The sequence below is a fragment of the Choloepus didactylus genome, chromosome 8 (assembly GCF_015220235.1).
Source record: "Choloepus didactylus isolate mChoDid1 chromosome 8, mChoDid1.pri, whole genome shotgun sequence".
In the NCBI taxonomy this organism is placed as follows: domain Eukaryota; kingdom Metazoa; phylum Chordata; class Mammalia; order Pilosa; family Megalonychidae; genus Choloepus; species Choloepus didactylus.
In genome coordinates this window covers 72,725,852-72,797,940 of record NC_051314.1, presented here as the reverse complement: position 1 = coordinate 72,797,940, position 72,089 = coordinate 72,725,852, and the positions used below count along the sequence as shown (strand labels likewise).

Here is a 72,089-nt window from a genome sequence, read left to right as displayed (position 1 = left end):
AAGTATGTGTATCCTGGTGATTTGGGATGTAATGTCCTGTATATGTCTGTTAAATCTAATTCATTTATCAGATTGTTTAGGTTTTCAATTTCCTTATTGGTCTTCTGTCTGGTTGATCTATCTATAGGAGAGAGTGATGTGTTGAAGTCTCCCACAATTATTGTGGAAACATCAATTGCTTCCTTTAGTTTTGCCAGTGTTTCTCTCATGTATTTTGTGGCACCTTGATTGGGTGCATAGACATTTACGATTGTTATTTCTTCTTGCTGAATTGCCCCTTTTATTAGTACGTAGTGGCCTTCTTTGTCTCTCAAAACATCCCTGCATTTGAAGTCTATTTTATCTGAGATTAATATTGCTACACCTGCTTTCTTTTGGCTGTAGCTTGCATGAAATATTTTTTTCCATCCTTTCACTTTCAGTTTCTTTGTGTCCCTGTGTCTAAGATGAGTCTCTTGTATGCAACATATTGATGGTTCATTTTTTTTGATCCATTCTGCGAGTCTATATCTTTTAATTGGGGAGTTTAATCCATTTACATTCAACGTTATAACCGTGAAGGCATTTCTTGAATCAGCCATCTTATCCTTTGGTTTATGTTTGTCATATTTTTCCCCTCTCTCTATTAATATCCTTTATTGTACCCATACCGAATCTCTTTAGTACTGAACCTTTCTCCAAGTCTCTCTGTCCTTTCTTTGTTTCTCTGTCTGTAGGGCTCCCTTGAGTATCTCCAGTAGGGCAGGTCTCTTGTTAGCAAATTCTCTCAGCATTTGTTTGTCTGTGAAAAATTTAAGCTCTCCCTCAAATTTGAAGGAGAGCTTTGCTGGATAAAGTATTCTTGGCTGGAAATTTTTCTCACTCAGAATTTTAAATATATCGTGCCACTGCCTTCTCGCCTCCATGGTGGCTGCTGAGTAGTCACTACTTAGTCTTATGCTGTTTCCTTTGTATGTGGTGAATTGCTTTTCTCTTGCTGCTTTCAGAACTTGCTCCTTCTCTTCTGTGTTTGACAGTGTGATCAGTATATGTCTCGGAGTGGGTTTATTTGGATTTATTCTATTTGGAGTTCGCTGAGCATTTATGATTTGTGTATTTATGTTGTTTAGAAGATTTGGGAAGTTTTCCCCAACAATTTCTTTGAATACTCTTCCTAGACCTTTACCCTTTTCTTCCCCTTCTGGGACACCAATGAGTCTTATATTTGGACGTTTCATATTATCTATCATATCCCTGAGGTCCATTTCGATTTTTTCAATTTTTTTTCCCCATTCTTTCTTTTATGCTTTCATTTTCCATTCTGTCATCTTCGAGGTCACTGATTCATTGTTCAACTTCCTCTAGTCTTGTACTATGAGTGTCCAGAATCTTTTTAATTTGGTCAACAGTTTCTTTAATTTCCATAAGATCATCCATTTTTTTATTTAGTCTTGCAATGTCTTCTTTATGCTCTTCTAGGGTCTTCTTGATTTCCTTTGTCTCCCGTACTATGGTCTCATTGTTCATCTTTAGTTCTTTGAGTAGCTGCTCTAGGGGCTGTGTCTCCTCTGATCTTTTGATTTGGGTGCTTGGGCTTGGGTTATCCATATCGTCTGGTTTTTTCATATGCTTTATAATTTTCTGTTGTTTTTGGCCTCGTGGCATTTGCTGAACTTGACAGGGTTCTTTTAGGATTTGTAGACCAATTGAAGGCCTTATCTCTAATTCATCAGATCTACAGCTTCATGGAGTACAGTTTCTCTAACTAACCAGCAGGTGGCGTCCACGAGCCACCTGTTCTCCACAAGCCAGTTCTCCCCTGCTTAGCCTTTTTGGTGAGTGGGGGAGTGAGTCTTGTGGGGTCCAATTGGTGTACCAAGGTTGCGTGTGTAGTTGGTGTTGCCTGCCCTGTATATGGGGCGTGTTTCTGGGCAGTCGGGGGGGGGGTGGCTCTAACAATCAAATCTTCCTGGTGATCCTAGAGTTTTAAAACTGCTGCAATAGTGTAATCCTTCAGTTCAGTCCTGCCACAGTTTGTCTCTGCCACTGACCCACAAGTCCTTGGTATTGGCGTATGGCTCCTGAGACTTGCAAGTGGGCCCCTCTTCCAGGCCGTGCACCCCGGGTCCTCTGTTGAGGGATGACTGTGCTATGTCACAGGTGAGTGCTGTCCCCCCAGGGCAGTTCTGGGCTGCTTGGCTGTGTAGGGCGGCTCCCAGTCTGCTGAAATGATGGCTGAATGGGGCTTTGTTAATTCACACTGCTCTACCTTCCCAACTCTGGGACAATCAGCTGAGGTTGCAGGGAAGGCTAATGTCCACGCCCAGTTTTGTGGTGTGTGCCTGTTATTTGAAGCACTTCCGTCACACTGGGTTGTCTGGGGCAGCTCTGGGCTATGGGGCTGGTGATGGGCAGGAGTGTTTCCTGTCCACCAGGATGATGGCTGTGAGCAGACACCCCCCTTTTCTTGGGAAGTTGTGGTGTTTAGTGAATTTTCTCAGCCACTGGATTATTGCGTTTTGTCTCATAGCTCTCCTAGTTCTGCTCTTGACTTGACCTGCCCAAATTGCAAGTCTTTGAAGCTTTCTGTATTGAGCTTCTTAGAGTAATTGTTTTAGAAAAAGAAAAAAGGATTAAAAAAAAAAAAAAAAAAGGGCCCTCCTCAGAGATCTAATGGGTTATTGAAATGCTGAGACAAAGCAACCAGGGCCATTAAGGAAAGGTCCACAGGGCAGAGAGATCAGCTTTTCTTCGGGATTTGCATATGTGCCTCAGGGCCCTTCCCCTTTCTATGTTCACCAGAACTCCAAAAATCCTCCGCTTTTATTTTGGAGTTTTTCGTGTTGTTGTTTTTTTCTCTATGCCTGTCTCCTCTCTGCTGGGCTGGCTGCTCTCAGATTCTCTGGTGTCTGGTCTCAGTCTATCTATGGTTGGAGTTTGGATCAGTAGAATGAGATTCCGATAAGGGCTGCCATTGCAGTTCTCCCTTCTCCTTCCCGGAGCTGACAGCCCCCTCCTCCCACGGGACTGAGCCTGGCAGGGAGGGATGAGGGTCCCCTGGCTGCAAAAACTTACAGATTTCGCTGATCTCAGCAGTTCCACGTTTTCATGAGTGTTGTATGAAGTATGCCCAAAGTCAGATTGCTCTGTGGTGTCCAGTCCACGCAGTTCCTGGCTTTCTACCTACTTTCCTGGAGGAGTAACTAAAACATACAGCTTACCAGTCTGCCATCTTGCCCCGCCTCCATTTGGATGCCTTTTATTTCTGTCTTGCAGGATTGCTGTGGCTAGCACTTCTAGCACAATGTTGAATAATAGTGGTGACAGCAGGCATCCTTGCCTCATTCCTAATCTTAGAGGGAAGGCTTTCAGTCTCTCACCATTGAGTATTATGTTGGCTGTGAGTTTTTCATATATGCGCTTTATCATGTTGAGGAAGTGTCTTTCAATATCTAGCTTTTGAAATGCTTTTATCAAAAAGAATGCTGAATTTTGTCAAATGGTTTTTCAGCATCTATTGAGACGTTCATTTGATTTTTCTCTTTTGATTTGTTAATGTGTTGCATTACCTTGATTGATTTTCTGTTGTTGAATCACCCTTGCATGCCTGGAGTGAACCCCACTTGGTCATGGTATATGATTTTTTCGATGTGTCTTTGGATTAGGTTTGCAAGTATTTTGTTGAGAATTTTTGCATTTGTCTTCATTAGGGAGATTGTCCTGTAGTTTTCCTTTCATGTGGCATCCTTATCTGGTTTTAGTATTAGAGTGATGTTGGCTTCATAAAATGAGTTAGGTAGTGTTCTATTTTCTTCAATTTTTTTTAAAAAGTTGAGTAGGAATGGTGTCAATTCTTTTTGGAAAGTTTGGTAAAATTCCGCCGTGAAGCCTTCTGGCCCTAGACTTTATTTGTAGGAATCTTTTTGATAACTGATTGGATCTCTTTACTTGTGTTTGGTTTGTTGAGGTCTTCTATTTCTTCTCTGGTCAGTCTAGGTTGTTCATGTGTTTCCAGGAAATTATCCATTTCCTCTAAATTGTCTAGTTTGTTGGTGTGCAGTTGTTCATGATAGCCTCTTATGGATTTTTTTTCAAATTTCTTCATGATCTGCAGTAATGTCTCCCCCCTCCCATTTCTTATTTTGTTTATTTGGGTCTTCTGTCTTTTTGACTTTGTCAGTCTAGCTAAGGGGTTGTCAATCTTGTTGACCTTCTCAAAGAACCAAATTTTGGTTTTATTCATTCTATCTTTTTTTCTTCTCTATATCATTTATTTCAGTTTTAATCCTTGTTATTTCTTTTCTTCTACTTGCTTTAGGATTAGTTTGCTGATCATTTTATAGCTCCTTTAGGTGTTCCATTTGTTCTTTGAGTTTAGCTCTTTCTTCCTTTTTAATGTATGCATGTAGAGTTATAAGTTTTCCCCTCAATACCTCCTTCCCTGCAACCCATAAGTTTTGATATGTTGTGTTCTTGCTTTCATTTGTCTCTACATATTTAGCAATTTTTCTTGAAATTTCTTTTGACCCACTGATTATTTAGGAGTGTGTTGTTAAACCTCCAGATATTTGTGAATGCTCTAGATCTTTAATGGTTATTGACTTCTAGTTCTATTCCATTGTGGTCAGAGAGCATGCTTTGAATAACTGCAATCTTTTTAACTTTATTGAGGCTTGTTTTATGCCCCAGCATGTGCTCTATCCTGGAGAAAGTTCCATGAGCACTAGAGAAGAATGTATATCCTGGTAATTTGGGATGTAATGCTCTGTGTATGTCTGTTTATCACACATTGTTTTTTATCAAGAAATATTTTTATCAAGAATAGATGCTGGATTTTTTCCAATGCATTTTCTGCATTGAGATGATCATGTAATTTTTCCCCTTTGATTTGTTAAGGTGATGTATTATATTATTTGATTTTCTTGGGGTGAACCACCCTTGCAAACCTGAAATAAAATCCACTTGATCATGGTGTATAATTCTTTTAATGTGTTGTTGGAGTCTATTTACAAGTATTTTGTTGAAGATTTTTCCGTCTGTATTCAATAGAGAAATTGGTCTGTAACTTTTTACTTGTGGGTTCTTTCTCTAGCTTTAGTATTAGTGTGATGTTGACTTTGTAGAATGAGTTAGGTAGTGTTCCCACCTCTTCAATTTTCTGGAAGCATTTGAGCAGGATTGTTATTAATTCCTCTTGGAATTATTCCCCTGTCCTGGACTTTTCTTTGTTGGGAGGTTTCTGATGACTGATTTAATCTCTTTACTTGTAATTGGTCTGCTGAGGTCTTCTATTTCTAGAGTCAGTGTAGGTTCTTCCTGTTTTTCTAGGAATTCATCCATTTCATCTAAGTTGTCTAATTTGTTGGCATATAGTTGTTCATATTATCCTCTTGTGATCCTTTTTTATTTCTGTGGGGTGAGTATTAATGCCCTCCTCTCATTCCTGATTTTATTTATTTGCATCTTCTCCTTTTTTTTTTCCTTTGCCAGTCTAGTTAATGGTTTGCCAATTTTATTGATCTTCTCAAAGAACCAACTTTTGGTTTTATTGATTCTATTGTTTTCTTTAATTCTAAATTTCATTTATTTCTGCTCTAATCTTTATTATTTTTTTCCTTATGTTTGCCTTGGGGTTAGTTTGCCATTCTTTTTCCAGTTCTACCAGGTGTGCAGTTGGGTCTTGGATTTTAGCTCTTTCTTCCTTTTTAATGTAGGCATTTAGGGCTATAAATTTCCGTCTCAGCACTGCCTTCACTCCTTCACTGCATCTCATAACTTTTGATATGTAGTATTCTCATTTTCATTTGTCTCCAGATATTTACTGATATCTCTTGCAAGTTCTTCTTTGACCTACTGATTGTTTAAGAGTGTATTGGTTAACCTCCATATATTTGTGAATTTTCCAATTTTCTGCCTGTTACTGATTTCTCGCTTCATTCCGTTATGGTCAAAGAGAGTGCTTTGTACAATTCCAATCTTTGAAAATTTAACAAGACTTGTTTTGTGACCCAACATATATTCTGCCTTGGAGAATGATCTATGAGCAGCCGAAGAGAATTTATAGCCTGCAGTTTTGGGGTGCAATGTTCTGTACATGTCTGTTAGGTCTAATTCATTTATCATATTATTCAAATTTTCTGTTTCCTTATTGATCCTCTCTCTAAATGTTCTATCTATTGAAGAAGTGGTGTATTGAAGTCTCCAAATATTATTGTACAGATGTCTATTTCTCCCTTCTATATCACCAGTGTTTGCCTCATGTGTTTTGGGGCACCCTGGTTAGGTGAATAAATATATATGATTGTTATTTCTTCTTGGTGTGTTACCCCTTATATTAGTATATAGTGTCCTCCTTTGTCTCTTCTAACAGTTTTCCATTTAAAGTCTATTTTTTTCAATGTTAGTATAGTTACCTCAGCTCTTTTCTGCTTACTGTTTCTATGGGATATGTTTTCCAAGCTTTCACTTTCAACCTAATTCTTACCAAGAGAGAAAACTTTTACTTCCAGTCAGGGACTAGATTCCAGGGTAGTCTGCTGTAAAAATGGGGTACCACACAGCAGGAAAACCAGAAGGGAAGAATTCTTCTCAGTCCAGAACTTTTTGGAAGGCTCATTAAAAATGCATGTTCTTAGCTCAACCCACATCTACTGAATCTGTTTCTCTGAGGTTGGGGCCCAACAATATACATTTTAATCAACAATCTAATTGTTAAAGTACACATGGTGGAGTCCTTTATGAAGAAGAAGCATGCCCTACCACAATAGAATAAGAGAAATTGTAATTTTAAAAATATTTTTGTTAATGAATTTATACATCTCTAGAAGTTAGTCTTCTAAAAAGGGACTGTTGACAGGGTGGTAGTTAAAATACAAAATTTTGTAGTAAATATTAAATAGCTCAATTTACTTCTTTGGAAATTATCTGTGTATTGCCTCTGATGTTGACCTAATTTCTTTTTCCACTTGCTCTGCTGCTTTCTACCCAGTCTTAGGTTCACAATCATATCCTCTTTTTATGTCATGTAGCCAACCTCCTTCCATCCTTTCTAGGCTTGTGTGTTTTATCTAATGGGCCTCAACTCTTATCCTTCTAATTGAACTTCAGCCCAGCCCTCCATGATGCCTTAATTTGATCTGATACTAACTTACTTGAGTCAACCCTGGTCACATTTTGCTAGGAATTCCAGACTCTTTCTGCCTTATTAGTGTACGCATCATTGGCTCAAACTTTGACACTGCTGTGTCTATGCAAGACTGTCTGTGCCAGTTTGGATATATTATGTCCTCCAAAAGCCATATTCTTTAATGGAATCTCATGGGGGCATTAGTGTTGATTAGGTTGGAATCTTTTGATTGAGTGTTTCCATGGAGATGCGCCTCAATCAACTATGAGCAAAACATCTGATTAAATTATTTCCACGGAGATATGGACCCCACCCAGTCAGGGTGGGTCTTGATTTAATCACCGGAGTCTTATAAAAGAGCTCACAAACAGAAGGAGCAGAACACCTGAGAGGGACATTTTGGAGAGAAGCTAGGTGCTGACACTGAAGCTTAGAGATACTTGGAGATGCAGACAAAAGGATGTTTAGCCGTGAGATGGAGCCTAGAGTTTGCCCTGGGATATGCTAAGACAGGACATTGAGGTGCTCAGAGAGAAATATCCTGGGAGAAAGAACCTAGAATGCACAGAAGCTGAGAGAGGAGCTGGAACACAATCCAGGATCAGCAAACACCAGCCACATGCCTTCCCAGCTGACAGAGGTTTTCCAGATGCCATCAGCCATCCTTCAGTAAAGGTATCATCTGTTGGTGCCTTAGTTTGGACACTTTATGACTTAGGACCAAATAAACCCCCCTTCGTAAAAGCCAATCCATTTGTGGTATTTTGCATATTTTGCATAATGGCAGCATTAGCAAACTGGAACACATGGGGACTCTTTTGTACCATTAACTTAATAGAGCATCCCACTTTGTTTTTAAAATCTAGTAAATATTTAGATGGACATTTCAGAAATAAAGATCTTTCATGGGTCCTACCTTCCCTTTTCTCTTGTCTTTGGTTAAGAAATCTAAATACTCCCTTTGGCCTTTTCATTTGTATGCTCATCAGCTTTCTGTTTAGCTAAGAAAAAAGAGGGCTTGAGGAAAGTGCAGAAATTGTGAAAGTTGTTTGCATTCTACTGAAATTTTTTTTAGCTGTAGGGGACCAAATCAATAAAATATGATGAAACTATATGCTCATTATTTCAAAGGACAGCAGCTGCTTCAGAGAATATTGAGAGGTTTATTAATTCTACCACTACCTTTCATTAAGGCTAGACATCTCCAAACCTTATTTCCTAAATAAAATTCACCTCAGTAGGAAAAGCACCCTTGTTTGATTTCAACTGATATTCTGCTTAGTGTATTTCCAGGATTACTTTTGTGGTAGAGATAGAAGTCTGCAATCTGAAATTATTAAATAAACAGATACAATTCACTCCATGGAAAAGATTTATAGCACTACTATGGTTTGGAAATGCCATAGAGGGATGAGTCTTGGCAAAGATGAATGCTTATTGCTATGGGCCATATGTGCATTTAATTGAGTTTGCAACTTTCCAGGCAAGATGCCAAATGGATAGTCTACCGTCTGGTAAGAAAGGTGATGTGTCCTGTCTTCTCGTTCTCACCAATTTTAGATTCACAAGAAGACTCATACTTGTTCTTTAAGTCTTCCATCCAAGAAGAAAATCAATTAAGCAAGCAGACCAATACATTTGTTTTGTCAAATAACAAATGCATTTGTTTTAGGTGTTTAATTTATCAGTTTAAACTCATATCAAATCCATATACCCAAGGGAGTTCAAAAGAATGAAAAACCCTTGCCCAAATAATTAACCTAAATTACAAATTAAATTAAAAATACATTAAGGATACATTTAATTTAACCATGTGTTCTGTTCTTTAAAACAAAACAAAGCAGAAAAATCATAGCAAATAACAATGACAGTAAAAACTCTAGAAGGAAATTTCTGAATCTCTAGAAAATTCAGTAGGGAGATTTTAACAGTGCATATTATTGCATTATTCTTTTTTCATATAACAAGAAGTCAAAACAATCTTTTAATGCCCTGATTAAGAGAAACATTTTAATGGCTTTATTGAGATTTAATTGACATACAGTAAACTGCATATGTTTAAAGAGTACAGTGTGATATATTTTGATAACACAGTCAAGATAATGAACATGCCCATCAATTCTAAAAGCATCCTGTGCCCATGGTAGTCCCTCCTTCCTAGCCTCTCCCCACAGGTCATTCCCAGCTCATCACTGACCTGCTTTCTGTTACTATAGTTTGGTTTAGCTTTTCTAGAACTTTATATAAATGTGTTCCATATACAGCAGGCCCTCTTTTATCTGACTTCTACACAGCATGATTATTTGGGAATTGCCCCATGTTGTTTCAATATAATCAATAATACCAATAATCCATCCTTCTTTTATTGTTTCATTGTTGAGTGATATTTCATTGTATGGTTACAGCACAAATTTTGTATTCATTCACCTGTTGTTGGGTGTTTGTGTTATTTATGATTTCTTGACTATTGTAAATAAAACTGCTATGAAAATTTATATTCAAAATTTTTGTTTATGGGTGACCACTTTTATTTCTCTTGGGTAAAACCTTTGGGTCACAAGGTAGGTTTATGATTAACTATTTAAGAAATTGCCAAACTGTTTTTCAAAGTGGCTATTTCATTTTTCATTCCTGGCATTAGTGAATCATAGTTTCCAGTTGCTTCAAATCCTCTGATCCAACTCTTGGTATTGTTGGTCTTTAACTCTAGACATTCTTTTGGGTGTGCAATGGTATCTCTCTGTGGTTTCAGTGTGCATTTCCCTAATAGCCAGTGATGCTGAATATCTTTTCATATGATAACATGCCAAATGTATATCTTCTTTGGTGGTGTATATATTTACATTTTCCACAAAATTTTGCATTTGGTTGTCTATGTTCTTATTACTGCATTGTAAGAGTTACTCTCATAGTCTATATACACATCCTTCATCAGATATATGTTTGCAAATATTTTCTCCCACTTGGTAGCTTACCTTTACATCTTTTGTAATGGTGTCTGTTGAACAACCTTTTGTTTAACATTTGGAAATAAGGATTGTGATTCATGACTATTCATGTCTTCCGGAATCATTTGTTGAAAAGTTTATCCTTCCTTCATTGAATCGACTAGCAATATTTGTCAAAATCAAATGACCATACATTTGTGGGTTTATTTCTGCATTTCCTATCTGGTTCTACTGATCTATTAAATCAATGATCTTTACATCAGTACAACAATGTCTTGATTACTGAAGCTTTATAATCGTTGAAATCACATAATGTATGTCCCTCAGCTTTGTATAATGTTTTCAAACTTGTTTTTTCTATTATAGCTCCTTTGTACTGTCATATAAATTTCAGAATCAGTTTATCACATTTTTATTTTTAAAAAGTCTGCTCTAATTTTGATTAAGATTACATTGGATCTATAGACAAATTTGGGGAGTATTTGTGAGAATATGGAGTAACTAGAATATCCATACATTGCTAATGGTAATGTAAAATGCTACTGTATCCAACAAAGTTAAACATATACTTACATGGGATCTGGCAATCCAACCCTGAGTGTTTATCTGGGAGAAATGGAATCACATTGTCAAACTAATACTTTTATTCAAATATTCATACCAGCTTTACTTACAAAAGTAAAAAACCAGAAACAAGCACAAGTGTCCATCATCTTGTAAATGCATTAACAAATTGTGTTATACTCATTCAATGAAATGTTACTCAACCCTAAAAAGAGCAAACTACTGGTACATGCAACAACATACATGAATCTCAAAAGCAATATGCCAAGTTAAAGATAACAAGCACAAAAGATTATTTGTTTTTAAATTCTGTCCATATGAAATTCTAGAAAAGGCTAAATCATAATGACAGAAAACAGATTAGTAATCATCAGGGGCTGGAGTGAGGGTACAAGGATTTGTTGTAAATGTATATGAATGAACTTTTTGGAGCAATGGAAGTATTTACTAACATAATTGTGATTGTGGTTATGTGATTGTATATATTTATTAAAATTCATGTAACAGTACACTTAAAATTGGTAGATTTAGTTGTATCTAAGTTATAACTCAATAAAGTTAGCAAAAATCTGCAGAAGTGCAAACATGTTGGAGATCTCTGGATAAAAAATTCAAGAAAATTCTGTGTGATACTAACCTAACAATTCAAGGTGCATTACTTTTTGATGATATGTTACTTCTGTACAACCTATTAGTTATTTAACATACTCCAGCTGCTAAGTGTGCAAATTCAATTACCAATTAAATTTCAGGAAAAATTTATGAAACTAGGAAGCATCGATGTGATCTATAATCTGGTACAAACACCATGTTAAAGAATAAACCCTTTCTTTCACAACCAACAGAAGATTATTAATTAAAAGATATTCATATTGTCATTGCTAAAATAATAATTTCCCTATGACCTTGAAGCTTAGGGACATAGAAACTTCAAGTTAATATGACCACACCCCATTTAAATTCACTACAAGGGAAGTCAATAATGTTTAAGAATGTTCCCTTTCTACAACACTTCTTTTCCTGTTATTATGAAAATGCTACTCAATTCAAGAATGCTTAACATGTGGAGTGTTGTCTTACAGTCTTTATAATGTAGCATCAACATTTGGTAATGATTCCAGAAATACTTTTGAAATGTTTACTTTGAGTTTTGTATTGAATGTTGTGCATCAAGGGACCATATGGTCAGACATTATATAACTTTCTTTTAACTGGTATTATGGAAAAACTACTATACTGAATGTAACTGAGAATATATAAAGTCTTACTAAAATTTAAATGTTCAAACAAGAGGCAAATTGAGAAAGTGAAGATGTCAGAATACAATAAAATCCCTTTAATTTACAAGCCACCAGAGGCAAGCACACTTTATCGTTGGTGTAAATCAAGAAAAAAAAAATCTGCTTTTTGTGCAAAAGAGATACATGCATTCAAGGGAAATAGAGGTTTTTCTTGTTAACACAAAGGCAGAATTAACATTTAGATTTCTAATATCTCCTGTAAGTCATAGTTGAAAACACTATTTATCTCTTTCTCTCTCAATTAATTTTCAATCTGTCAAAGATACATAGGCAGAGCCTAATTCTAAAGCTGTCTACATTCTAGAATCTATGTGACATATCCTAATTCCAATGTGTATCTTTGGGGCCAATGACCACAATTATTTTCAAGGAACAATGCTAATGAAGCACTAATCATAGCGCCAACACAATGTAGTGACATAGAAAATCATACTGAGAAAATGAAAAAAAGTAAAAACTGTCAGGAAAACAAAATAACAGAGAAAGCATTAGGCATGGAAAGAAGGAGGAACTGTTGAAAACACTATCTCTGTGTTGCATCCAATATCCAAGAGAAATTTTGAAAAAGTCAGTCAATAATATATTTTCTGAAATCCAAATATTGTCATATATGGAGATTTTTGAACATTTGAACACAGTGATATCAGATAAACTGGTCTACCTACATAACAATCATTTCTTGAACCCTTATAATATATACTGCTAAGTACAGATACGGAGATGAATAAAAAGTTGTTTCGTTCTTAGGAGTAATCCAGGGAAGGAATGGTTTCAATGGACTGACATCAGATACAAGGGGAGCACAGAGGAGCTATTCCCTGAACTCTGCTCTGAGTGGCCAGTTGGATGGGTTGGGAAGCCAAGACAGGCAAGTCCAGAAAGGCAATTCCTGGCACAAGGAACAGCTTATGTCAATACAAAATTATGAGAGCATGGCCACTATATAAGCAGTTTCATGTGACCAAAATATAAACTTTCTGTTGGGAGGAGCATGAGGAATGATTACAATTGGAGCTAGTAAACTAACATAAGTGAGATGGAAAAGGACCTATTATGCCAAGCTAAGGGGTTTAGGTTTTACTAATGGAGAAAGGAAGTCACTGTTGAATTTTTATCAGGGATACACCATGATCAAATCTGCATTCATAAAGGATCACCTAGCAATTTTGTACCACTTAATATTAATATACATTCTTTTAGAGCTCTTTTAAGAGTAATGATCATCCTTTTGCAAACCAACGTATCTATTTGGAGAATCCCTGTTTATCATTAAATAACTTGCACATGACATACATTTTTTACTTCTCTGAACTCTACAGACAGAAGATAAATATTTTTATTGTTTAATTTAAATAGCATTAAAGTTACTTTCCAATATGAGATATTTGATAGCAGGAATCATTTTTTTATCTTTCAATCTACAGTATTTAGTGGTTTTCCAACAAGTAATTGAACTAAGCTGAACTGAACCAAAAGGAGTGACTAGTTGTGGAGAGCAGGAAGATGAACTTGGGGTAACCAGGAACACTCAAAGACCTGACAAAAGCAGGTGTCAATACATGACTGTTATTGGACAAAAAATTTTAATGGTAGGAAGGAATTTTCAGCATCTTAAAATCATATCAGCTTTTCATGCTACATATTATGTTTGATAGCATAGCTCATAAGCATAGTTTTTTAATAGAAGATTAAAAAGGAAATGTTTATACTTAAGTCCAGTCACATAAAAATGTCATAATTACTTTTAAGTTAATTGAAAGACTTGAGTAAAACTAAAATGTTACTCTCCACTAGGCTCTTGAATATGCAAAATTATTTGGTTAAGAATTTTAATAGAAAAAAATGTTTTGGAAGTAGGAAAAAATGAATTGCATTTCTTATTTAATTGCCCAGGAAAATCAGAACACTGTTAACAACTAAATGGAAAGTATAATCCATTGAGATAACCAAAACAACCAATGAAAAGTGAATGAAGCTACAAAATTATATAGTAAGAATAGAAAATACAGTTGGATAAAACAGGCTATCACTTGGTTTTTCTGAAGTTGGAATGCAAAAGGAGTTTAACCAAGAAAGGCAACTGTGGAAGATTGAGTTATGTACGCTAGAAAAAACATGCTCTTAGTCTTAACTCACATTCCTCAAGGTGTGAACATATTGTAAATAGCATCTCTTGAAGATGTTATTTTTAGTTAAGTTGTGGCCAGCTGAATCGGGATGGGTATTAATCCTATTACTGGAGAGTGATAAAGAGAAAGCCACAGAAGCTAGAAATCAGTGGGAACTTGGAAGAGAAAGGACAGGACATTGCATGTGATGGGAAAGCCAAGAACCCAATTATTGCCACCCAGTCAGAAAGCTACCCACCCCAGGAGGAAGCAAGGCTTCTAGCCATGTGCCAATAAATTCCTGTTGTTTAAGCCAAAACCAGTTTATTTTGTCATAGAAGCCTGAAAACTAAAACAGTAGCAGTTTGGTAATTCCAAATTTTAACGTCTTTTTTATTTTAAATATATTATTGTGATCTGTTTGTTATAAGGCATAATTTAAGAATATTTTTCCTTATTTCAATAACATCTCAGAAAATGTTTTTGAGAAACTAGAAGGTCAGAATTTCTTAAAATATGTTTTTCTGGCAAGGTCAGGGAAGAATACAAAATGCAAGCAGTACCTGATTTGGACATTGTAGTAGAAAAAGGGATTTATCATATGAGTAATTGTTTATTTTTGAATATTCATTCATTAAAATAGAAGCTGTCTATTCAATTAAAAACATAGAAAAAGAAATGGTGGGTCTACTGGTTTGTATATATTATGTGCCCCAGAAAAAGCCATGTTCTTTGATGCAGTCTTGTGGGGGCAGATGTATTAGTGTTGATGAAGTTGAAACCTTTGGATTAGGTTGTTTCCATGGAGATGTGACCCACCCAGCTGTAGGTGATAACTCTGATTAGATAATTTCCATGGAGGTGTGGCCCCACCCATTCAGCATGGGCCTTGATTAGTTTACTAGAACACTATGTAAGAGCTCAGACAGAAGGAGCTTGCAGCCGCAGCTAAGAGATATTTTGAAGACGGCCATTGTAAGCTGACATTTTGGAGAAAGGCATTTTGAAACACAACCAAGGAGTAAGCAGATGCCAGCCACGTGCCTTCTAAGCTAACAGAGGTTTTCTGGATGCCAATGGTCTTTCTCCAGTGAAGGTACCCTATTGTTGATGCCTTATCTTGGACACTTTATGTCCTTAACACTGTAACTTCATAACCAAATAAACCCCCTTTATAAAAGCCAATCCATTTCTGGTATTTTGCATAATGGCAGCATTAGCAAACCAGAACAGTGGGAAAGCAAATGAAATATAACAAATGTGAGGCATAAATTTCATAGTATAATCAGAACTTGAACTTGTTTGTACTTACCAGTTATTTGTGGAAACTCCATCTTCTTTAGAATATAGCAAGGTAGTCAATGATATTGAGCTTACCACAAGTCCAGCCCCTTTCCTATATACCAGGCATGGCTCTAGGAGCTAGTCTAGAGGTACAAAGGAGAAAAGAGTCTCTGCTCCCAAGAAGGTGGTGTTTTTTTGGGGGGGGTGGGGGGGTGGGGGCGGTACATAAGATGAAATTTTCCCAGACAAATGGATGAGGAACAAGAATCTACTATACAACCACTGGCACAAATGACCTGTGTACAGGATTCCCTGGACAAAACAGACACGTTGAAAGTTTTAGGAAATCTTGATGTGTGTAAGAAGAGAGTCATTTCTAAAATGTCTCGATATAGGATCTTCAAGGGCCTTTTGAAGCAAATTGTGCTTTGTTTTAGGGAAAGTGCCTTTGAATGACTGTTCCTTTCATTTATTTATCAAGTGCCTCTTCATGTTCCTGGAAGACAAAACCAATAACCAGAATGTGAAAGTTTATATTAAGAAGAATAGTATTTTTGTAAGCGAAGCACAGTGTTCTGTGTAATTTTTAGCCAGAGCTATATCTTTACAAATCTTCTTGTCATTTTGGAAGAAAGGTTTCTTGATCTTGTATGAATTTAGAGTTCACTGAGCTGTAAACTGATCTTACACTTGTAGCCTTGTGTGTACTGGTTTTCGAATATTTGTAGACAAAGCTGATAATGCATGAAATATCTATAGATATGAGCTTCATGCCACCCAAGACAGGCTGTGAATCAGAATTTGACTGTATTTTAAAAATAATCTATATGTGTTATTATTGAGATGAATAACTTAACATATGCTGCCTTGGGCAATTTTGTTATAACATATTAGGCTGTGACAGCCAGAGGATGACTCCATATTATTTCAGTGGGAGGATAGGGTTTCCTCTAAATAATGAGATATTTTCACTATCAAGCATCCTGAAGAGCCTTGTTGGAGAAAAATAAAATGAGAGAAATAAGTCTAAATCTGGGACCTGTCAATTAGTCTCTCAATTTGGAGTCATAGATATGCTTAGAGTATTCCCATTCATTTCTCTGAACTTGTGAGTGTGTGTGTACATGAGTTTTGAGTGGGAGGTAGCATCTTCCCCCCACCCACTCACCTCCAGCAACACAGGGCTATATTCATAAAGGACCCCAAGGATGGTTCTGGATCTGTGGACTTGGAAAAAAAAAAAACATTTAGGAGTCAGTTTCATATTACTTTTGGTTTTGAATTGCAGTGTTCTTTCTTTCAGATCTTCACTGAAATACTGGTGAAAAAGTTGGCATCATCACAATTGTATGGAGGGGAACTAAGAGAAAGGCCTGTTCCGTGTGATGGGGTGGTGCTAGAGAGGATGGGGAGCCCATCCATTCCAAGTGCTGCATAAGTGCAATCACCAGGATAGGCTGACTCTGCCCTGCAGAGTGTCTGATGTGTTATTATCAACACGAGTGCTTAATGAAGGAGGCAGCTGAAGTGGAAAATTTGAGGAACTTGTTCCTAAGTATTATAAAACAGCTCCTTGGAGAGCACTCAGAAATAATTGGAGGACCTTATATAAGGGGACTCTGTCAATTTTAATTTGTATGCATAATGAGAATATAAACTAATTTTTCTCTACTATTAAATGAAGCCAGGATATGTTGGTAATTTAGAAGATAAAGAGCAGGAAGGATTGGGTCAATCTTGAGAAAAGTGCAAGAGGCTAGTGCTGAACTGCTGGGAATTGAGCGATCAATGCCTCTAAAAGGAAGCAACAATGACCACAAAACTGGGGATATATTCCATTTTCTGAGGTTGTAGAGGTGACATAATTTGCTTACAGAAAGCCACCCACATTCTAACCAAAGTGTAACAAACTATGAAATTCCAAAAGGATATTTGTTGCTTTTGTCTTATACACTCCTACCTTCCATCTCCTAGGAGGGCACCCTACACTCTGGAGAACTTTTGAAAACTTGGGTGTATTAGTTGGGGTTCTCTAGGGAAACAGAATCAACAAGAGATATATATAAATATAAGATTTATAAAAGTGTCTCATGCAACTGTGGGTATGCACGAGTCCAAATTCCACAGGGCAGGCAGCAGACTGGCAACTCCAATGAAGATGTTTGAGGAAATCCTCCAGCAGCAAACTGGCAACTCTGATGAGCATGTCTGATGAACTCCTTAGGCAACAAACTGGCAACTTCAATGAACTCCTCAGGAAACACTTTGCTGGTCAGCTGAAGAAGAAGTGAAGGTCGTTGAACTATCTTGCTTAAAAGTCTTCAAGTGATTGGATTAAATCCAGCTGATTGCATTCTCTCATTGTGGAAGACATCCTACGTTGATGTAACCAGTCACAGCTGTAGCCAATTGACTGATGATTTAATAAACCAGCCTTCTGGTTTATTAACCAGCCACAAATATCCTTGCTGAAGCGGTTAGGCCAGAGCTTGCATGACCAGATAGATACCTGGGTACCATTACCTAGCTAAGTTGACACAGGAACCTAACCATCACACTTGGGTAAACAGATTTTCTTTTTAAATAAAATCTAAATTATTAATTAAAAAATTGTTCCCCATTGCTGAAAGAATAAACCTTGAACTCCATAACAGAGCATGCATGATCCTGTAAAACCTGGACCTAATCTACTTAAACACTCTCATCTCCCCCAGCCTTTCACCCATCATAACTTGCCTAATGCTATGGTCTGCTTTTTTTAAATGCAATTTTATTGAGATATAATCACATAACATACAATCATTCAAAGTGTATAATCAGTTCTTCACAGTATCGTCATATAGTGCTTTCCTCACCACAAACTTTGAACATTTTCACTACTCAAAAAAATAAAATTAAAATTAAATTTAAAAGAACATCCAAAACATCCCATTCCACTCCTCCCCCATTGTTCATTTACTTTTTTAAAATACAGTTTAATTGAGATATAGTCACACACCCTACAGTATTGCACAGTGTACAGTTATTCACAGCACCATCATACAGTTGTGCATTCATCACCAGAATCAATTTTTGAAACTTTTTCTTACTCCAAAATAAAAATCAAAGCAAAAAAGAACAACTAAATCTTTCCATCCCCTCCCTCCACCTTATTCTTCATCTCATTTTTGTCCCCATTTTTCCACTCATCTGTCCATAAACTGGGTAAAGGGAGTGCAAGCCACAAAGTTTTCACAGTCACACAGTCACACTATGCAATCTACATAGTTACACAATCATCTTCAAGAATCAAGGTCACTGGGTTGCAGTTTGACAGCTTCAGGTATTTCCCTCTAGCCATTCCAACACACTAAAGACTAAAAGGTGATATGTATACAGTGCATAAGAGTGCCCTCCAGAGTGACCTCTTGACTCCATTTGAAATCTCTCAGCCCCTGGAATCTTATTTTGTTTCATCTCTCTTACCCCTTTTGCCCTAGAAGATCCTCTCAATCCCACAATGCTGGGTCCAGGCTCATCTCCAGGAGTCATTTCCGGCATTGCTGGGGGATTCACGCCCCTGGGTGTCACGTCCCACATGGGGGAGGGCAGTGAATTCATCTGTGTGGCCTGCTTTTGTTCAGCTCTTCCCTTAACTAGGGGTGTATTTCTCCCAGGCTCCATGTTTTTCTATATAATTTATTTGATCTCAAAGACCCTATTACATACTCATTCTTTTAATAAGTTTTAAATCCACACAGACTGAATTAAATATTCCTTCCTTTGTACTCCTACAACAGTTTGGAATTTAAAAAAAATATTCTTTGGTAAATGCTTTGCTGTTATCATATAGACTTTGCAGTAAACACACATGCATGCATGAGCACTCGTGCACACACACACACACACACACACACACGTTTTCCTTATCAGATTATATGCAGAGATCCTACCTTAACCTTAATACTTGTATTTCTCATGGCAGTCATTGACCTTATAAAGATAACAAAAAATCTCCATCTTGACAAATCCAGTGGTCAATTTTTACTCCTCATTTTACTCATGTTCCCATCAGCATTTGATGCAATTAAACACTCACTCTTCCTTGACATACTTTATTTACTTGGCTTCTTTGCATACAACCCACTCCCCTTCTCCTTTACCACTGACTACCTAGTTTCAGTATCTTTGGCCAGCTCTTCCTCTTCTTTTAGGCTTCTCAATATTGGAAAGCCCAGAGGTGAGTCCTTAGTTTCTTGACTCCTTTATTTAGATGGAGTGAGCTCATCTAGCTCCTTAGATTTAAATGCCATCTAAATGACCCTGAAATTCATATAGGCAGGCCTTACCTCTATCCTGAGTGCCAAAATTATATATTCAAATGCATATTTCTCTCACTTATGCTGTACACTGTTTCTCTTGGCAGCAGCCAGAAAGAGGTTTTGATTCTTTGCTTTTTCATTTAATTTAAATTGGGTCATATCACTCCATTGCTCAAAATCCTCTAGTGGTTTAACATAACAGTTAAAATTCAAATCTTCATCATGTCCTTCAAGGTCCCCATTTCTACAGCCTGTGGCTATCTTTCCAAAGTTGTCCCTGACTATTCTCCCCTTCACTTGTACCCCTTCAGCTGTATTTCCTCTTGGTGTTCCATGAGCCTGCCAAGTCCCTTCCATCTTCAGTGTTTGTTCATTTGTTATTCCCTCTGCCTGAAATGATCTGTTCCCAGCTCTTTTTTTTTTTTTTTTTTGGCTCATTTCCTTATTTGATTCTTGCTTCTACTTAAATGTCACCTACTTGAACAAAATTTTCTGTGATTCACGTAATCTAAAAGAGCCTCAACTTGTCCAAAGCCTTTATCCCTCCCATCCATTACCCACAGCCTACAATCATTCTCTTTGCCAAAGTTTGTTTTTCCTTGTATCAGTTATGACTACTCAAAATTGTATTATATAGTAACTTTTTTTTCATTGTCAGTTGTCCCTGTTAGAATGTAAGCTCTATGAGACAAGAACATTTTCTGTTTTTATAACCACCTACCAGGTGCCTAGAGCAGTGCTGCAAACATAGAAGGTGCTCAGTTACTATTGGATAACTGAATTAATACATGTTTATTGAATTAATATATTTGCACTGAACTATATGATTACACACATATTCTAATGACACATATTCAAATTAAATAATTTGGACTTACATCACAGACTTTTAAACTGACATTTTAGGCCATGGATTCTCAAATTTTAGTGTGTTTGAGTTTTATCTGGAGGGTTTCTTAAAATTGCAGAATGACACCCAGATATTCAAAGATTCTGCCTCAATAGGTCTCTCTTGTAGGAGTCACAAATTTATATTTTTTAACAGGACCCCAGGTGATTCTTTTAGGAGTGTAGATGGATATATGTTTATTAAAATTCTACATATTTCATGTTGACTTGCTTCAGATTTACTTGTAGTACTTATAGCCATAAAAGCAGAATGTTTTCTGATAATACCATGTGAGCTGACTTTGTAGACTTCAGAAGCAGTTAAAAAGAGTGAAATATGAGTAAGTTGTAGTGAATTTGCTGACCTTTAGGCCTCCTTAGAGTTTGAGTTTTCAGGATCTTAAGAGGTCCTTATGTGAATGCAACAAATATTTTAAGTATCTCATAAATAACATTTTAAACAAAACTTTAAGATAAATATAAGAAACAGCTTTATGCCCATTTCAGTAAAATAAGATTTTATTTATACAACTTCTTCAAGGCAACACCACTGTATAGCTTACCATGTGCCCCTTGCTCTTGGTCTTGTTAACAAAGATGATGATATTCTGTGGGACCTTAATATTTAGTGAAATACAAACTAGATGTTTCAAGGTAGCCCTGAGATTTCCACAGTTCAACAGGGCAGCGGAGGAAAGAAAGAAGCAAATTAAGCATTTACTCTGTCTTAAGCACTGCACTAAGAGAGTTCTCAAGCATTTTGTCAAATTTAATTTTAATTTTCTTTACATCTGTGCAAAGTTCTTCCTGTTATTCCCATTCTGAGTATGTAAGTGTGATGTTTGGCGATCACTTGAATTACCGAAGGCCACGCGGGAAGTTACAGAGCCGGTCGAGAAACCCTAGTCTACCTAGTGGTAGAGCCCCTGTCTTTCCTCCCTTTAAAGCTGACCCATCAAACAGTGAGAGCTGATACTTATAGGTTATTTTCAAAATAACAAAATATTTTAAAGGGGCACCTTCCTTTAGAGCAGGGAAGTGAGACCTTTTAATGTATTTGTTTTGCAAGCAGTTTACGTAAATGTTAAAAATCAAAGGAAAGTATGGTTGTCTCCAGTAGGTACATAACACTCTTATAAAATTGGTATCAAAAGAGGGCCCTGGAGCAGAGAATGTCTGTGATATAATAATTATCACTATTTATTCACATACCAACTATTTAAAATTTACTTTTACTTTCAATGTCTTTGCTATGACAGGTGGCGTCCCCATGTCTTTCTTGTCAGAGTTAATTATTTGGGATCACATAGATATTATTTGCTGTACGGATGCTGATTCTTTGTCAATTAACCTAGAGCAATCATTTTCCAACGTATACTCTTAATTTCAAAAGCTGTCTAGTCAAAAGGTGATATATTGCTACAAATAAAAAGTCTTAAATGGATTATAAATGGTATCTTTAATAAATGAAAATACTCCTAACTCTCTAACTTACTTGTAGCTGTTTTAAGAAATTGGAATATTCGCAATAAAAACTAGATAAAATCTTGCCTAGCAGGAAGTGTGTGTGTTTCCTCCTGATCAGTAAACACTCGTGATCATTGATCTTGAGAGAATTTCAGAAGAGTTAGCCGAACTCCAGTCTCTCTTCCGGAGGCATATCAGAATGGGGTAGAAGGCCAAGAGGGTGTACATGATTTTCTATATGCTGTGGTCTGGATGAGGTTGACTCTTTGAGCAGAAAATCTTTCTTTGACCATTTGCAGCCTTTTTCTCTTTCTTGCCATGTGACAGAGGAGCCAAGAACCAAGTGTCACCAGCAGCCAGTTCCAGAATGCCAGTCTTTGGGAATAAAAGTGTCATCTTGATGTTTCCTTGATTTGGACTTCTCCTAGTGTCAAAACCAAGAGCCAATAAATTTGCATTATTTAAGCCAACCCATTTCATGGTATTTGCTTTAGCAACACGGAAACAAAAGCAGAATGTTACCATAACATGAGTTTGTTTCAATAAAAAAGGCATGTTTTGTGGCATCCAGCAAGATTTCCTACCTCACTCCTAAGCAAAGCAAACCTCACAGGACCAGAGAGGCCTTGACAAATTCCAATGTAGCAGAAATAGGTGTGTTGGTTTGAAAGAGAGCAATAAACTTGAAGTAGTACCAGTGTCAAATGGCATTACTACCTCTAATTTCCTGATATTTTCTTGAATATTTTGAAGCAAAACATGGAGGAATTGATAGCTATTCTGTCTCCAGGCCTGCAACTTGGTAACATCTCTGAATGCAGGAAGTCAACACTCTGTTGACATCTTTGAAATAGATAAAATTGTATTTTACAGTTAAAAATTTAACTGCCTACAGATGAGCTAATTGTAATCAAGGTGGTGGTTGGAACACACAAAGTTGTGGCTTTAGTAAAGAAAGAAATTCCATAGTTCTTTTATGACTCATTGTTTCTATCCTCATGTGTCAAAAAGGCTCTACCAACTGAATGTCTGCAAACTGCCATAATATTCATCAACTTGACCAGATCTTAGCTCTATAAATCATTTGTCAAATGATCAAATTGAATATGAAGTTATTTTCTATTATGCTGAGGTTCACCGGCTTTCTAGGGAAAATGTCTTTAAGCTTTGGACTAAATTCCAAGCAAAGAATTCAGTCTTATTGAGAGAATAGAAACGCAAATTTTAAATATGATTTAATGGAAAGAAGTTCATTCATGCTTTGTCTGTCTTGAAGAATATTTTTGGACATATGAAAATGTCTAGGATCTTTTGATTCAATGTTTTATTATCACCACTCTGGAAACAATTGAAAAGGTAAATTCTTTTGGACAAATTTCCATGCTGGATAAGGATACTAGAAACAAGTACGAGTGAACTTCTTAATAAAAGAAAAAGTTTTGTTAAACCAGAGTTTGGTGCTGTTTTTTTTCTTTTCACAAACATTATATTGTTTATTCTTTTTCATTTTAAGTTACTTTTTATTGATACATTAAAATACACATCTTAAGTATATAATTTGATGAATTCTAACAAATGCATAAATCCATGTAACTACCTCTATAGGGATATAGAAAATTCTCCTATACACCCTTACAGTTAAACCCTCTAAAACACTTCCATCTTTTTTATGACCATAGAATATTTGTACCTTTTCTTGAATTTCACATAAACAGAATCATATACCATGTACTCTTCAGTGTATTCTTTCTTTCACTCAGCATAATGCTTTTTGAGTTTCAATCAAGTTGATGTGTGTAAAAGGATTTAATTACTTTGTATTGATAGGTAGTATAAGAATTCTGCAACTCTCTATATAATTCTATATATTCCCAATTCCTTTTCCTTATTCTTTGGAGTGTTACTCCATATTTTACTTTCACATATGCTATAAACATGAAATACATTTCCATTAATTTTTAGACAGCCAATTATATTTTAGAACAATTAAGAGTAAGAACATATCAAAATTTTTGAATCTTCCTTTTTACCATTTCTAGTGTTTTTTTTTTTTTTTTTAAATAGATACTGGTTTCTATTCAATATCATACTACTTCCATGTGGAGAATTTCCTTTTTTTTAATAGAACATGTATGTAGGTAATGCATTCCTTCAGTTTTTTCCCTAAAATGTCTTGATTGTGCCTTCATTTTTGAAAGATATTTTTCATAGTTAAAGAATTCTAGATTGACTTTATTTTTTCTTTCAATACTTAAATGATGTCACTCCATCGTCTTCTGGCTTGCATAATTTTTGATTAGAAGTTTTCTGTAATTCTTATCCTTGTTCCTCTGGATGCAAATTGTCTTTTTTCTCTTGCTGATTTCAAGATTTTCTCTTTACCCTTGGTTTTCAGAAATTTGAATATGATATACTTATGCTTGGTGTTATGCTTGTGGGGTTTTTGTTTTGTTTTTTTTTTTGGTTTTAGAATTTGTCCTTCAATTTCTCTGAGCTTCTTGTTTATTTTTAATGACTTATAATTTTATTATCTCTTCAAATTATGTTTTCTTCTTCATTCTCTCTCAATTACCCTTCTGTGATTCCAATTACTCATATGGTATATCATTTGATTATTTCCAAAGCTTTGAGATAATATGTTGTTTTATTTTCTCCCCCTTTTTTTTTGTTTTTGTGTTTTAGTATTGGTAATACTTATTGACCTAACTTCAAGATCACTGATTCTTTCCTTGACTGTACAATGTCTACAGTTAAGCCTATCAAAGGCATTCTTCATCCATATTTTTCTAGCATTTTCCATTTGATTCTTCCTCAAAATTTCCATGTTTCTTCTAAAATTTCCTACTTGTTCATGAATGCTGCTAATTTTATCCCTCTTTAGCTTATTAATCATAGTCATTTTAAATTTCCTCTCTGAGCCAGATTTTGTTGATTTCTTTGGCCCTTGAAAGTGAATTAAAATTTTTTAAATTTGTCCTGATAGTGGGTTGTTTGTTTCTTGCTTTTTCATGTGTGTTTTGTAAATATTAGGACAGAAGAGACTGAGATAAAGAATATTTTACCAGGAGTGGACATGCCCCTCTTTCTGTGAGGACTTAACTCTACTGAGTGTATTAGTTAGGGTTCTCCAGGGAAATAGAATCAACAAGAGATATCTGTAAATATAAGATTTTATAAAAGTGTCTCACACAACTGTGGGGATGCATGAGTCCAAATTTTGTAGGGCAGGCAGTAAACTGGCAACTCCAATGAAGGTGTTCGGTGAACTCTTCAGGAAACACTTCGCTGGCTAGCTAAAGAAGAAGTGAAGGTTCTTTCTTTCTCTTCCTTAAAAGTCTTCAACTGATTCGATTAAATCCAGCTGATTGAATAGTCTCATTGCAGCAGACATGCACTTCGTTGATGTAATCAGTCACAGCTGCAGTCAATTGACTGATGATTTAATAAACTAGCCTTCTGGTTTATTAATCAGTCACAAATGTCCTTGCAATAATGGTTAGGACAGTGCTTGCTTGACCAGACACCTGGACAGCATCACTTGGCCGAGTTGACACATAAACCTAACCACACAGTCCACCCCTTGTCAATTTGGCAGGTATACACATCACCTTAAGCCATACTTTATCTCTAAGTAGGGCACAGCAACAGACATATTTTGCCTAACAATACTCAGCTGTCCTGCCTGGATTGGGTTGTTGCAGTTTTCCATTGACTTTAATCACAGGGCATGGTAGTACTAAGAGACACACTAGGGGATCTACTGTATTCCATGAAAACTCTTCTTTACCTTCATTGTGTAGTTGCAGTTCTATTTCTGCTTGATAGTCAGGATCAATCACCCCAGACAGTACAGTAATCCCCTTCCTTGCCTGTTGATTCAGAGGCATAAGAAGCCCAAAGTGGCCAGGTGGCAGTCTTAACTTCCAGTTCAATGGAATTATTGTTTTGTTTCCTGGTAAAAGTAGTTCCTTTTGGAACTAAGACTTACAGACCAGCAGAACTTAAAGTTGCAGGGACAGGAAGCAAAAATTTTCCTAGTGAACCCCTAGGTTTGATAGTGAGTGGTGCCACTCCTATTTCTACTCCTTGATTCCTGGACCCATGAATCCTGGCTATGGGAGAAACAGCTGCACAGAGTGGATGCTGATTCAAAGCATACACAGCCTCCTGGAGAACACTGCCCCAGCCCAGCAAGGTATTACCACCTAGTTGGTGCTGTAATTGAGTCTTGAACAAGCCATTCCACCGTTCTATCAACCAGCTGCTTCTGGATGATGGGGAACATGATAAGACCAGAGAATTCCATGAGCATATGCCCATTCCCTCACTTCATTTGCTGTGAAGTGGGTTCCTTGGTCAGAAGCAACGCTGTGTGGAATTCCATGATGGTGGTTAAGGCATTCTGTAAGTCCACAGATGGCAGTTTTGGCAGAAGCCTTGCATGCAGAGAAGGCAAACCCATATGCAGAGTATGTGTCTATTCCAGTGAGAACAAATTGCTGCCCCTTCCATCATGGAAGTGGTCCAGTGTAATCAACCTACTACCAGGTAGCAGGATCATCACCTTGGGGAATGGTGCCATATTGGGGACTGAGGTGGGTCTCTGCTGCTGGCAGATTGGGTACTCACCAGTGGCTGTGGCCAGGTCAGCCTTGGTGAGTGGAAGTCCATGTTGCTGAGCCTATGCATAACCTCCATCCCTACCACCATGACATTATTCAAGAGCCCATTGGGAATGAGAGGAGTGGCTTGGGAAAGAGGCTGATTGGTATCCAATAAACAGGTCACCTTAACCACTTGATTATTGAAATATTCCTCTACTGAAGTCACCCTCTGGTGAGTATTCACATGGGACAAAAATATCTTCATGTTTTTTTGCCCACTCAGAAAGGTCTATCCACATACCTCCTCCCCAGACTTCTTTGTCATCAATCTTCCAATTGTGTTCCTTCCAAGTCCCAGGGCATCCAGACAAACCATTAACAACAGCCCATGACTCATATACAAATGCACCTCTGGCTAGTTCTCCTTCCAAGCAAAGTGAACAACCAGGTGCACTGCTCGAAGTTCTGCCCGCTGGGAGGATTTCCCCTCACCACTGTCCTTCAGGGACATCCCAGAAAGGGGCTGCAGTGCTGCAGCTGTCCACTTTCAGTTGGTACCTGCATATCATGCAGAACTATCTGTAAACCAGGCCCAAGTTTTCTCTTCCTCCCCCAGTAAACTGATGGTAAGAAACTCCCCAAGATGCCATAGCTATGGGCTGGGAAAGAGAAGGTAAGGTGGAAGGTGTGGGCCCTGGATATTTGAGCCACTTCCTCATGTATCTTACTTGTGCCTTCAGGACCTGCTTGAGCCCCATCTTGTGTATACCATTTCCATTTTATGATGGAGTGCTGCTGTGAATGCCCAACTTTATGGCTTGGTGGGTCAGAGAACACCCAGCTCATGATAGGTAACTCAGGTCTCATGGTAACTTGGTGGCCCATGGTTAAGTATTCTGTCTCTACTAGGGCTCAATAACAGGTCAAAAGCTGTTTCTCAAATGGAGAGTAGTTATCTGCAGAGGATGGTAAGGCTTTATTCCAAAATCCTAAGGGCCTGCATTGTGATTTTCCTATAAAAGCCTGCCAAAGGTTCCAAACAGTATCTCTATTTGCCACTGAAATTTCCAGCACCGTTGGATCAGGTGGATCATTGGCTCCAAGTGGCAGAGCAGCTTGCGCAGCAGCCTGGACCTGTTGCAGAGCCTCCTCTTGTTCTGGTCACCACTCAAAACTAGAAGCCTTTCTGGTTACTCAGTAAATGAGCTGGAGTAGCACACCCAAATGAGGAATATGTTGTCTCCAGAATCCAAAGAGGCCAACTAACCGTTGTGCCTCTTTTTTTGGTCATAGGAGGGGCCTGATGAAACAGCTTATCCTTTACCTTAAAAGGGATACCTTGACATGCCCCACACCACTGGACACCTAGAAATTTTACTGAGGTGGAAGGCCCCTGTATTTTTGTTGGATTTATCTCCCATCCTCTGACACTCAAAATACCTTACCAACAAATCTACAGTATTTGCTACTTCTTGTTCACTAGGTCCAATGAACATGATATCATCAATATAATGGACCAGTGTGATGTCTTGTGGGAGGGAGAAATGATCAAGATCCCTGCAGACAATATTATGACATAGGGCTGGAGAGTTGTGATACCCCTGAGGTAGCACAGTAAATGTATACTGCTGGCCTTGCCAGCTGAATGCAAACTGTTTATGGTGCTCCTTACTAACAGCTATTGAGAAAAAAGCATTTTCCAGCTCAACGGCTGCATACCAGGTACCAGGGGATGTGTTGATTTGCTCAAGAAATGATACCAAATCTGGAACAGCAGCTGCAATTGTAGTCACCACCTGGTTAAACTTATGATAATCCACTGTCATCCTCCAAGACCCATCTGTTATCTGCATAGGCCAAATAGTAGAGTTGAATGGGGATGTAGTGGGAATCACCACCCCTGCATCCTTCAAATCCTTAAGAATGGTATTAATCTCTGCAATCCCTCCAGGAATCAAGTATTGCTTGTGGTTTACTATTTTGCTAAGCAGGGGCAGTTCTAGTGGCTTCCACTTGGCCTTTCCCACCATAATAGCCCTCACTCCATGAGTCAGGGAACCAATGTGAGGATTCTGCCAGTTGCTGAGTATGTCTATTCCAATTATGCATTCTGGAACTGGGTAAATAACCACAGAATGGGTACAGGGACCCACTGGACCCACTATGAGATGGACCTGAGCTTGAACTCCATCAGTCATCTGACCTCTATAAGCTCCAACTCTGACTGGTGGACCAGAGTGACATTTTGGGTCTCCTAGAATTGATGTCACTTCCGAACCACTATCTAATAATCCCTGAAATATCTGATCATTTCCTTTCCCCAATGTACAGTTACCCTGGTAAAAGGCTGGTAGGAAGATTAACAGTATAAATTTTTGGCAGTGTAACAGGGTCCTTCCCCAAGGGTACTTGGCCTTCCCCTCATTCAAGGGGCTCTGGGTCTGTAAACTGTCTCAAGTCTGGGAATTGATTAAGAGGCCATAACTCTCTGTTTTTGTAATTCAAGGTAGACTTTTGTTCACTTGACCTAGAATTCTTCTGCTTCTGCAGCTCAAACAAGAATTTAGTAGATTGCCAATCTATTTGACTTCTAGGTACTCCATGATCTACTAGCCAACTCCATAAGTCTCTGTGAGTCAGATTATTTTGACTGCTGCTTTGAGCCTGTTTTCCATTATGGTAGCCATTCCCACCTTGTCTTTGACAGTTAACTGCTGCCACCTGGCTTCTGCTGACTTGGAATCTGATTATCCCCATTGTGTTTAAGGATTCAAGCTCAGTGACAGCAGTTCCCTTGGTAATATCTGACCTACAGAGAAGCGTGACTACAGAGCTCTGCAGGAATGATGGAGCTAGTCTCACAAATTTATTCCTCACTGTCCTTGTAAAAGGTATGTCCTCTGGACATTCCAGGGGTGTGAGAGCAGGTCTTCCATGATAATTCTGACATTGCAATCTCTCTAAGCCTTTGAATCCCCTCTACATTATACTAGGGCAGTTCTGGCATTTTAACCTCAGATAATGTTGGCCACCTTTTGATTCACATTTCAGCCAACCACCCAAAGTGTTAATGCCCTTTCTAGCCCCTCAAGTTACAACATTGAATGCAGAATCTCTGCTTAGTGGGCCCATATCAATAAATTCAGCCTGTTCCAACTTTATATTCCTTCCAACATTATTCCACACCCTTAATATCCATTCCCTTACATATTCTCAATTTTTATCTCTATGAATTGGAAAATTCATACAGTTATTTTGGAGTATAGTGTAATTCCTCATGGGTAACACTTTGCACCTCACCCTTTGGGGCCTGTTGGGACTTTAGTCTAGTTATAGATCTTGAAGAAGACTGGTGGTGGGTGGGTCATTAAAAGAATTAGAAGTATCGCTCAAGCCATTTACTTCAGGACATTCTGTTGTGGTTTCATCTCATGAAACAGAATTATTTCCTCCAGACCCAGGAGGGTGAGGGCTGCTTCCTCAGGGGAGGTGATTATAGGTTTAGCAGGCACTGAAGGGTTAATCTTTTTAGGTGGAGGTTGGATAGAAGGTCCCTTAGGACAGACTGGAGGTCAGAGGTCAGGAAGCTATTTCCTCAAAGCAGTCTTGGGGTTGGGTAGCTGTCTCCGGGGCAGACTGGAGGTGGGGGGGGGGGCTGTTTCCTCAAGGCAAAACATTACAGGTATATCTAGCAAAGACTCAGCAGGATCCAGGGTTCTGGTGTCCTCACTGCCGTTATTAGCAATCAATATGTCCCCATCCCAAGTTTCAGGATCCCATTCTTTTCCAATCAATGCCTTTACTTTAACAGCAGATACTCTGCAAGGTTGAGATTTTAGTTTACGTTGTAAATCTGCTACTTGCATAATGAGACTCTGGGTCTGGTTTTCAGAAATCTCAGGTCTGAGGCAACAGGAAATAACATTTTCTTTCAGGGCACACATAAACACTTTTACGTCTGTCATACGGTGCTTAAGTTTCAAATGTGAAGCCTTTAACTCATCCCTTTCTCTTATAACTTTATCCAGCATATCCAAGAGCAACCAACCAACATCATTATACCTCTTAACTCTGCAAAACTCTGTTAAGGTGTCAAAAACATTGTCACCCAGAGCCTTGCTTCATACAAGAATACGATTAGGTGAATCAAATGGTGATATTTTGCGTATCTCCATTGCCAACTCACTCCATGAACTGTCAGTGCCATCTTGATTATTGGAAATGGAGTCATTAGTGCCTCTGAATCTAATCAGAGTGGAAAACCAATTGTAAATGCCCTTTTTAAGAATCTGTTTCTCAAGAACCACTCCCGGTACCAAGCTGTATTAGTTAGGGTTCTCTAGGGAAACAGAATCAACAAGAGATATCTGTAAATATAAGATTTTATAAATGTGTCTCAAGCAACTGTGGGAATGGATGAGTTCAAATTGTAGGGCAGGCAGTGAACTGGCAACTCTGATGAAAGTGTTCAATGAACTCCTCAGGAAACTCTTCACTGGCTAGCCAAAGAAGAAATGAAGGTCCTTTCTCTCTCTTCCTTAAAAAGTCTTTAACTGATTCGATTAAATCCAGCTGATTGATCTCTCATTGCAGCAGACATGCACTTCGTTGATGTAATCAGTCACAGCTGCAGTCAATTGACTGATGGTTTAATAAACTAGCCTTCTGGTTTATTAATCAGCCACAAGTGTCCTTGCAAAAATGGTTAGGACAGTGCTTGCTTGACCAGACACCTGGACACCATCACTTGGCCAAAGTGACACATAAACCCAACCATCACACTGGTGAGTCAGTCTAGTGAGAAGTTTAGCCATAGTTGGGTTTTGTTGTTTCATTTTGTTTTCAGTTTGTCATTACTATTATCATGCTTAATGTATTACAAGCTTCAAATTCCTCTAGAAATACCGTGTTCTTAGGGTGGGGCTGGGTTGCTAGAATGTTTCTCTCAGTGTTCCTGTTCCAACATCAGCTTTAGGTATTTCCTGTGAGCCTGTGCCTCAGAGAGATTTTCTCCATGTTCTTGTCCACTCCCCTGTGGTAGATTGCTATTACTTGTTACTGAATGCTTATTAGTCTGGTGGGGGATGTGGTGTTCTCTGTTGTCGCAATTCAGCCTGAGTCTTAAGCAAACCCTAAATCCCTGGACATTGGGGGTGGGTCTTTCTTGGTGATCCTGCCTCTTCCACAGTGGTCAGAATCCTTTAATGGTCTAGGCCTCAGATGGTTTCTTGTACCAGCCCAGGACTAGAGAATTTTTTTCTTTTCTCTTCTCCCAATCACAATAGGTTTTCACTGGATCCCTGGGAGTGACAGGGCTTGCTGTCCAGTAGGGATTTGTGCCTTTTCTACAGTGATGGCTACATCTCTCCCTCAATCTTGCAACCTGATGATGGTTTCCCCCAGTCTCCCACTGCAACTTTTATGTGTTTTGTAAGCATGTGGTGAGGTCCATGGAGAAAAGTCTTTGAGTGTCTGCAATGTCTCATGCTAACCCATATTTAGTCTTCAACAGTTTATTAAAAATTTTAGCTGAATTTTTCTTAATTTATATAGCAAGCCCATTTTCCTTCTCTGGTCTGCCTCAGGTAAGCCAATGTTTGCATCTGATTTCCTTTTGGTGGTGTCTGTCTTTCTGTATATTTCAGGCTAGTTAGTTGCCCAGTATATTTAACTCTCCAATAGGTTCTAGAGATATGATTTTATAGACTATCTGACTTTTCTCTTGGTGTTAGGGTTGGAATAACACTCTTTTCAGCTTTATACGTCCTAAGCAGAAGCTGGAAGTCCACCTTCATTTACAAGGATACTTTTTCTGGGTAAAGAATTCTAAGATGACAGCTTTTCATTTTTAAAAATGCTGATCCATTGTTTTTGGTCTTATGTAAATTATTGTGAGAAATCTATGGTTCGTCTTTTCTTTGTTTGCCTGTATATAATGTGTCAATTTTTCTCTGGTTGTTTTGAAATTTTTCCATTTATCAATAGTTTATGGTAATTTAATTACAATATTCATTGGTATTGTTTTCTTTGTATCTATACTGTTTGTTCTGTTTGCTATTCATTGAGCTTCCCAAATTTAGTTTTCCAGAAGTTTGTAAAATTTCAACCATTACTATTTCAAATAATTTTTCTGATTCTCCCCCTTCCTGGCGCACCAATTACATGTATGCTAAACAGCTTGATTTGGCTCATAAGTTCTTTAGGTTGTGTATATAATTTGAGTCTTTTTTTTATTTCTGTGTGCTTTTTTCCATAATTTTTATTGCTTTATCATAATGTTCACTGATCTTTCTTTCTGTGCTGTCTAATCAGATGTTATTCCCTTCCAGAGAATTTTCAAATGTGTGTATTGTGTTATCTCTGGAAGTTTGTCTTCCATTTCATTTCTCAATATTTTTACATTTTTCTTTACATCTTTGAACATATTAATAGCAGCTGTTTAAAGTCCTTGTCTGTAATTTCATCATCCCTGTCATTTTTCCATCTATTTTTTTTACTTATTTTCTCCTGATATATATGGGTCATATTTTTCTTCTTTTGAACATATCAACTAATTTTTGGTTGGATGTTAGATATTATTGAGTGCTAAATTTGGTTTTCTTCCTCTTAGGACCATTTCTTTTTTTTCTGGCAAGTTATTTGAAGATCAGATTAATTTGATTCTCAAAGTTTATTTCTTATCTTTGCTAGGGAAGTTCTAGAGGACATTTATTCTACAACTAGTGCAGTCCTACTATGAAGGTATTATCATAGTAATATGATGGTAATATAATATCATAGTAATATCCTAGTGGAAACTATAGTTTCTCCTGAATGGTATGGTTGTTCAATGAGGTTTCTCAGGTTCTCAAATTTTGATACCTAAAATTCAAAATTCTCAGCCCTATATAAACTCCCTGCTGTGTGACTTTTCACTCTACATATGTGTAACTTATTATTTAACAACAAACCCTAGGAAAACTCGACACAGATTTCTGAACGTTCCTTTTCATTGCTCTCTCCTTTTTGGTATTCAGTCCCACAAATTCCAGCTGCCTCTGTTCTCCCTGATCTCCACACTTGTCTCCTCAATTCAGCAGCACTGTTTGTTCTGTTTGGGGTCTCCTTCCCTGAACCACCATCTGGAAATTTCCTCCAGGCAAGAATCTGTGTCACTTACAGGGCTCACTTCATTCATTTCTCTTCTTTATTGATCACTGCCTCTTTTTGAATGTCTGAAATAATTTTTCATATATTGTTTCCAGTTTCTAGTTGTTCATGGTGGGAGGACAACTGTGACCTTTGTTAATTATGGCTAGAAGAAGTTGTTGAACAATTTATTTATGCATTTGGAGCTTTTCTGGATTTAACCTCACTCTATAATCTAAGACTTGAGTTATTTCCATCGTCCCTAAAATGCCTCTCTGTCAGGCCCAGCTTTACCCAGATAAGGCATCTATACCCATGTACAGAAGCTGTGCACAGAGTCTGGTTGTTCTACGAACGACTTGCTTCTCTTTGAAATTTAGCTTATCAAGTTTTCTTTATATGCACCACTTTCACTATACCTAGAGAACAGTATACTTTTATTTTGTCCAATATTTCTTGTTGCTATTAGACAGCGGAAGTCATTTATATCCATCTATATCCTAGCCATGAGTATAAGTTCAGTTTATTTTTTTTTCCTGTTCATTTTGATTGAAATACAAATATTTAAATAAGCATGTTGTACTGGCAAACTTTCATCTTGAAGTTGACAAAGGGGGACTGGCTTACCTGTGGTTTCTGTTTTTAATTGCCTGGGAAAAAGTATATCTTGTTAAGGATAGTCATTCAGTGGTAGTCATCTGGAGCTTTCACACTTGGTTTTTCAAATGATTTTTGCACCTTCTGAAATGCTTCCTCTGGGTGACAGTGCCAAGAATATTTTTGGAAACCTGAGATGAGTTGCGTGATGAAGAGAGAACCCTTTGTTATATCTCTCCAGGGCATGTTATGTGGGTTCAAGGAGCAAAAAGTAATGACGTCCTTCTCCACATGGGTCTTATAAACAGCATATTCATCCAGGTTCTCAGATGACTGTGAAGAACTGCCTGCTGAAGTCACTGGAGACTCACTGACCCCAACTTGCGCACAGTTTGCACTTCTTGCAGGCCTGGACAATGGTGAGTTTAGGTTTGTCCTTTAGACTGAGGCAGTTGCAGCTATTGAATATCCAGAAGATGGTGTTGTAAGATAGTACATTTGGTTATTCATCACTGCGCATAGTCGCACAGATTCCCTCCAGATGCCATGAGACATGAGCACCAAGAATGTGCTGTCGGAGGTCCTGGGCTCTGGGCAGACAGCAAGTGTCTGCAGCACTGACTCCACTTCCCTGGCTGTGAGCTTTTCTTCCATATCCACAGTGTAGCCCAAACCCTCAAAAGCTCCTTCATCCCTGTGATGTCAAGCTTTGCCCCATTTCTCAGAGGGGGTGGTCAAACTCTGTTTTATATATGATGAGCCAGATGATACAGTCCCTCCTGTCCTTTATTGGGTAGATCTCTCCAGCCCTTTCTTTACACAGTCTCAGGAATTCTTCAGGAGGACAGAGCTTTGAGGATTCTGCTCATTCAGCTGGCCCAGCCTCAATTTCTGGAAGAACTTCTATACCAGTGGACTCTTTTTGAAAGGTTTGGACAAGGATTTGTCCTGCCTCACGGTCCTTCTTTTGAACTGAATCCATCAGGACCCAAGCCTTGTCTTCAGGTTTGGCATCATCAAGTTTTCTCTCTTCTACTTTCTCCAATTTCAGGAAGTTTCCTACCAAGTCTTCCAAAAGGCCAAAATTCAGTTCTTTACCCATGGATTCCAAAATCTTAAATGGGTTATTGTTCTGGAAGTTTTCAGCCATGGATAACAGCCTTGCTCCCCTCCTACTACCATGAAGAAATTCACTCTACTTTTGACAATATGTTTTAGTAAATCTTAGTAATATCCCTTCTTTTTGACACACTTTAATAAATTAACTGGTCTCTTTGAAAAAGCACTGACACAAGCATTCAGAATTTCTTAAATCAGAAATCAGTCTAAAGGCTTTTATTCAACAGCTATTCTTTATGACATAGGATCTAAAGCCTCTTTGTTTGTTCAGCTTTGCAGAACTGCACTTTTTGGTACAGGGTCACTTTATAAAATGACCTTTTTCAGGGTTCCAAATGGGAATAAGGGCAATAGTCCCCTTTCTATCCCTCGTTCTAACACACCATCCCCTTCTTGGACTTCAGCACAGAGAAAGCAAGTTAGAACACATGTGTTACATGTAATCTGCATATCAAGACAGGATTTGTTAGTCTCCCTCCCTGGATAGAATTAATCTCTGCCCTTTACAAATCCAGCCTAAAGTTATAACCTTAACATTTGGGGTACATACAAAGAAACTGGCTTACTCTAGAAAGCAAAGCTGTAATTTTTAGAAACACTACCCTGAAAGTCAGACTACTTGTGAAAAATTGTTTTGAAAGCAACTTGATATATCAGTGATCAGGGATCAGATTATATAAAACAGAAGAATAAGAAATTTAGACTGTTTATATGTTATCTATTTTCTTTCCTTTTTTTTAACTCTGTGACATTGATCCTTTGCCACATTTAATCTTTAGTGTTCTTCCATATTATATCACATGATGTAAAGATAATTAAAATTATTCTACTTTTATTCTCCAGGGTAAAAATTATGGAGGTAGTGCCACTAATTTTCAGAAATTCTCTTCCTTGAATAGATTATTTAAATGATGGAGGGTGGACAAAAGAGAGAGGAGAAAACAGATTGTTGGGTCAGTTTCTTAAGCTATCCTTATTTCTTCTGCAGGAAAATTGAGGGTTGAAATAAGATTATAGGTAAAAACAAAATACACTTATGAAAAAGTATTATTAATACAGTCCAAAATGTATGAGAATTATATGCATTATTCTTATTAATCATTAATTAATCAAACAAATAATTCTGTAAGCCCATAATACACTAATACTGTAACCACTAGGCACGTATATGTGGCTATTTAAATTTACATTAATTAAAATTAAAAACAATTAAAAATTCAGTTTCTCAGTCACGTTAGCCACATTTGAAGTACTCAATAAGCATATATCTCTGGTGACTAACCTACTGGATTGTGCAGAAATAGAATATTTCCATCATTGGGTAAAATCCTATCAGCCAGTGCTGGCCTAAAATGTACTATTCTCTGCCCCTAGGCCCCTGGTTATAGAAATATACAGAAACTCTGCCTTCATGGGGCTAACGTTATGTTACTATATTCAGAAAATAAGCATCTAAAATCATAATATGATTTCATATTAAGAAGATAATAAAATTGAGTAATAGAAATCAAAGAGAAATTTCCAGGGACAAGGGCTGGAGGTAGATATTTTATTCAGAATGATTAGTGAAGTCTTCTTTGAGGAAGTGACATACAAAGAAATGAACCATACCAAGACCTGAGATAAGAGCATGTGAATCAGAAAGGTCAGAAATACACAGGCCCTGAGTTTGTCCAGGTTATTCTGGGATACAAAGAAGGCCAGCGTGACTGGAGCGTAGTGGTCATTCAAGGAAACTGATGAGGGATGAGGTCAGAGGAGTAGGAATTCACCATATCATATGAAGTCATTGTGGTAGAAAATGTGAGTTGACTCACTCAGCACCTATTTAACCCCCTGCCCATAGACTTTCAGTATGAAGAAGCCAGTGAAAATACACTTTCCACACTCATTTCTTTTCAGAGTGCCACAAGTGACTTAGTTCTACTGAGCAGGTGTGAGTGAGAAATAAGCAACTTGAGGTGGCACCGCACACTGGAGGGCTGTATCATCAGGCAAGTGCAAAGGTGTAGGAGCCATTAAGTTGTGTGTGGAAGCTATGACAGAATTTCTGGTTTCCGTTCTTTGCTGCCAAAGGCAGCTATAAATCCTCTGCCATAGACAGGCATTTTACCTTGCTGCGTAATATCCAGGTCTAGTTCTCCAGCCCTCCTGGATAGTATATTTGGATAATTTTGTTTTTTCATTCAACCAGCTAAAATGGATTATGTTGTCTAAAAATAAGGACCAAATACATGATGGGACTTCTGGAATGGTGGAGTGAGGAGCTCTACTAATCTTGTTCCCCCAAAAAGGAGAAAAGACAAAAATTACCAAATCAGCAATTAAAAAAGGAACTTCACCACTGATCCTACAAAAATTAAAAGAATTATGAGGAAATACTGTAACAGCTTTATGCCAATAGGTTAGACAACTTCAATGAGATGGGAAATTCCTAGACACAAACAATCATCAAAACTTAAGAAGAAAGAGAAAATCTGCATAGATCTATAGCAAGTAAAGAAATAGAATTCATAATTAAAAATCTTCTCACAAAGAAAACCTGGGTTTGGAAAACTTCACTGTTAAATTCCATCAGATAATTAAAATTGAAATACCAGTCCTTCACAAACTCTTCCAGAAAGTAGAGGAAGAAGGAATACTTTCCGATTTGTTTTATGAGGCCAGTCTTTACAAATGACTTATAAAGAGAAAAGAAACTGAGAAACGGATTGATTCCAATAGTTGCTCTCTGACAGTCACCTTAAGTAGTGACTGGGGTGGTAATCATGATGGGATAGTAGAGGTGGGGTATTCTGGTGGCCATTTACCTCACAACCATTCTCCTTTGACTGCTATCATTCTGTTGCCCACAATGACTTGTTGGGTCTCTGTCTAAACTGTTCTTCATGTCTTCTGAACCATCAATCTCCATGCACCTTCAGGGCTGTTTAACCTCCTCTGATCCATCACATTCTACTGCCAATCTCCCTCCTCTCTCCCTCTGTGCCCCCATCATTTTAATTCATTTTTATGTATCATATGGCTAGTTCCTTTTAAAAAGATTCTCATAGCAGAGTTATGAGTATACTGACCTTTTTCTTTCCAGGGTGCTGTGTGACATTTCTGCTTTTTCTAATAGTCTATGCAGTTTGGCCTTCTTGGCTATGCTTATGTCAGAGATCAATTAATTCTCACCACAATTTGGATTCTTTTGGACACACATGTCCATCACTATGGCTGTGCATGATGGAAACCAATCCTGTGATCATGGGTCACTTTCTTTCCCACACTACTTTTAGGGTACAAGCACATAAAGACATATGGAAGAGCATTTGTTTCTCTGTCCCCATTCATTCCTGACATTTAGGCATTTGCAGCACCTCAAAGTTCTCTAGAGGGTGGCATTGCTTTATTCCAAATGCCAACCTGATAGCGCTGGGTCTTTGAATGCAAAACACTGCGGCAATAATTGTTCAGATGAAATTCTCCCAGAAGTTTCTTTGGAAATGGAAACAATTCAACACAATTGTTTGAAAGGTGTGCTTGGGAAAACATCTGTGAAAAAATAAACTCCTTTAGAAATGCACAGGTATAGACAGTGTGATTGTAAAAACCTTGTGACTGATACCCCGTTTATTCAGTCTATGGTTAAGATGAGTAATATAATAAAGACATGCATTGGAAAAATGTAGCATATAGGGTACCTAGAGATAGATAAAAGCTAGAGAAAGGGGAGTGGTTATCTAATATGTCCAGAATTGTTAACGATGTTGAACTTAAATGTTTGGGAATAGTTAGAGGTGATGGTAGATCGTTCTTGGGAATATAAGAAATAGTAACGTATTTTAGGTGAATTTGATTTAAAGTGGTTGTTTATAAAGTCATGTATATAAATAAGTTCTTGCATGAACCACTACAAATGTAAAAAAAAATAATAGAGGAGTATATGGGGGGAAAACATAGCTATTGCAAACTATGGACCACAGGTAACAGTAATATTTTGATATTCTTTCATCAATGGTAACAAATGTACTACACCAATACTGTGGGTCAACAATAAGGAGGGATAAAGGGTTGGGGAGGATTTTGATTTTATTATTTTATTCCTATTTCTGTTCTGGAGTAATGAGAATATTCTAAAATTGATCATGGGGATTTATGCACAGCTAGGTGATGATACTGTGAGCCAGTGATTATATACTTTGGATGGTTTGTGTGGTGTGTGAATATATCTCAATAAAATTATGGAAAAAAAGACCAAGGACCAAGAGAAAAAAGGCACAAGGATAAATGAAATTAACATTTTCTCTCTTGTCCATTTGTTTACATCATCTGCAAGGCTCTCCTAACAAAATCAAGTTCTCTGCCAGTGATTTCCATAAGCTCTTTTTCATTTCTTCCTCAGTTCTTATAATACTTACTCATCCTTCATGTTTTATTATTTTATGAGGGAGCCTTCATGACATCTTCTTTCCTGACAACCCCACCCATCCATGACTAATGATTAAGAAATTCTCATAGAAAACAAGGGACCTGAAAGTGAAACAACTGTTCCTGGGAAAGATACAAAGGGAAAGAGGAAAGCACTTTAATACATATTTGATGAAGATCTTATACATTGCAGAAACAAATTAGAAATGCCTAAGACTAAGGTTAAAAATAGATGAGTTTACTGTGTCCTTCTGGGGCAGAAGAATAGATTGATAAATTAGTTGATAAGTCTTTTACATGGTTTCTAAATATAAATATGAAGCAGATTTCTAGTTACTTTGAATGGTGCTCTTGAATGTGAGAAATTCTGAGTGAATATGAAATTTATTTTCATTCTCACTAATATTTATTATTTTAAAAATATTTCATTTATTGTAGTGGTGCTATATGAAACAATAAAATCATATTCCAATTCTAGAACCTACCTTAGTGTATAGCATTATGTCACATATCAGTCCCTTAAATAAATATTTGTTGAGTCGAGTTGACCTAAGTTTGATTGCTCAATAAATATAGTTACTGCATAAAATTTGGATTTGCTTTGAGAAAATGAAGCAATTTTTTGGTTCATTATTTGAGTGAGGCAAAGAATTGATTTCATATGGACAGATGTCTATACAGTCCAAATATCAGAATGAAATTCACTAGTTAATTGTTCAAGTTGCAGATTTGCCTAACAAAATCATTGAGAAACACTATCAACTGATGTGATTAAAAAAAATACATTTCTATCAAGATATGATTTTTCTCTCTTCTGGCAAAAGATTCTTTCTAAAATAACTTTGGGAGGAATACCAAAACTAGAGCCAATTTTTATTCCACTTAACAAGCGCAACATAAAGATACCCCATCTTTAAGAAATAAAGCTTGTTGTCTATATTTTCTTTATGAACTTTTGGAAGTTCTAGTGTTTTTGAAGATTAAATAATGTTAGTTTTAATAAAACAAGACCATATTTTGTTTAATTTCCTTTTTATTCATGTGCATTTTCAGCTTTTTCCCTTACTTTCACTTAAATGTACCACATATGCTAAATGTTAAAATCTTGCACATATGAAATGTACAATGCCATTTCACCATTGACGAACAAACTATGTTAACAAAATTGGAATCAGAGAACTAAGATTCATTTATTCGCTCACATACCCATTGCTTTAATGCTTATTTATTAAATCTTATGTGAAGCTATGTTCTAAGTGCTATACACTGTCCTCAGTTCTCCTGTGGCTGTGTGGATTATAGACTTAGCAACCATGTATGTAATAAAGAAAATAACAATGTACACACATAACTTTAAAACAAGATAACAATTCCTTTCCATTTTACTTTGACTTATGGGAAATACTGAGGGACTTCATAGAAGAGAGAAATCACTTCCATCTTAGAACATTTAGAAATGTTGAATTTGATCTGATAAGGGTTTGATATTCAGAATATATGAAGAAATCCTGCAACTGAACAATAAGTAATAAAGAAAATAACAATGTACACACATAACTTTAAAACAAGATAACAATTCCTTTCCATTTTACTTTGACTTATGGGAAATATTGAGGGACTTCATAGAAGAGAGAAATCACTCCCATCTTAGAACATTTAGAAATGTTGAATTTGATCTGATAAGGGTTTGATATTCAGAATATATGAAGAAATCCTGCAACTGAACAATAAAAAGACAAACAACCTGTTCTAGTTTGCTAATGCTGCCGGAATGCAAAACACCAGAGATGGATTGGCTTTTATAAAAGGGGGTTTATTTGGTTACACAGTTACAGTTTTAAGGCCATAAAGCATCCAAGGTAAGGGGGTACCTTCACTGAAGGATGGCCAATGGTGTCTGGAAAACCTGTGTTAGCTGGGAAGGCATGTGGCTGAAGTTTGCTCCAGAGTTCTGGTTTCAAAATGGCTTTCTCCCAGGATGTTCCTCTCTAGGCTTCAGCTTCTCTCCAAAATGTCACTCTCAGTTGCTCTTGGGGCATTTGTCCTCTCTTAGCTTCTCTGGAGCAAAAGTCTGCTTCAAAGGCTATCTCCAAAATGTCTCTGTAAACTGAAGCTCCTCTCTCAGTTCGAGTGCATTCTTCAAAGTATCCCTCTTGGCTGTAGCTCCTCTTCAAAATGTCACTCTCAGTTACTCTTCAAAATGTCACTCACAGCTGCACTGAGTTCCTTCTGTTTGTCAGCTCATTTATATGGCTCCAGTGATTTAATTTAGGTCCACCCTCAATGGGTGGGGTAACACCTCCATGGAAATTATCCAATCAGAGTCATCACCCACAGTTGGGTGGGGCGCATCTCCATGGAAACACTCAAAGAATTACAATCTAATCAACACTGATAGGTCTGCCTACACAAGATTGCATCAAAGATAATGGCATTTTGGGGGACACAATACATCGAACTAGCACAGTGCTTAACATGTGTCAGGTACTTTATATACTTTTTCTCATGTACTTCTCACAATGGCCTGAAGACTTCATTCTATAAATTGGAAAACCCAGGCTCAGAGATATTAAGTAATTTGCTGAAAGTCACACAGCTCCTAGGTGGCAGAGGCTGAATTCATTCATTCAGAACTCTCTGACTCCTCATCACCATACTCAAGACTCATCCACATAGATCAGTGTAACTGTATCAGAGCTCAAACTGGAGATAACTGGAAAGTGTGACTAGAAAAGTACTAAGGAGCTTGTAGGATGTAGGTAAACGGCTACATCTGTCAGGAGCTAAGCAACTTCTAGTTTCAATGACAAACATGATACTTTCAGTCAAGCTGACCTTTTTTGTGTATAAAAGATTTGATACAGGATTCTGCTTAATTATGGCATGGTATGAAATTAACTCATGAGATTTGACCATCCTAGAAATCAAGGTGAGACTAAAAATAATTGAAATTGATCATAAACATATTACAACTAGTTACTATATATGAAAACCATAGTTGGAACATAAAACCCTAGAAAACTTTTTATAATGCTGTACTGTCTGCCTGCCTAAGTGCAGGGTTTTCATACTAGATTTCATTGGGAAAAATATGAATTGAGGTTATATCAAAATAAAGTAGCATGTCACAAAAATTATGCTGGAATGCCTCTGTGAAATCAGATTTCCCTTCATCACTTAAGCTATGGCTGTGTTGAAGGTATGCAGACTTCTTCCCATAAAATACATGAATTGCAGTCTAACTGGAAGTAAGCCTGATTATTTTAGATCAGCTTTGAATTAATTTAGAATGAAAAATTTAATTGTGGTGTGTATAAAACTCTGGATTTAATACTGTAGTGATTATGGTGGCCTGAAAATATGGAGACCTCCAGTCTAGAAAAAGTCTGTTGTAGTAAGGAGCAAAGCAGCAAAGGGAATCAGTGCCTTACTCTGACTCACATTTTCACCTGAAGTTTCCATTCATCACATGTAGACACACACACACACACACACACACACACACACACACACAATGTTATATTGTTAAGTAACCTTTTATAATCTAGAGGTAGACACATGCTGGAATTAATTACTTTTGTCAGCGGAAGACAGCACCAGTGAGTATTCACCAAATATTATCTTCCCATTGAGCACAATTTATATTGTGTTCTCTTTATCGCTTTTTTAGAAACTATGATAAAGTTCTATCTATAGTGATAGTATTCATTGCAGTATTAAGGAAGAATATTTGCTCATTTTGAGATAAGTGGTAAGTTGACAATTTCGAGTCACACCAGATTTATACACACCAGCTGAGAAAAAAGATAGTTAAAAATAAAAAGTAGACTATAAGAAGTCCAGCAAAACTGTCCTTGAATTTTGCTGAGAAAATGTATTTCCATAGTTCTTTTAATTTAGCTAGAAATCTTGAGTAGAACTCATTTTTTAATAAAATGGTTATATAACATACAAAAAAAGTAAGACTCACTATTAAAGACTAATTGGGTAATATTTTTAAAGTCAAAGAAAATCATACTATTAAAAATGATTTAATAATTCCTTTATAATGAAATTAAAACTAACATTGTACCCACTGTAGCTTATAATGACTTAAGAAACAGGAAGATATTTTCCTTGGATATGCATATATTTTAGATTAAGTGAATCAGAAATTATGCCTATACCTGGGATCTTATGGCTCCTTTTAAAGTAATGGTTCTCTGGTATAGTATAGTTGGTCACTATTTAAGCAGCACAAACTAGGTGGATTGAAGTAAGCAAAGGAAAGAAAAGGCATGATCTGTTTTCAGGGGCTCTGTACTTTCTTTTGATTTACAGTTGAATTCTGTGCTTCTTGACTTTAAGTGATTATTAGACTTCTGTATATGTCCAGTCTGGGATTTGATTTTATCTTTCTTACAAGCTAATGAATTAGCCTATTACTATTTCATGGGTAGTGGAGGAAAACAAAAGACCTCAAGGTCAGAGGTATAGGGGTATATCATTCAAACAGAGCAAGCAGTGTGTGAGCGTCATCATGTGCTTAGGTTCCCCATTGCCCATCTCGCTCAGTGGTGATGTGGACGACCCTGTAGATTCCTGCATGTGCACCCATGGTGCATTAGTAGAGAAGAACACTGAACGTGGAGAACCTGCCATATTATATAGGGAAGTCAGTAAGCCCATTCATTGTCCTGGAAGGAGACATTATCTCATTCCTCAAAATGGCTCCCTATAAGCACAACCCTGAAAAATGGCCTGGGTAAAGGGCAGTCAAGGCCTTGCGTTATGGTATACTGAGAACTATGTGTAGGAACATGACAGACCTATGAAGGACCACCTCTCCCTACCACTCATTACACCTCATATACTGTCTTAGCTTCCAGAAAATTTCACATGAGGGTGTTTCTCCATTAGGCTCTCTGATCCATCTGATGGCAGAGGTTTGGGCTAAACTTGTTCAAGTTGAGATTTAATTCAAGCTGTTATTAACTGGACTCTAAGCAGCAGGTTGAAGCCAGCCTGAGTATTGACCTCAGCCATCTCCCACAGGTTCCTGGACTCACTAACTGTTGACGGGACCAGTAGGTCTTATTTCGGACAGGAGGATTCAGTCTGATTATTATTTGTATTGCTTTGTTGAAGCACTGCTTAAATTATGTTTATTAATCCTTTGTTTCTTGTCATTTTATGATATCTTTCACTATACAATAGTTAGTAATTTCTATGTAGTAACATCTGTCATGTTTTTCCTATATGCCTTCTGGGTTTGGTGCTTTACCTAGGAAGGATTCCTTTATGTCAATATTATCAAAACATTTCTCTACATTTTCTTTGAAATACTAGAACATGAATCCCTTAATCCATCTAGAATTCCTTTTTATATATGAGAAGTAATCAAACTTTATTTTCTTCAAAATGAAAAATCAATATCCTAGTAGCATTCATTTAATTATTATTCCACTGCTCATTGATTCAAAATGCCATGTTTTTCATATAAAAAGTTAAAATATACTGGGATATATATTTTTGACTCTTCATCTGAGTATAAAATATTAACATAATATTGTTGACAAAATTGAAAAATAATTGTGTGATATTATTTTGGAATAAATCAAAAACTTGAAAGATATTTCCTTATAGCCCATAATTTCATTGCATTTCTCAAATTATGCTTAAATATGTATTTCTTCATATTCTTTATAATGCTATAAGAAGAATTATTAATAAAGTTTATATTATCCTTAGGAAAGTATAGAGTGAAATTTAGTTTTTATAAGCAATCATTTATTAGAAAAAATAAATTCAATCTTAAAGCATCCAAATAACTAAGACCATTTTCTACATCACTTCATTCTACACATGCTTACTACATTGTCAAAAAACCAAAGATGTGAATCAGGTTTAGCATGATTTAGGATGGCATACATCTTCTTTTTTGGAATTTTTATTGGTCTTGTGTTATACTCAAAAGCTACTGAAGTCCATATAACGGATTTCTTAGTTTTAACTGAGGGAAATCTTGAATAACTTACTACATTAATTACTGATAACAGAGGTCATCATCACCAAAAATGTCATATTACCTAACTTCCGAGATCCTAAATCTTCTCATGTGAAATCTCCAAAACAAGTCCTATGTCAACCAACAGACTGATATTGGAGTCTATTTCCAGCTTCTTTACTGCAAGTTGGTTCTTCGATCATGGGTATGTGTATGGTTCAACATCGGACATACTAACAACTAAACAAATTGTAGCCTTGACTGAATTTTTCCCTGAGAACAATATGGAGTATATATCCAGCACTCTTTGCCTAATCTCATTTAGTTTTCACTACAATCCAGCAGGCTAGATTTTATTTTGTTCATTTTAGTGACAGGGAAAAACTGTATGCAAAGAGATTAAGTGATCCACGCAATGCCAAAAGCGAGTAACGATCAAATGTGGAATTTGAAAACAAAGTGTATGATTCCAAAGCCCATGAACTTTTTTCTATACTATCATTTAAATTAAGCTTCAGGGGGCTAGCTGAAATGGTATGCTGATAGTCCTGACCAATACGTTGTTGATTGTGCAAATGGTAGTAGAAAGCTTACAGAATCCAACATTCCTCTGAACACCAATGCTTGCTAGTTGTGTGACTTCAAGGCAAACCTTACCTTCTTCAGCTCTAAATAAAGTAAAATAAGATATGCTTTACCTATTACTTCAAAGTTTTTTTGTTTTGTTTTGTTTTCTTTATAAGAGCAATGACTCAGACCTTGTATGTGAAATATACAAATATAAGTTTGTTTGTGTGTGTGTGTGTGTTTCAAATTCATGACTTATTTTTGTTTGTCAAGGCCAAGAATGCTGTTAAACACCGTCAGTTATATTTCTATAATTAGCTCATGCATCAGATGTGCTTGACTGTTGCATTTCTTAGATGAAATGATTATATCTGAGATCAATTCTCAACCTTCATTTTTCTCAGCTTTAATTTCCTCATCCATTATTTCTAAATGTATGAATACAGTATTTGAAACATACTGATTGATCTTAGCCACTATCAGAGTTATCACAGGCCATATCTTAACTTCTTTGTACATGCTCCAACAGAGATGAAATCATAAGAACACATAATATAATTTAAAACCAATTCCGAAGTCAAATAATGGGAGTGAACTGTGGGAAATTTCCTGATGTCATATACAAATTCCTCTGCTTTCTGCATTTTTTAGGGTAGGAAAGGAATGGTAGTTACCAACTTTTACTTGCACTGTCAATTCAGTTAGTATGCTTGCACCATATTTTGGGATTTGGGGGACTCTAAAGGAAAAAAATGTTAAGGTACAATTGAATTAATATCTTCAAGATTACACTATGAATTTGAGAAAGGGTGGAGATTACACTAGTTTTCCAAACAAAATGCCAAAAAGAAGGCAATAAATGTAATTAAATTCTGTTGGTATAAATGTAATTTAAGTATGATTTTTTTTAAATGCACAAATGCTATAAAATTCTGTAATTCAGACTTCTAGTCTCCAGATACGTGAGACAATAAGTTTTTGTTGTTAAGCCACCCAGTTTGTAATACTTTGTTATGGTAGCCCTAAGACATATGGGTTTGACTTTTAGAACCAAGGTAATATTTCACATATCCATAAAAATAAATGTAAAAAATTAAATCACCTAAGAGGTTGGGGTAACTCAAAAAGGAATCCAAACAGTAACAAATGAACCTAACTGTATGACAAATGAATTACATAACCACACTGAAGAAGATGGGGAAAAAAAAGAACCAAATTAAGTAATTTTGGAAAATAGTATTTTTACTATATGCAGTAATGCTAAAAACAAAATGAACTGTACACAAATATTGTATTCTAGTTAGTAAATTTTTTTCTACAGGTTTATGGATTAGTAATTCTGAAACTATTTTATATGTACTTTAGGATTGAGCAGGTAAGTAAACATGTTGAATGTAATGATAGCCTGGCTTCTCATTGTGGGAGAAAGGAATTACAGATAAGGAAAGGAGGAAGATTAGAAGGAAGCCTATTGGGTTGGATTAGAATTGGAGATAGAGCATGAACTCATAGTTTTTAATAGATATATACAGGGAGCTTGATATGCAAGTAGATATAGATGCGATTATGTAATACATGTATTTCCTAGCTCTACCTGCTAAAAGGATCTGGAAGCAATGAGCCAGGAGCATGCCTAGAGCTCAGGCATTAGTATTCTATACACTATTCTCAAATAGTAGCTGATTCTAAGACTTGGGCAGGAAAAGTAAAAGATGAGACTGGAACTTCTTGTGATACCAGAAAGTAAAGTGCTAAATGATGGGGGCATTTTGAAATGCAAGCACCAACTTGAAGGAGCTCCCAAAGCCCAAATCTGGGACAATTTTTGCAACAAAATAAATAAATGAGAGTGATAGATTATAATCAATACCAAAAATCCATGAGGCCATACTGATACAAATAAATAACTGAATAAATAAGAATATGGGGAGAAAGAGACAGCTTTTCCTTATAGTAGAGTTCCAATTAATAAATGTAGAAAGAATGACAGAAATAGAATATTACCCTTTGGCCAACACCACAGAAATAATATTTGTAGGTAAGAATCATTTATAGATGCTAAGATTAGTGAAAATATAGTGGGACATGGTATACTTTCATAGATACTTAACAACACCAAGAGAAAAAAATGTAGTTTTACGTTGAAGAACTTAGCAGACATCACCTTAACCAAAAGATTAATGTTCACCAGTAATGAAAGGTCACTAGTAATGATGTTGTGAAGAGAGCACAACTTCACTTCTGTTATATTCTTGCTAAAAATGCACAACCTCAACCCTGAAAATACAACATTGGATAAAGTTTATAGATTACTGAATAAGATTGTACCAATGTTAATTTCCCAGTCTTGATAATTGTTACCATGGCTATGTGAGATGTTAACATTTGGAGAAGCCAAGGGAAGAGTATTTGGGAACTCTATTATGCACCATTTTTATAAGTCTAATACTATTGCAATGTAAACATTTAAATTCTAAAAAAGTTAAGTGTTGCATTATCATATATAAAGCACTTTCCATATCTGAGCAAATTCAAATCCTCACAACAAATTTGTCATTAAAGTGTCACAATAAACCCCACATCTTAATTAAACAAAATGAAGTTTGGAGAGTTTTAGTGACTTCCTTAGAGCAGAAGCAGCACACTGGTCCCCTAAATGTATGTCCTTTTCTCTGTCCTCTAAAGTACCCTTCCAGTGGCTCAAAGAACTTTAATAATTCCATAATGGCCAGAGACTTCAGTGAAAAAATTCTTTCCTAAATCAAATTACCACAAAGTATGTCATTCATGCAGGTCTTTTCATCCTTTAATAGTACTTAATTCTTCAGGCCCTTCATCAATCCTAAGGATAAACCATGTACCCCACTTGATTTTCGAAAAGTATTTTTGCAATAAATTTAAGGGTTAAGTTGTGAAAAAAAGACAAAATTCAGTTGTTGTAAGGGTGAGGGCAGTACACTTTCCAGGTCTTTACATCTTTGGGCTGAAACTGGACAATTGTATAACACTTCCTCTCACATACTACACTTTAGTATCAATAGCTATATCCCATCTCCACTTGAGTAATTCTTTTACCCATCAGGACCTAATCCACTGACCGTACCATTTTATCACTGCTCCTTTACCTCTTTATATCCCCATGCCTCTCCTTACCCTGCTTTAGATATGCCATGGCTTACTATGAGCTTTCCTCCTCACCTTTAATGCCGTTCTTTCTGTTGTACTTGGCTAACAAAACCATAAGCCTATTTATATTCTACCCATTGTGTACTGTTCAAGTGCAATAAAGCAACAGATTGTATCTGGATAAAAATACACACTTGCGTGATAATTCTAATAGATTTTTCTAGTCAGTTCCCCCTCTCATTCCCTGAATCACCAGTTCATAATCTCTTCTCTCAGCTCAAAGCTCCTCAGCCACCCCTATTCTCAGCATGCGACTTCACCTCTCATTTTATGATAAAATAGATGTAAACTGGGATATAATTGGCTCAACCACTCCACCTCCACACCACCAAATCTACTAAATGCTCAACTTCTGCACCTAAGTACAAGATTGTATATTCTGCTGCAGTTGTTGAATTAGTTCCTTGACAAAGTCAGTCCCTTGATTTATACACTGGATCCATACCCTCTCATTAACTCAGGGACTTTGGTCCTTAAATTAAGCCTTTTCTGTTCTGCATCTACAGTTGCTTTCTCTATACTATGTCATTTTCATCAGTAGGTTAAAAAGCTGTTATAAGTCACATATTAAAATCAATTAAAACCTTCATACCTCATTCCCCCACCATTACCTGCCTCATTTTAATGCTCCCTTTTATAGAAAACTTTCTGTCTGTGCTTCCTCACTTCACATTCTCATCTCTGCTTTCTCACCAGCCTTTCATTTTGCCACTCCACTGAAAATGTTCTTGTCAAGAACAATAATCACATGGCCATTTCTATCTTTGTGTTAGACCCAGCAGGATTTGACACAGTTAATCATTTCATTCTTCTTGAAACGCTTTCTCCAGTTATCCTCTGGGACCCCACACATTTCCCTCCACCTCACTAGCCATTCATTCTCAGGCTCTTGGTGGCAGCTCCTCACCTTCAGACCACTTAATGTTGGAGTAGCTCAGGGCTCTGTCCTCAGCCATCTTTTCTCTTACCTCCAGGTGATCTCCTTCAGCCCAATTAATTTAAATGAATTTTATGCTATTTATTCTCTCAAACTTATATTGTAGCCCTGAGTGTCCTTATATCCAACTACCTACTACATTTCTTTACTTGGATATCTAGTAGATATTTGAAATTGAGCATATGTAAAATAGAACTTTTAATATTTAATATTCCTTCACATGTCTCTCCTTCCACCAGTCCTTTCCTTTTCAGTAAAAGGAATGATTATTTACTTAGGTACTTAGGCCAAAAACCTAGAAGTTGTCCCTGACTCTTCATTCCTTCATGCCCATAGCCAATCAATCATCACTTCTATCCCCAAAACACAGTGCATTATATCCTGAATCCAAACACTTTTTGTCATCTCCACTACCACCAGTCTCATCCAAATTGCCCTTATCTTTGACCCTGGTTATTTTAAGGGACTCCTAAATCATCTACCTATTTCCATTCTATTTTCTTATAGCATTAATCTCTATTTTAAAATATTTTTATGTTGAAATAATTTTAAACTTACAGAAAAATTGAAAAAGTAGTATAAAGAACTCCGGTATGTTCTTCCCTGAGATTCATCCAATTTTGCCACATTTGTTTTATCATTCACTCTCTATCATAATCTCTATATATACACTAATGGATTTTTCCTGAACCATTTGAGTTAGTTGCAGACATTGTGACCCTTTAATCCTAAATATTTTAGCAAGAGTTTTATAAGAACTTGGTGTTTTTCAGTAGAATTAAACAATTATTATGTGGATTTATGGATTCTGGATTCTCATTTTATTTAATGGGTAATAATCTCTTACTCATTATTCATTTAGAAGCTCAAACTATTGCAGAAATTTGCCAGTGGGAGTCCATTCAAGCTGGTTTCTTTGTCCTCTTGATCTCTCCCCATTGTTTCGTATGTTCTTTCTCAAAAGTTTTTAACTTACAGGTTGTTCCATCTTGTACTTTCTCTGCCCATGTACAGAAATCACTAATTTCTCCTTCCTTTATGTGGGGGGGGGGGGCGTGGTATTTAGAAACAAAGATCTAGGTGCTAGCATGCTCGCTGCTTTCAGGTATTATTAAGTCTAGGTTCTTTCAGCAAACAGAGATGGAAAAACTTAAATTACATATATTTCAATCATACATCTACATCTCTACATACATATACATTTCACAGACATATGCATATAAGCAAACATGCACTATATGTGTTTAATGAATCGCACTATCTTAATAATTTCAATTTAATGACATTCCTATCTTACCCTATTCCATATTTATATATCTCCTTTTTCCACCATAATAATCCTAGTTTCCAACAATAATATACACACTTATTTGCACAATCCTACAGTATACTAAACTTCAGAAAGGTTGTATAGATGCAACTACTAACAAACAAATCTATTAAGAAGAATTAGGGATTTGCCATTATTTTCATTTTTAAATTCAAAGCATATATTTGAAATACATTTTCAACAATTACAAAGATCAATTCTCTCCGCTCTTCTTTCTTCAAGACAGTTACATTATTTACTTGAATACAGCTTGGCTTCTTTGTTTCTGTTTGTATTCCTTTCTGAGTATGTAAAAACATCCCTGGGAATTATTATATCTTTCCTTCTTCTTTCTTTCCTTTTTTCCAGCCATTTTCTGCAGGTAAGCAATTTAGTTTATTTTAGTTTTAGTTTCTAATTTATGCTTTCAGTTTTCTTTTTGAGAAAATAAACAGATAAATACATGTTTCATTATTCCCAACACTATCTCCTTAAAATATGAGCTGTCACTTCTCTGCTTAAAAGCCTCCAGTGGCTTCCCATCACTCTTGCAATAAATCCAAGTTCCTTATGTGACCTTCTGGACTGTAAATTATCTGTCCCAGACTAACTCTCTGACTTCATCTCTTAACGTTCTACCCTTAGTCTTTTCACTCTGTCTACTTGAATATATACGTTCACCCCAGCTCTGTGGTCTTTGAACTTGCTAAACTCTTCCTGAAATCCTCTTCACATAGTTCACTTCTTACTTTATTGAGTTATCTGCTCAAAGGCACCTTCTCAGAGAGGCCATCTCTGGCTACCTTACTTAGAGTAATACTGGTCCCCATTATCATTCTGTATTCATTTGCCCTGCTTTGTTTTGCTTCATAGCACTTAACACTACTTGACATACATTTATTTGTTAATAGATTATTGTCAGCATCACTCACTATAATTTAAGCTTTACAGGACAAGGACTTTGCCTTGTTTGCTTCTTGTGGTAGATTGAGCTGTATATCCCAGGAAAAGCATGTTCTTAATCTTAATCCATGTTCCTGTGGGCTGAACCCATTGTAAATAGAACCTCTTAAAGAAGTTATTTTTAGTTAAGGTGTGGGTCAATTGAATGAGGATAGGCCTTAATCTAGATTACTGGAGACTTTATAAAGAGAAGAAAAGAGAAACCAGGACCAGGGAGAAGCAAGCCTTCTAGCCTCCAAAACTGTGATATAATAAATTCCTGTTGTTTAAACTAACCCATTGTGTGGTATTTGTCATAGCAGCCTGGCAAAATAAGACAAAACTCTATCACCTGAGTTTACAACAGTGCCTGTAAGTAGTGAATGCTAAAAAAATATTCATTGACTGCAGTCATACTAATGAATCAATATTTCCTTCATGTCTTTTATTTTTCTTCCATTATTCTCATGCTCCCATCTTTTTTTTCCTCTGGGTTATATATTTAAAAATGAGTGGTGTTTTCTATGTCATCACTCTAGCATGCCATTTGATTTTTGCTGCTTTCATCACTTTTCTAAATTTTGCAATCATGTTTTTCCTTTCCATGCAATTTCTTTCCTGATGTTACAGTTTTCCTTGTGCCTGTCTTCATCTACTTTCATAGCAGCAATGTGCTCTATGTCTTGCTGAATATAAGATTTTCTAACATTTTACCTTCTGTCTTGTAGAAAAACCATTTCAAAGAATTGTTGTTTCTCATTCTTCAGATTGATTCCCCTCTTTTGAATTGCTGAAGCATTTCTCATCCCAGTGATTTCCTTCTCTTTGTACATCTTTACAGTTGCAGATCTGTGTTCATGTGGTTATTGTGAACTAAGATGGGTTCTCTAAAGAGACTGTGTATCTGTGGTAGAATTTGCTAGAGGGAGTTAAAAGGAGAAGGTAAATTTTTTATTTATTGGGCTTTTACTTGGCCAGTTTGAACATCAAGGCATCATGCAGGACAGAATATGGAAGGAGGAAGTGCTAGAGAGGGAGAAGTACTTTGTTGATGAAGAAGAGCCCTGTGAGTTTTTTGGGGCAGCCCACTGTCACCTTCATTGTGAGGCCCTGACGCCATGATTATGGAAAGCATGGAGTAAACAACTTTGAAAATTCCTTGCTCTTCTGTCTGTAATTTTTCCAAGGAAATTGGTACGATTGAAATTGTTCCCCAAATATCCAATAACTGACTTGTGAGCCAGCTTCACCAGAAGTCCCTGCTCTTCTGATTAGGGTTGTGCTAGCAGAGTCCATTTCAGATATTATAGATGGTCCTTGCACATGCTGCTTCACTTACCAGGTTTACAGACTAAAATAGATTTCCCTATATTTTTACATACCTTTCACCATTTTAGTGAGAATCCGGAGGAGAGGTGACAAAGACTATATATTTACTCAGAGACAGACTGCGTTCATACAGAGCATGGGCTGGTGCTGCTGCAAGACTGAAAAACACACCAGACACAGAAGTAGATGCAAATTTTTGGGGACTTATGAACAGGAGAGGTTATCCGGTGGTGGCTGATCACGAGCTTTAATGTTCTGCAAGGAATAGGAGTGCAGGGGAGGTAATGTGTGATTTTAGAACAAAGACATTCCATATAGTAGGAGGACATCAGATCTCTAGTATAATCATTAAAGGGAACTAAGACCTGATATTCTATTAAGATTAGTGTTTAAAACTAAGATACAATCAATGCCATTTTTATATCGGCAGTTACATTCTTCCCCCTCCAGGGAGACTGTTGCCTTTCTTGACCTTTGTCTTGGCTAAAACACATTTGTTACGGGCCTTTTAGGAGGAGGCCTGGGCTCTGGGCTGCCACAATATTCAAGTCACCATTATTACTCTAGGATGTCCATGTAATCTTTACAAACTTAATTTTAATTAAAGTTAATTGATCTAATTAATTAAGCAGTTGGTTTATGTAACAAGTATGACTTACCTGGTAGTGGTATTTTAGTTCATTTAACATTTTATGAGACTGAGCCTTTTTGATCCATTTCCCTATAACTATTTGTGATAAGAATGATATGTTACATGAACCTTGATTTGTTTTTCACCTTCTCTCCTGAACATATCAAAATTCTACAGCCAAGATTCGCTTGTATCAAATGTACAGTGCTAGAGAAAAAGAAGCAATTGCTAGTGAGAAGACAGTATAAATAATGAATAGCAAATTTTTTTAAATGTGGGAGAAAACATGTCAAGTTGTACTCTCCATTTGTTTTCCCTCTTTTCCTATATTCTCACTAGGGGGGAATTTTCTGTGAGTCCTACTTTGTTCCTTTAAAATGGCCCAACCCACCTGTCTCATGGTGGCTGGGAGTCTTAACATAATATGTAGACATTGCTGTTTCTTAGCCCTCCCCTTGGCTCCCTTACTGTACTACTATTTTATTTTCCAACCTGGCCTGATTCCTGACCGTCTCTCCTTTCAGGTTCTGGTCATACACTCTTGGCTCTCACAATAAAATTGATTTCCCAGGTTTTGATCCTTCTCTCTAGGCACTCAGGACATACTCATCATCTGTCTCACCTTGCCAGATTCTAGCTCTTTCAGTTCATTTTTTCCTTCTGATTCAGGCAGCAGAGGGTCGTATGTAAGGGCACAGACTCCAGAGCCAGAATGTCTTCTCCAGTTTCCTTATCTGTAAAATGGGGATTATAATAGTATGAATCCCATAGGTTGTTTTACAAATTATATTTGTAAAGTGCTTTGAACAGTGGCTGGTGTGTGACAATAGCTATAAGCATTTTGCAAGTAAATAAAACAAAATAGACCAGTAGCCCACTCTGACTCCCACAGGGTGAGAAGCAAAGCTATTTCTTTGCTTCTGTTGTCACAGAAAAAAAAAAAAAAAAAAAAAAAGCCGTGGTGTTTAAAGCTACATAATTTTCAGCATTGGATTTCACATCATTTTCAAACCAGAATCTTGAGCAGCTGCTCCTTTCTGCTTTTTTTGTCATGCTTCCACAGAGCTCCAGACTTGGCACTGGACAGCAATGGAATGAATGTTCACAGAGTTTCAGGCTCCAGTGGACATAAAACTGCTTTAAAACTACAAGGACTTTGCATTGAGAGGAATATACAATTTGTAGCCACGTAGATGGTGGACATTTCCTAGGATAAATTTTCCTTAAGTGTACCTGAAAGCCAGGGCAACAGGGCTGTTCATGCTATTAATCCATTGTAAAATGAGTAGAATATTTGGTTCCAAGTTGAAAGGTTAACTCTACTCTTTAATACATCAGGTACATCTACTTTATTCAAGAAAGGTATTTTAAATTTTCTTTTAGTTTATGTAACTCCTATGCTTTTTTTAAGTAGAAATATCCAAATCATTTTCACTTACCCACCTTATTCTCAATTAGCCTAATTATTGACTGAATTTCAGTTTCTCCCAATTATTTGGGAACTGATTATTTCTGAATGCTGGGACCCTATCCATTCAGATGATCTCTGTCAGTGTTGCCAAGTTTTTGTTTGGGTCAGGTTGACATTTTGTTTTTCTCCCAAGTTCAGTCATTATCCAAAGATTGAACATAGTTCCTCATATTTAAAATTAGCATAATTAGCATTTATTGATACATGATTCTATTTAATTCCTTTTTAAAGTAAAAAAATCTTTCAAATGTTTTAATTCTGGAAATCTTTACCATAACTTTTCTTTGATGAGTTTCTATTTCAGATTGGGATTATTTTTCAAGTTTTCATGAGATCCTCTCCAGAAATATTGATTTGAGGAAAGGGTATCTGTCTTTTATGATTTATTTGGAAGGGACTGTACAAAATCTGGTTCTGTTTCCATGAAAGATAATTTTAAAAAAACATGTGACTCAAAAGATTTAGCATCAGTCCAATATGATGTAACTGCAGTCAGATTTGATATCATGAACTTTGTCCCTTTTAGTCAGCTACAGGAAAGAGAAGGTGGAAAAGAATGTGAAACCCAAATCAGACCTTTTGGAAAGACCTTGTATCAGGATGAACTCCAAAGCATAGAGATATGTTAAAGTAAAAAAGTTACAACAAATTCTTCCAAAATGTTATCAAAGAGATTCATTTGGCCCTGTGGTGCAATAAATATTGGAACTTATTTGCTTATTTTGATTTCCAAAAGAATCAACAGTATCTTGCGAAGTGAATGGTAAGTAGATTTGTTAAATAACAATCTCTTGAAATTTATCATGTATAATGTGTTTTTTTCATTCAAGAACTCATATGAATCAAGGCAACTGTTGTGTTGTCTGCCATATTAACTTCCCCCCAGTTAGGAAAATTATTCTCAAACGGGGGGCAGTTTTGCCCCCCGTTGACATTTGGCAACATCTATGGGCATTTTTGGTTTTCACAGCTTTGGGAGCAGTGGAAGCTTCTGTCTTCTAGTGGGTAAAGACCAGGGATACTGCTAAATATTCTACAAACCACAGGACTCCCCCCCCACACACACACACAACAAAGAATTATCCCACCCGAAATGTCAATATTGCCAAAGTTGAAAATCCTGAATTGGTATTTAAATATATAGATTCTTAAGGGAGCAAGGTTATTCACAACTAAGAACTCATGCCATTTCAAGAAACATGGAGAAAACTTCCTTACCTTTCAACAACAAAATGAGACTGACAGAAACTTCAAAATGCCTTTCCAGAAATAAGACATATATAGCCAAAATTGTGGTTTTCCTTTTAATCTCCTGCTTGTTTTTTCTGACGCCTAGGGGTTTTGGAGGGCAGGGGGATGGTTTAATGTATATGAAGTGTTTTGTAAATTGAAGAGAACTATACAGATATAAGGAGCTATTGTAAAGATAAAAAGCCAGGGCATTATTGAACAGAGTTCCTTGTTGTCTGATGCTACTGCTGACTTTGTACAGCCACTATTACAGGATATTTTATTTTACCTATAGACTATTCCCTTTGAGCATAGTTTGTATCCTTGCTTCATTACCTACTTCCTAATGGTGTTTTCAGCACAAGATATACTGTGGCAATTCTAGTGTTAAACCTATTTTTCTGATATGTTGGAGATCGGGTTTCAAATTCTATATGGATAAGTAAAACCCATCTGTATTCTCCAGTAAAATTATTTTCCTACAGACATACTTCCAAGCAGCTGGTAGGACAGACAGCCCTGCTGCTTCAACTTGATCAAGTCTTTTAAAGAGCATACCTCCCCCTCCCCACACGATTGTCTCTGGGACTCTGAGTCTTGATTTATTACATATTACTGCCCATTCCTTTTATTAGGGGCTTTAGCAAATAGCACCCTTAGTAGCTCCAGATAGATTTGGAACATTACCTGGAGGAGCAAATGTTAGAGGGTGTCTGAACCTTTCTTTTACTCGTGAAAGGGATCAGAGAATATATTATCATAGCCAGAAGCAAACTTCTTTACTGTTTAGAAACTGGAGTATTTCCAAGATTGAAGAAATGCCCCGTAACCTGTATAAGATGGTGATTATGTAATTGTATCAGTGGGTGTTGACCTTAACTCCCTCAGATACAGGGAGAGATTTCTCTCCTGTCTACATCTGTTATTTCATATACAGAAAATGACCTTTATACTAGGTGAGTAGATATGTCTCAAACCATAATAGTGTTGCCAAATATAGGAGAGAAATAGTTTTGTATCTGGGCCAAAATTTGGCTTTTGAGTAATTACACCTCCTGGCTCTAGATTTTTGACAGGGTATTGTGAATTAGAGAAAATAAATTTAGGAGTGGTCAAGACTGATTTATCCTTAAATACTTTCTCCAAAGCCTTCCCTGAGAAAATGGGCAAGTTATCTTTCTGAAAAGCTATGGCAATGTTTTTAGTTTTCCTTTGATCGTGGAGATTTCGGTCCCTGCATTTTTCTAAGCCAACTCATGTAGATTTGCAGTATGACAGTCAAGGTGGTCTGCTATCCCACCTTCTAAATCTGAAAAAAAATTACTTCTCTGTTATGGAAACTCTTGGCTGCTTTAATAGCCACTATTTGAAAAGGAAGTGAATTGACGCTTTTTTATTTTTTGGTATGTCTATGTAATTCCAAATTAGATGAAGATTTATTAAATGTTTTATAGGCCCCAAACAAATGCTTTTTGACCTCCTGTCATTTCAGGATTTAATATAAAGCATCTTATCTTGAAGATATTGGGAGAAATGAATAAGAACAGGTCACAAGATTAACATCAGCTGCCAAAGTGGCATTGTGTGGTGGTAATCTGACACAGGGAAGCCATTTTTGAGGTGTACTAAGTAGGTGTACTTTTGCAGGCTATTCTTGAATCTTAAAGACAGAGAAGTGAGAGTGGAAATGGATTGAGGAATAACTGTCAGAAACTGAAATAAGGAAATGAAAATATCAGTAACTGATGAGGATGCTATAGTATAACATGACTTCTGTGCTTAGGCAGTAACTAATACTAGTCTAAAGAAAAGGGTGCTAATTCCAACCTAGTAACTTCCTGGAGCTATAGATTTTCACTGAACAAGGGGCTTGAATTCCTTATATTTCCTGCTCCCTTTTATTAAAACAAAACCCCAATTAATATTTACATTTATGCTGAGTTCCTTCCCTTAAATCTCAGAGAAAGTGGAGGCTGGCATTCCTCCTTTTCAATGCAAATCTTCCATTTGTGCTTTAAATCCCATCCCCTTCAAAAAGCTCTAGGTTCTTGGTCTAATTATCCTGTTTCATCTATTTTCTTTTCTACTGAGGTATAATTAGATATAGCAAATTTTAAAACTTGATTTTTCATATGCATATACATATTTTATATATGTATATATTTATACATATTTTGCATATGCATATAATTATACATATGTATATACGACCAAGGCATAGGCCATTTAAGGCACTGTAGGAGGCTCCCTCAGGACCCCACCCAGTTACTCCCTAAAGGTAACTCTATCTTGGTCTCTATCACCATAGATTGTTTTTTGCTTAATTTTAATTTCATGTAATTGTAATCATAGATTATGTACTTAAGTGCCTACCTTCACATTGAAATTCAATCATGTTAGGGTTTGTAGGGGTAGTTCATATCCCTTTTTCATTCTCTGTATTAGTCCATTGTATGACTATACCACAACTTATTTATCCATCCTTTTGATGGACATGGGGCTCTTTTCAGCATGAGGCTCTTATAAATAATGCTGTCATGAGCATTCCAATATAGTTTTTTGGTGAACACATGCACTCATTTCTTTTGTGAATCTACTCAGAAGTAGAACCAAAGAGTCACAAGATAAATGTATGTTTAGCTTTCATAGATACTTCCAAACAATTTTTTAAAGTTTTTGTGACAAATGTTAGTCCTATGAGAGCATTCTGATTGCTCAACATCCTTGTCAACTCTTGGTATGATCAATTCTTTTAATTTTAATTTTAGCTATTCTGGTGAGATATAGTCATATTTCATTTGTGGTTTTAATTTGAATTTCCCTGACGATTATTGGTGTGGAGCATCTTTTTAAAATATTTATTGGCTATCTGAATCTTCTTTCATGAGGTGCCTATTCAAGACTTTTGCTCATTTAAAAAAAAAAAAAAACAAAAAAAACTGGGTTGAAAGAGAAGAAAGAAGTCTCTTTCTTCTTAATTTAGAGTAGTTCTAAGATATTTTAGAATTGAGTATGTGTCTAATATATGTATTGTGAATATCTTCCCTTTGTCTGTAGCTTGTGTTTTCATTCTCTTAATTTTGTCTTTTTGAAAGTAAAAGGTTCTTATTTTTCCTAAAGTCCAGTGTATCAACTTTTCTCTTATAAATAGCACTGTTGTGTCCTATGTAAGAAATCTTCATTTACTGTGAAGTCATAAATATTTTCTCCTATGTTAGCTTCTAAAAGTTGTATTGTTTTACCTCTCTTATTTAGATCTATAAAAAATATATCTTTTAAACTACTTTTACATTATGATGTAGGGGTCAAGATTCAAGTTATCTGTTTATCTTTGAATCACTACCACCCTGTCTCCACTGCTTTAGCGTCATAATAATTCTAATCTTCCAATGTTGTTAAGATTCACTTGGATATTCTAGGTCTTTTGATTTCTGTGTAAATTTTAGAATCAATATTCTAATTTCTGTACACTTTGCACTAAATATGTATCAAACAGGAGAGAACTGTCATATTTAGATCACTGAGTCTCCTAACAGATGAGTATGGTATTTTCCCATTTGGTCGTCTTTGGTTTTGCTTAGCAGCTATATGTAGGTTTCTGTCTGGAACTCATGCCTCCCTTTTGTTAAAGTCATTCCTAGGTATTAGATCTTTTTGGTGTCTTATAAGTAAAGGCTTTCAATTTAATCTTCTAATGATTTATGTTTAGTTTCTAGAAATAAATTTGATTTTTATATATTGACCTTATTAATTCTATGTTAGTGAGAGATAACGTCTTGTATTTTCCTTTTTTGTAGCAACCCTGTCAAGTTTTAGTATTAATGCTATGATAGTCTCATCCCATTCAATTCTTGAAAGAGTAAATTTACTTTATTAAGTTTAAAACCATAAAGATTTTCTCTTTTTTTTTCTTATATTAATTTTGGTGAGTTGTGTTCTTTAAAAAATTTACCCGTAGAGCTACAATTTCAAATTTAGTAACCTAAAGCTTGTCATAAAACCCCTCCTACTATCTTTATAATATCCATAAGAGTTGTATCAATGGCTTCATTTATATTTCTGACTGGTAATTTGTGTTTTCAGTTTTTTTCTTGATCAGTCTAGAAAGCAATTTATCCTCTTGGTTAATCTTTTCAAAGTACCTATTTTGGCTGTGTTTTACTTTGTCTTCTCAATTGTCTGATTTCTATTTCATAGATGTCTACTTGTTTATTAGTTCCTTCCAATTTTTTCCATTTGGTTTATTATATTTGTCTAACTTCATAACAGTGAAGTTTATTATAAACTGACTTTGTCCTCTTTTCTAATTTATGTGTGTAGAACCATAAATATCCTCAGAATATTCATTTGGTTCCATCTTACATGTTAAAATGTTGAATTTTCATTTTCATGTAATGAAAAACATTTTCTACTTCCTATTTTTATATTTCCTAGTGTGCTGCTTTACTTTAAAACATTTGCAGATTTTATGGTTATATTTTCATTATTTCTAATTTAATTCCAAACTTTCAATTATAATTGTTGAAATTATTTGATTTTATTCTTGCCACAACAAAACATTTGTGATAGCTTGCTTTTATTTAAGATACCTTTTTAGAATAGGATTCCAGCATTGGAGATTGGATTAGACTACATGACTACAAATTCCTACCAACTTCTTGAGGGGTTGGGGGCTTTGTTAGCTCATCTTTCTATCTCCAGCACCTAATTAAATGCCTTGCATTTAGAAGATGTTCAATACAATATTTTTCAATGAATGGCCACTAAATAGCCTGTGAATAAGGGAAGGGGTGCAAGGACATCTTCTCTTATGACATTTTTATCTAACTTTTACAATGCTGGAATACAGAGAAGCAAAAGAGGGATGATTGGTGTAGTTTCCTTAGCATTACTGATAGTAAAACCCTCTTGCAGAGAAAGATTAGCCAGTAAGGGTATACTGGTGCCACTGGGAGCCTCCTGAAGACTGGTTTTCAGAAGGGTGAGTGCTACTTACTGGAATGACAGGGACATTCTGTGTATATTTGGAGAATACAAATTTTTAAGTCACAAACTTTGAAAAGTTTCTAAGTTCAGCTTGCCTTTATTTAACCTACCTCTTTTAGAAAAGAATTCAAACGTTGGATATTGAATTAGACTGGTGTTTCCTTTCACCTCCAAAATTCTCTATTATTGGCTTCTTGGCAAAGAAAATCATTTCAGTCATAAGGCCACAGTAAATAAAATAAATGCGTTCATCCATGTATGAATGAATCAATTAAAGAGTTATTCACTATTTTGGTAGTTTTCAGATGTTTTCTGTTTCATCTTCAAGTTCCATCTTTACTTCCACTTTTAGTGCCATCTAGATTTTTCTTTCAGAGCACTTGTCAGTAACATGAAAATTAACAGTTCTCTCTTTTTTTTCTATATTTTTAGATATAGCGTCCCACATTCTTGATATTTTCCATTCAAAACTTTATTCTTCAAAGTCAATTGACATTTCATTTCTGGACTTTTTCTTTAACTACTATTTTGACCTCATCTCCATTCTGATATTAATAACTAAACAACATTTTCTTTGTCTTCCATCATGCAACTCCTTCCTCCTTACATGACCTTTGTCTCTCTTATTCTCTTTAAAGTCTTTTATGGCTGACTTACTCTGAACAGAAATTGCATTAGTATATATCCCTTCTTTCAATATGGGTCAAATCATACTCCTTTCTAATCTACTTTGTTACCATTCTTCTTCTTTTTTATTCACTCAGGAAACATACTAGTGTGTTTAAGATCAATATTTATAATTTATAACTTCATCTACAAGGAAGCTACTTATAAAATGCAATTTTCTCTATCGCAGATAAATTTATCTATCAATCTATAAATACAGATATACACATAAATAATAAACATATAGTTTTAAATCTCAAATATCCTCTAAATATTTTCCTACAATTTGGAGAATAAGGTATTCATAAAGAAAAGCACTTTAAATCTTTTTAGGAATAAAGTGAGAAAACATCTAAATACACCCAAATAAAACTAATATAATAATGACATCTGATACCTACTAGGTGATTAAGATGTGCCAAGAAATATGTTAAATGCTCTAACGGCATTATATCATTTAATTTTCAAAACAACTTTATTAAGTTAGTACTTCTATTACCCCTATTTTACAGATGAGGTTTCTGAGGCTTAGAAAAATTAGAAAAATTAAGGAACGTATCCAAGATCACAGAGCATGGAGGAGGAAAGGATATAGATCTGAAATCTTGCCCTTAATACTACTCTTACCCATTTTTGCAATTAGATAAATGTGAAATTCAAACAGGCTGTAGAAAGGGCATAGTGATACTGAATGAAGGTGGTAACAGTTCTCACTGTATCATTTTCCATTACCTGTCTGTCATTTGAAGCAAAGGATGCCCTAGTATTTTTTAAACTAAATCTCATCCCCAGTTTTCTTTGTTTTCCTGAGGAGAAAATGGACAGTCTATTAAATAAAGTGTCTGACAAATGGCCTCGAGATATATACTCGTCAAAAGAACAGACTGCCACTTCTCCAAGGAAATAATGGACCCTCTCTAAAAGGCCAACTGGTAGTAAGGTACTTGGAAATTTGTGATACAACTTCAGGTCAAAGGAAATAACTCATTTCATATAGCATAAAATGACATTTTCACACTGTATAAATCTGCTCTGCAGCCTATCTTCTTTTATTAATCTGCATGGCTTTATTTACTCAGAAAATATTTCATATAAAACATTTTTCATTTATTCCTAAATTAACTTCATTTTTAGTCTTCTCCCAAGTTTCTTGGTAGTTCTTTTTTATATATCTCAATTTTGATGTTTTTCTTCAATGTTTATTAACATCTATATAGTCAGGGTTTTAAAAAATGTATTTCTTTGGTATGTTGGACAATATTTCCTAATTACACAACATTTTCCGATTGAACTGATCAAATGTCTTTCAGAGATAAAGCTAGAATCAGTCTGGTTTTACTCCATGGCAGTAGAATTAATGAGACTGTGTTTCAAACCATGTGCCCCATCTGTTAACCTGATCAAATCATGTTTCACCTAATTTGATAGTGAATATGCAGTTTTAGGAAGACTAATGAGCATAGAAGAACAGACAAACTATACTCTGATATTGTTGAAAAACTTGCTTTTGTCCATTATTTATGTTCAGAGGAGGCATATTTTGATTGATTACCATGAAGCCAGTTCATGAGGATATGGGTGGTGGTAGGAAAAGGGAATTATAGACAGCCCTGTCTTTATGTATACTGTTATCCTCATTGTATTACACCCTCTTTCTATCTGCTAAATTCTTACTCATCCTGCGAGATACTAAACTTATAATTGGTTCTGAAAAATGATGTGACATCTACTCTCTGATCTCTGACTTTTCTGAGGTTTCCATGATCACAGCTGGGGTGGGAGCGGGCCTAGTCATCTCAGAGACTTCCAGCGTCTAACTCTATAGTCCTCTGACTCTTCCTTTTTTTCTGGCAACCCAGAGAGGTATTCTTAAAACTACTCTGAGAGGTATTTTTAAAACTACTTTGGTCAAAACAACTACATCAGGCTGTCTTCTAAAACATTGCATTTTAGATATGGGCAAGAATTTAATGCCTGTTTTCTCTCTAGTTTTGCTGTAACAACTCCCTCTTGGGTCAATGAAAGCTTTATAGTTAGCTGTCCATATGGAAGAGGGCGTCCAGTATCAAAGAAAGTGCAGTGCCGTTTCTGAAATGCTTCTCACTCTATTTTGGAGTTAGTGCATGTTGATGAGATAAGCATTTCTTTACATTAATATTGAAGAGCTGAGTTAATTCATAAGATAATAATCAAAACCTAGGGATAAATAGGATTTTGGATGCTAATATTTCAACCTCTCATAAGATCATGTTTAACCTCTACAGGGCAGATAATTATTATATTTTCTATTTCTTATTTTACAGTCTCTGTTTATGATCCATCATTGATATCTTTCATGCAATGAAACTACATGACAATCTCAAATTTGTCTGGGATGTAAAGGGCAGAGAAAAGAACTCTAGAGTCATCTCTTCTGGCAATTATACAGTGGTCCAGCAGTCTAGCTTGGTTCCATTTTGTTGCAAATCTTCTATGATCTCAATGTTTCTTTGAAACCATTCACTTTGTCTCGTTTTTAGAGGAAAAAAAAACAACTGTTAATAGCAATAGCTAGTATGAAACTCAAAATTTTCTTAGCCTTTATTGTGTACAAGATACTGTGCTAGTTGCTGTGGAGTATATACTTCCTATATACATAAAAGTCTAGAAAAACATTTTTAGAAATTCAATTCTGATACAAAATATTCAAACATTATGCCAAATATAAAATAATTTTGGATTATCTGCTGTTTTGAAATATCTTAATCATTCCATTAATTTCTGAGCACAGATAATGAAGGATTCTTATTTACTGAAAAACAAACAAATCTTGATAAATAAAACATATTAAATGGCAATGTAATTCTATGTCAGATGTAGTTAACAGAAGTCATCAAAACAGACTTGCTAATTAAGATCATTCATTCCTCACCTGAAACTGCTGAACTGCAACCCAGTAGCCTTGATTCTTGAAGACGATTGTATAACTATGTAGTTTACATGGTGTGACTGTGTGTTTGTGAAAACCTTGTGGCTCACACTCTCTTTACCAGTGTATGGACAGATGAGTAGAAAAATCAGGGGAAAAACTAAATGAAAATTAGGGTAGGATGGAGGGGTGGAATGCTTTGAGTGTTCTTTTTTTACTTTTATTTTTATTCTTATTTTTATTCTTTTGGGAGTAAGGAAAAGGTTCAAAAATTAATTGGGGTGATGAATGCACAACTATATAATGGTACTGTGAACAGTTGATTGTATATGGTGGATGATTGTACGGGTATGTGAATATAGCTCAATAAAACTGAATTAAAAAAAAAAACATTCATTCCTTGATGCCAAAGCTCTCTCAAGCAGGACAGGTTTGTGGGACAGTCGTTAGGGGCATTGACTATGGAGTTAGACTGCTTGACACTGAATTCTGGCTTCACCACTTACTAATTGCGTGACAGATATGTAACTTAAACTTTCTCGGTTTCAGTTCCCTCATCTTTAAAATGAGGATAATTGTAGACTCTACTTCGTGGGTTGCCACAAAGATTAAATAAGCTAATATAAGTAAAGTGCTTAGCAAAGTAAGCATTCACATTTTAGCCATTAAACATTTTTATATTATTATTCATTTAGCAATTATTTACTGATTAGAAATATCTAGCAGGCTCTAAAATTCAAAAATAAATAAGACAAGGTCCCTGCTCACAGTGAGCTTGGCTTCCAGTGAGGATGGTGGATATACACATACTTATCTATAATAAATCACATGGGGGATAACAAATATGTACAAATTGTACTATAGAGAGGAAGGAAAAATACCCATAGGGCAGAACAGGTAAAAATGGGAAACATAAAGTTAAGTTTCTTTACTTGAAACAAGATTGCTTTTTTGCACCTCTTGAAATAGAAGAATAAAATGCTTCATGGTATTCTAAACTTGATTTTTAAATTAGAGTAAATAAAATTCTGTTATAAAACCAAGTTTACTGGTATAAAATAGATTAAGAATGCAAATAGAAGATTCAAAACTTGGAACACCATCTCGTATAGAGACTGGGGTTGGGAGTTATGGAGAATATTATGAGATCATGTTTTCTGATCTCATAAAAATTTGTTTTCCAAATAAGGAAGGAATTGCTCCCCTGAAAATCCTGGGAAAAGAATGGTTTCAGGAACAGCACTGGTAAGAGTGGTTTTACCGTTAAATGCCAATTTTCTCTGAAGTAGCTGACAAGTCCAAGCATGTGTATGCAATAGAAATGGAATTCACTTATTTTTTTTCTAGACAGAGGTCTTCAACAGGCAATGAACAGTGTTTAATGCCATATGGAGATAATTTAATATGAATTTTGCAATAGTTGACCAAGCATCATCACCAAATCTGCTCAATGGAATTACTGATTTTGTTTCTTTCTAGCATGATGATTTAGTTGTGCAATGGTGCTGTCACCAGATGAGATTAATCACAGTAATGATATGTCTTTTTCCTAAGGACATTATCGTAAATCATTGGAATACAGCCCAAGAGAAAAGGTTTCTAGTTAAACATTCTAAATGTTACAAAATGGTTATAAAGCATGAGCTGTTGGAAATAGGCATTATTTTTATTTCAGTTTGGGGAGCATATGGCAAAATGATCATTCATTGACACTGAAGTGTTTTAGCAAACACACGTACACAAAGACTATCTCAAGAAAAACAGAAAACGATGGTATCCCATAATAGCCATTTAATGATGTTTCTATTATATTCATATGACCTTAGTTCATTTTAAAAGCAGGCCTCGGTTTCCTTATCTATAAAACAAAAATAGTAATATACATCTCACAGGATTTTCATGAGATAATGTATGTCAAAAGTTCTCTATAGCCTAAAAAGTATTTCTTTGCTCTCTTTTACTTTTCCTCCCCCTCTTGCTTCTCTAACTCTCCCTCCCCTTTTTCTTCATGTACTTCCTCTTCCTCATTCTCTTCTTTTCCTGTTACCATATTGTCATAATGTTACCAGGTAAGATTACCCAACTTACATATATATACCTCAGGATGTTTTGTAAGCTTGCTACAGCATCACAGAGCTAAGGTTGAACTCGAGATTCTTACTGTGCTCAAGTTTCAGGTTCCAGTTTAATCCATTTCATATCATGAAGCTGTTTATCCTAAAAATCTACCTACCAATCATAACAATATAGTCTCAGGTTGACAATACAATCTCTTAGTTGAGAGCCTAACTTATGAACTTTAATTTTCTTATCTTTTCATAATAACTAATTTGAAACTATTGTGCATGAAATGTGGTTTAAAATATTCACCTGGCACCTAATTATAATCACACAATGCATAACACCTACTTTCTTCACAGTGGTACTGTGAAAATTCAATACAAAAAATTTGCAAAACTCATTGTAAATTCTAAATGCTATTGAAATACTATATAAAGAAAAATCATGGAAAACATGCTTGAAATTTCAATACCAAATTGTTTAATTTATGTATTTTTTCTTTTTCGCAATGCTTCTCAGTTGATCACTAATCACTAACGGTCAGTATATACTAATTTAGCATGACATACTCATCCCTACTGAAAGGATGAGGAGAGAATGTTTGGCCTAAAATAAAGGATTTTTTAAAAATTCATTAGGAAAACAAAATTTTTAAATATTTTAATCACATATACATGTCATGTCTCTTAATTGAAATAGAAAGAATGAAGTTAAATTCATTCTCTTAAAAACAGTTTAAATATCCAGTGCTTCCTTTTTTAAAAAATAAGATAAGACCTATTGAAGGATCACACTATAGGTTTGCAGAACTAAGGGACCTGGGTTTCTGTGGCATTGACTATTATAGCTTAATAGTCAAGGAGGGGGCTAAATTGGAGAGGTTGGGATTTCTTCAAAGTGCAAACTCTTGGGTGAAATAGAGCTGATTACTTGATTACCTGAAAGGGAGAGGAAAATCCAATGTGTGTTTCCTCTAGTTGCTCATTATTTCTTGTGCCTGAGTTTTCACATCTATAAAAATGATAATGATAATAGTGTCTAGCTACTTCATAAAGTTTCTGTAAAGAGTATATGACTTAAAGAAAACACTTAGAACTATGCCTGGCACCAAGAAAGGATGAGCAGTAGCAGGGACAACTCTGCTAGGCAGAAATGAATGTACTGACAGTGTGGTTTCATTTGCTTTCAGAATAAGCCTCTCATCATCACCTGCACCCCACTTGTTCTGCCTTCTCCTCTCCTTCTTCTGCTTCTTCTCTTCTTTCCTCTTCTCCTGTGCCTTGACCATCCTGTGGCTGTGGCCACTTTATTTTTCCCTCTCTTGTTTGATCACTTTCTGTCTCTGAATTTATGGATTTCTCTCGCAGGGAATTTCCACCCACCGATTCTCTCTCCCCCTCTCTCTCTGTTCTTGTCCCTCTATCTTTGCTTTTCAAGGTTTTGTTTGTGTTTATTTTAATAAAGTTTAAATCTTCATGATCCATGTTCTCAGTGAACTGGAATATGATGGTGACCAGATGATTTGTCCTTGGAGCTCAAGTGGTGACAAGAGGGTTTTCCAGAGAGATGTTCTTCAATGTTGTGGGTAAAAGGATTGTAGTGCTGTCCCCAAACTGCCCATACAGGAAAAACACTGATTCCATAGGTTTTTTTTCCTGGGACACCAGTGTTTTCATTAGGGATCTTCAGCCTCACTGAGTGGGATGCTGGTTAGGTGTGGGATGCTAGCCGTGGTCATTACTGCATTACTCATTAAGCTATAGCGAGGTGCCAAAATACTAATGAGTTTGTGTCTTTCTCAATGGAGAGTAACAAAGCTGAATTGAAAGCTTTATGCAGGCTGGGATCCAATGGATTGACTATGTACCACTCTTTTTTTTTTTTCCTTGAAGTGGACCACAGTTGTTTTATCCTTTTATTTTTAAATGACAAGCAGTTTGAATCCTGAATAATAAAAATGGCTAAAATTTGTTAAATATGTACTCTGTGTACCAGGTCCTAGAGCAAGGTGCCATCAGATGTGATCTTCCCATAGTGCTAAGGGATTATTTTTATTTTACACATAAGAAAAGTGAGGCTTAGAAGATTTATGCAACTTGCTCAAGTTTATACAGGAAGTAAGTGTCAGAGTAGGGATTCAAACCTAAACAGTTTCCTTCCAGATCTTAGATGTTTAACTATTATAGATTGATAGTGGGGATAGATTTGTGTGACTGCAACTACATGGTTTCCTGCAGAAAATACAGAGCTGGGACGTCAATAAGATTTCTATTTACCTAAAAAATGTAAATATTCCTGCAAAATTCTGAGTCAATCTGTTTCTGAAAGTGATACACCATATACACTTGCACACGTATTTTCTTTCTCATTTGTAAAAAAAAATAATTCAACTAGAGACTTCGGTTTCATCTCCCTCAGCTTTTTTTTAAAATCCAAATTAACCCTAGAATATGTAGTTTCTTAGCTGCATGCATATCGAAATAGCAAATTATACCTAAATAGCAGTCCACTGATAAGAACTCCTATTATATTCTGAGCAGTATTAATTTTCATTGGGCCAAATGTGGCAAGTTTCTGGACAATGCTGAATCATCTCATCTCTAGGGGTCCATCTTCAAGGAGAGCACAATCTTACTGGGCGGAGAGATGAATTCCCTAGAAGATGACCACCTTTGAGGGCCCTTGTAAGCCAAGGTGAATGAAATCAGTGCAAAAAAGAAAGCATTATTTTAAGATTGTAAAGTCCTCTTCTCTTGAGTGTTTGTTTTGGGGTTTGATTTTAAGTGTTTTATTTATTTTCAAACATAGAGCAGCACAATTGCATCCACATGTTTACTGAATATTGAATACACTGTAAAGTCAAAAAGACCTCAGTTCATGTAATATATATTCTTAGGGGGAAACAGAAAATGAGAATCAGACACAACATTTCTAAATTATATACAGGAATCAAATACCTATATATTTCATAGCCACTTTTGGATGTTTCATTGACTAACCCTTCTAAGGAAATTGATGACATTGACAATGGAAAGGACTGTTTTATCTGTTTTCCATATGTGGAAGCAATCTATCTGAAAAGAAAACATACTGAAAAATAGGGCCCCTTTTCTGAACAGAATTATATCTACAGAAGTTATATTACCCATGAAATCCTGAGCATGCTCTGAGGGCTGTTATATCTTTGGTTAGACCAAAGTATCTACATAGAAATGTAAAAGAAAAAAATCAAATGAGAAAACTAACAATAGCTTACATTTCGGAAAATTAAAACATCTCATTTATGTGTGACTTCAAATGCATGTTTCATCTCACTGGGAAACATTATAAAGTTCTATAGTAAATAATATTATTATTATTAAAAACAGATTATTTAATTAGCTGAAAAAATGTGGGCTAAAGTGAAGTGTTATATAAAAAATAATTTTCAAAAATATTACAAATCGATAAACTAAAAGTGAGGTGCACTGGAAATGAATAACACACTAAACCATGGAAAATTTTTATTATCTTCAGGCAAAACATAACTGCCAATTTATCCCAACATTCTCTCTCTCTCACTCTCTCTCTAAATGGAGATATTTATAGATCGTAAAGCTATAAAAGTACTCATTATGAGAGGCAGGAAGAAAAAGCCAAATTTTAAAAAGGTGGCTTCCTTTTTTTCCAGGCTTAACTCTTCATTATTCAATTAGCTGTGCTTGCAAAATAGAGTAAGAAAATAATTTTACCTGAAATTAATTAATTGCATGTCCTTTAATTTGGATGTGCAAATTATCTAATTCAATGGCAATTATAATACACATGTAAAAAGGGAGCTTTAGAAAAGACCTCTTTAAAAATCTATTTCATAATCTTTTCTCTGTTCTTTTCTGATCCTTGCATGAAGAGAAAAAGCAATTAATTGAGCCAGTTTTGTGACATAAAATAGCTTCCCTATGTGTACAATAACAAAAAGAAGATTAGCATTGCTTTTATAAAAGCTACAAGGCTTTTAGAAAATTATTCATTATATAAAAAAGAATCATTAGTTATAGTCAGTATATGACAGAA

General features: G+C 36.1%; 1 pseudogene; it reads right to left on the bottom strand.

Moving 5' to 3' along the window:
* Nucleotides 1–34,382: 34,382 nt before the first annotated feature.
* LOC119542678 lies at nucleotides 34,383–35,445 on the bottom strand (annotated as a pseudogene).
* Between the last annotated feature and the right edge of the window lie 36,644 nt (nucleotides 35,446–72,089).